The following is a 72089-nucleotide window of genomic DNA, read 5'->3' on the forward strand; positions in this document are numbered from 1 at the left end:
ATGAATGTTTTACTTTTCTAATAAATGAGGTGAAAATTGAGTTGGTGAAATGTTTTCTCTATTTGCAGAAGCTCTGGAAACACATCAAAGACAATTATGAGAAAAGTGAGGAAGAATAAATGGAATTCTGTACTGCAAGGTGCTTTCCATCACCTGGAATGTTGCTCCTGTTAAACAGCCCAACATTACAATGCCATCCACCAGGACTATTAACTTTATCAGGCTGTTGACAGATTATTTCAAGTCAATCCCTGAAAAATGGATTGTTACTATAACTGAACTAATGCTGAGTTAATTTGTTGAAAATGATTACTGAAAGATATAAATGTCTAATAAATTCTCTACCATTGTTCTGCCTTTGATCATTTTTGTCCATGTTAATAAGCAGATATTTTTTCTTTCATTCAAATAATTGGTTTTCTATTGAGTCTTATTCTTGCATACTGTTTCCTCTTAATTCACATCAACAGGACTCTGAAGAGACCATGCAGGCCACTCGGTTGTATCAGGGCACAGCCTTGCCAATGATGCAACTGAAAGAAAGGACTACCACACATTAATTGATGGCTTGGTCTTTATTTAAAAATTTGATATTTTCAGCTTTATACTCTAATTTAAAGTGGATTGTGTAAATACCCATGGTAATTCTAAACCACAGCAAAGGAATCTGTGTGCAAAAAAAAAAGCAATGGTGCACTGAGTAATAGTGAGCATGCCTGATGCTGATATCAATGGTAAGAGTTAAGAATTATGAACTGTGCTTACTATCCCCATAATGTAGGGAAAATCTATTTAAACCCTCATTCCATTCGTGCTTTAATATCCCCATGTTTTCAATGCAGTCATTGATGTGCAAATGTACTCAGCCATGTATCTGTAGGATGCAAATCTGCACTTATATCCTCATAGCAGAGTCTTCAAGCAAGGCATTAAAAAAAAAAATCATATTCTGATCAGACACTCCCAGACTGCTGATCCAGGTCTAATCGTGCCAATGAAAGACCTAAAAGCAGGATTTTGAGGCTATGAAATGCTGTGATACTAATACACCCAAAGAAGGGAAACATTCAGGAAAATAAAGTTTGTCAACTCAACTGCTAGATTTTACAGAGGTGTGACAATGTCAGGGGTGTTAAATATATCATAGGTTTTATCAATATAGCTTCAAGCGAACACAGCCAAATAAGCAGAGACATTGCAAGATTGAGCAACTCCTTTTAAATATCAGTAAATACTCAATATTATTCCAGTATTGCAATAGCTGATATTCTTACTGTATCACTACTCATTTGTGTTTGGTTTGAGTGTCAGTCAAACTGCAACCCCATAGAAGATAAATTTGTCAGTTGATATGACTAAAATTATGCAGCAAAATGCGGTTGAACATTTTGTCCTTGGAAGAAAAATGAATACATGCCTTGCTGTTTGGCTATTATTGCTTGATACGGAAAATCTTGGGAAATGAAAGCCCAATTCATTAGTTGGAAATGGACATTGGAGGCAAGATTGTGAACTAATTCCATGGTGGCAGAGGGAAAAATGTTAAAAATCAAGATGGAATCATTCCTTTGTTCCGCTTCCTATCTGCAAGTGATCGACGATTATGATTAGCTCGAAGGGATTTATTGGCCTCTTTCTTTCTTCTCTCCACTAGTGTTTCTTTTGCTTGTCCCTGGCCTTTAGTATTCCCTGTAGCAGCAGTGTTGTCATGTTTGAACCTGGAAAGCAATATATAAATCTATTCAGAGAACAGTGAGTAAAGTTAAACAATTCCAGTTTGCATCTTAGAGAAATCAACTATACCTAAAGATATCACAATTGAGAAGGAGAGGGGAAAGTGTAGGAAGGAGCTGGATCTCTAATGCACTTAATGTGTTACAGAAATCCATATTGTATGAATTTCCCAAGTACCAGCTCTTCAATCCAGTCTTCTGGCCATAACGTGAAAGCAAAGTAGAGATCAAACGCTCCTAGTCAGGATGAAGATACAACAATTTCTGTTTATATCACACTTTTCATGTGGATAGGGAATGTCACAATTAAGGACATTTGGCTATTTTACTTGGGAAATTGGTTTAAGCTACATGTTCCTGGTATCAATTCAGTTGCAGGATTTTTAAACATTAATTTTCATCTGTCTAACATCACTCCTCTAACTTTGACAGAGAAACAGATGGGTGTCCAAGGCAAAGAGAGGATTGAAATGTTAATCAGGTCATGCAGTTTAGAGCCAACAATGGAAGCTGTTATTCATAACTATTTGGAACAATAGTTGGTTTGTTATCTTCTTTGATACTCAGATATTCACATACAATGGTCGAAGGAGTTCATCTGGCAGCAATCCAGTCTTGGGAACACACTGCATTGGCATTCGACTTCAGACAGGGAGAACAGTGACAGAAATCTTAAGTAGTTTTTCATAATTAAAATATCTGACTGTTCAAAAGATTATTTGTCAACAGGGCTGGGACTTGAGTACCCACCAAAATAAATGAGCTTTTCTGCATCAGGTTTAAAAGTCAAAGCAGCTGGGATTTAGTTTGGCAAGTGAAACAAACATTACAATTAGTCACTGTCACCAGAAGATACACAAAGAACTCATTTCAATTAAGTATTTGTAAAGATATTTTGCTGAGAAATACATTGGAAGTAACTACAATTCTGTAATTACTGACATGAATAAGATGAAAACATAAAGTAATTGCAGTTGTTCCTTCTTGTAAGACTAGCTTGGAGTATGGCTATAAAATATGAAACAGCAAAATGGCAGAGAGAGAGAGAGAGGTGGAAATATGTTCAAAGCTAAACCTTGCTTTGAAGACCTGGCAGATATTCAACAATCTCAAGCTGTGGTCTGTTTGGTATATATTTTTTTTAAAAGTGCATCAGAATTTTGTAATTGTATGTAAAGTTCTGCCTGAAAATAAGGATGGTTGAAAGAATAATCAAGAGCTATGGCAGATAAACTTATGGCTGAAATTAATAACATCCATTGACTTTAGTTTACCCACTGTTCAGTTTCAAATCATTTATAAAAATTGTTCTCGTGGTCCAGATTCTTACCCTCTTCTGGCATTGAAGGTAGCACGTCTTGCCTCTGCCCTTTCCCTTAGCAATGCTGGGTCCTGTACAAACAGATCCCTCTTTGGACCTTCCTCCTAGAATTCAGAACAATCATTTACATTTTTCTATATTTTCAGGTGACAATAGAACTTTCATAAGCATCATTAATTTTGTGACATTCTTCACAATGACTTTATTTGGAATAGAATTCTATTGAAGAATAAATTATGTGGATACATGGCTAGCTGCCTGACCTGTAATTGTATTTGAGATGAGTCAGTGTTCATGTGTGTTTATTCACTCAAATATTTAGGCCAGGGAAGTTTTATGAATCATTAGTTTATACACATTTGTGGATTTAATCGATTATTAGGTACAGAGACTTCGTAATATTGGGTCAGGCCCGATATAAAAGTCTCTTCACCTGCCTACATCATGCGAATGGGATGGTAATAAGCAACTAGTCCTGTAAAAAGGTGCTGAAGGCACTAGGGAGAAAACAATAAAGTCTCATTTGTTTTTTTTTCATTTAAAAGGATAAAGCTCAGACAAAAAGTTACTTTTTCACAGATGTTTGCTCTCAAAGAGTGGCAAGAATGTGGTAACAACTGAACTAATTTAACAAAATCAAGGTCAATAACTACTTATCAGTTTATAGTTACAGATATTTACGGTCTGATTGAAGTTAAAATGTTTTAAGGTGAAATAAATTTTTTCACAGATTATAGAATGATAGATGTAAAGTGCATCACATTTTAGCTAAAAGATTAATCTGCACAATAGTGATAAAAGTGACTACTTCTGAACAAAGTGATCTTATAATTGTGTAACAAGGTAATTCATTTTCACACTGTTCACACAAAAGGAGGAACAAGCCAGGAATAAACTGGATTTCAAACAAAAACATTTGGAACCACATACTTTGAATGAATATTCAGACTTTCAAATAATAATTGGAAGCACTACAAACATGAAATTGTATAGTTTAATACTCAATATATGACAGGCTTCCTAAATAACCCACTGAATAACTTAAGGGAATGAATGTAGGAGATGGAATCAAGCTTAGAAATAACCATCTCAAATTCATGACTGGTTCAAAATTGGACTTGTTGCAATGGGAAGTAGAATGTCACAATGATAAAATGTTCTCACCCAGAAGCATCCTTCTTTATCTAACTATAAAAAATATTTCTGCAACACTCATATGTACTAGATTCCATTAATGTGCTAAATCCCACTATGTCACTGTATATAATTTGGACTACCTTTGGTGCTTCCTCTTCATATTCATCATCATCATCTTCCTCATCGTCGTCTTTTTGTCTCAAAATACGAGGGATTGTAAATGGTCTGGGAAAACAATGAAATGTGGTTTATCTGCAGCTGATAAAGGACCTTTTTATTTATGAAATTAGTACAATGAATGACACTGATCCTTAATCCATTTGTCCATTTTTTAAACAAACATTTGTAGTTCCAGACATATTTACTATGGAGAAGGTAAAGAACAGCCTGCTGAACTAATGCATCACTAAAGGTAGACTCTAGAAGCCTAATTTTAATTCTGCATTAATTTATTTATTCTAAAAGTGCAACTAATTATAAAGCAATAGAAACACAAGGGAACATTTGTCCATTTCATTACAATTTAACTCTCAAACACAGCCTGAGAATGATAAATGAAGCAGCATAATACCACACCATATCCTGCAACTTCACTGGCAAATCATTTTTTTAAAAATTCATTCATGGGACATGGGCGTTGCTGGCTGGCCAGCATTTATTGCCTATCCCTAGTTGCCCTTGGAGGGCAGTAGAGAGTCAACCACATTGCTGTGGCTCTGGAGTCACATGTAGGCTAGACCAGGTAAGGATGGTAGATTTCCTTCCCTAAAAGGACATTAGTGAACCAGATGGGTTTTTCTGACAATCAACAATGGCTTCGTGGTCATCAGTCGATTCTTAAATCCAGATTTTTAAAAAATTGAATTCAACTACCATGGCGGGGGTCCCAGGTCCCAGAACATTAGCTGAGTTTCTGGATTAATAATCTAGCGATAATACCACTAGGCCATCACCTCCCCTGGAGGGCTACTTGAATGTCTGCATAATCTACATCTATGCTACCTATTGTTTCACACCATCTAACTTCTCCCCCTCCCTACTATAAATTTCTATGTCCAAATTTATAATGGAAAGTGCCTCTATATTCTTGACATGCTGTTAAACCTTTCCACAGTTGTAGCATTGTAGAAACTCAAAACTGTATTATAGTGAATCACGTTTACATTATGACTTTTTAAAGTTTAAAAAAAAATTTATTAAGTCACAGGCAGGCTTACATTAACACTGCAATGAAGTTAATGTGAAAAAATCCATTCCTAATCTGATAGTTAACATTTTTGCCGAATCAATTAATCCAGATGGACAGTTCTTGCTAGAAACCGGTTCTGCAAACCTAATAAAATTTTAATCTCCAATTTTATTGTTAATGCTGCTTCAGTTTATACTCACACCCTCTCATTCTGCCCCATAATCAAAGTAATTAGCCCAATCTACTGTTACTATTCAACCATTTCCAATACTCCTTATTCATGTTCCCTACAAGAATCCACTTTCATAGGTAAACCTATACTTGACTGCCAGCGCAAAGTATCTGAGGTAGCATAGTGCAATATTTCTGGGGTATAATAATGCAAAGTTTCCAGGGTAACATGCCACAAGGAAAACAACAAATCCTTAAACTATTGGTAATACATTGGCTATAGTATGGGATAACACAATGTACTCTTGATTTTAGATGGCAGAAAATTGATAACCACATAACTCAGGCTAAACTATTACTACAGATATATTGTAAGAAATGAAATTACACAGAAAGGAATAAATCAGATTGTAGAGTTTTGCAGCACAGGTAGCCATTTGGCCCATCATGCACATGCCAACTCTCAAAGAATTACTCACAATGCCATTCTCCTGCCCTTTCCCCATCACCTTTTAAATTTGATGAAAATACATCCTCAGATATATTAAACTATTTTCCAAGTTTAAAATAGCAAATTGCTTGGATACTCTTGGTCCCTTTTCTCCCAAAAATCCTTCAACTGTGGTTATGAACCAGGGAACTGAGGGTAAACGGACTTGGAGGCTGATGAGATTCTTCCCACTTGGTTCTATCCTTGAAACCAATGTCTTCAAGAACAGAGGCCATTAGCTCAAGTAGCAGGACATTTACCTCTTTTTTGTTGGGAAACTGCAATTTTAGCTGTGCAGTAATACACTTGCTGGCTCTTAAGTCGGTTCCTTGCCAACTTGTACCATAAGAAATAGGGACAAAAATAGACCGTTTCAGCCCCTTGAACCTGCTCCACCATTCAACAGGACTGTGGATGATCTGACATTCCGCATGTTACTTTCGTGCCCTTTCCCCATAACCCTTGATTCCCTTACTGATCAAAAGTCTATCTAGCTCAGCTTTAAATATATACAGTGACTCTGTCCCCAAAGCTCCCTGTAGCAAGGAGTTCCAAAGACTCACAACTCAGAAAAAATTCCTCCTCATCTCAGTCTTAAATTGGCACGCCTTTATTCTGAGACTACATCCTCTGCTCCTAGACTCGCCCTTGAGGGGAAACATCCCCTCAGCATTTACCCTGTCAAGCCCCTTAAGAATCCTATATGTTTCAATGAGATCACCTCTCATTCTTCTAAATTCCAATGAGTCCCAACCTGCTTAACCTTTTCTCATAAGACAAGCCTCCACACTGGGGATCATCCTAGTGAACCTCCTCTGAATTACCTCAAAATGAAATAATATCTTTCTTTAAGTAAGGGGACCAAAACTGCTCACAGTATTCCAGATGTGGTCTCACTAGTACCTTGTACAGATATAGCAAGACTTTCCTACTCTTATACTCCAACCCCCTTGAAATAAGGGCCAACATTCCATTAGCCTTCCTGATTACCAGCTGCACCAGTGTGCTAGCTTTCTATGTTTCATGCACAAGTACCTTCAAGTCCCTTTGTGTTGCAGCTTTCTGCAGTTTTTCTCTATTTAAATAATACTCAGTTCTTTTGTTCTCCCTTCCAAAATGAACAACTTCACATTTTCCCACATTATACTCCATTTGTCAATTTTTTGCCCACTTACTTATCAATATCTCTTTGTAAACTGTTTATATGCCTCTCAATTTGTCTTTCTACCTATTTTTGTGTCATCTGCAAACTTGGCTACAATACATTTGCCTCCTTCCTCCAAATCATTAACATATTTTGTAAACAGTTACAATCTCAGCACTGATCCCTGTGGAATTTCACTGGTTACAGGCTGCAAACCTGAAAAAGAACTCCCTAATCCCACTTGTTGTTTTCTGCCCATTAGCCTATTCTCTACCCAGGCTAATTTTTTACCTCCAACACCATGGGCTCTAATCTTAAGACTTAACGTTTTGTGAGGTACCTTGTCGAATGCCCTCTGGAAGTCCAAATACAAACACATCTAATGGTTTCCCTCTATCCACTGTGGTTGAGACTGCCTCAAAAAACTGTAATAATTTAGTCTGACATGATTTCCCTTTCATGCTGACTGCTTGATTAGATAATAATTTTCCAAATGTGCTGCTATTACTTCCTTAATAATTGATGCCAACATTAGATGTTAGGTTAATCAGCCTACAATTATCTGCTTTTGGTCCCCCTCCCTTTTTGAACATGGGGGCCACTTTGGCAATTTTCCAATCCTTTGGTACTTCTCCAGGATCCAAGGATGTTTGGAAAATTACAACCAATGCATTCGCTATCTCTGTAGCTACTAAATTTAGGATCCTAGGAAGCAAGCCATCAGGACAAGGGGGCTTATCTGCCTTTACCGGAAATATTCTGAACCAAGGCAATTGGGGAGAATAGCTAACAGAGAAAGTGAATCCCATGTATAGTAAAGGGAAACTCTTATTTCTGTGAATTTTTGAGTAGTTGACCAGGAGATAATTGAACATAGCGATGGAATTTCATCTGTGAAACCAAATTTTTTAAAAAGTGTGACTGAACATTTCCAGGTATAATCTTCTTAATAATCAGAATAACATACTCTAACAGTCAAGTATAAATATTAATTTATTGTAAAATACATATTTGGAAATACATGCATAAAATTAAATGGTTATTTCCAAGTTTTGGCTTTTTGCAGTAATGTTCATTCATCCTACCTTCTACTGATCAGTTCATCATCCGAATCCACATCATTTGCTCCTACTTGGCCACCATCATAAGTGTCATCATATTCATCATCATAGTCACCCGCAAAAAACTGTTCTCCATCTTCTACTGGCACTTCCTCCACTACTATACTGTAGGCATTATATCTTTCCTTCTGCTGCGCAATGTGCGTCTTATCATCAAGAAGTGTTGATCCTTCTTTTCCTTTTCTGCAAAATAGAACACAAATGTCATCCAGCATTCACTTTTCCAATGGTTAAGTGGGTGTATTTTGGGTTTATTTCATGAATTCAGGTTAATCAGTGACCTGTGTTCAAATTTAGAAGTTGCACCTTGCTCAAGTTGCTGCAATCAAATCATAGAATAATTTCTGATAAATGTATTTTTCCATGGGGTGTGGGCGTCACCGGCAATGCCAGCATTTGTTGCCCGTCCCTAATTGCCCTTGAACCGAATGGCTTGCCACACCATTTCTGAGGCTGCTTAAGGGTCAACCACACTAGTGCCACCGTCATCAGGTACTCGCACAATATTTTGGTTGGTGGGTGCATGAGAGAGAGAAGCATGCCCGCCCATAATCAAGATGACAATTTAGCCTATTAAAGACCCAATTGAATGTCATTTTATGTGGCCCATTTGTTTTAATGTTTGGCGGGCAGGTAGATTGGCCAGACAGCCTTTACATTTTAGTTTCAACCTTGGTCCAGGGTAGAGTGAACTGTCCGGGCTGAAATGAACTTGAAGAAGGTGTCTGGGGACAGGGTTGTGTTTGAATGTGCCTTCTAAACACTCTTTGCACTGCTTTTCTTGGCGTGATTTATTTGTCAAAGGGCAGCAGCTCTGAGAGAACTCTGCAGTGGCTGTCCCCCTGAGGGATCACATTAGAAGTGCCATCTGCACCATTTTCCATTTTCTCAGCTCCTCCTTCCCATCTTTCATTATGCTCCAGAACTGGCCTCAGCTGGGAATGAGTTTCACACCCGTTTCCGGGACTGCCAAGTGTGTGTGTGTTAGAAGCAGTTCAGTGATGGTTTATCAGACTGATACCAGGAATAGGCTGGTTATTTCATGAGGAATGTTTGGAGAGGTTAGGTTTGTATCCACTGAGGTTTAGAAGTGTAAGAGGTGACTTGACCAAAGCCTTTAAGATCCTGACGAGTGTTGACAGGGTGGATATGGAGAGGAAGTTTCCTCTTGGTGGAGAATCTAGAACTAGGGGTCACTGTTTAAAAATAAGCAATTTAAGGCAAAGATGAGGAGAATGTTTTTTTTCCAATGGCCGAGAGTCTCTGGAAATCTCTTCCTCAAAAGGCAGTGGAAGCAAGGTCTTTGAATATTTATAAGGCAGAGCTAGATAGATTCTTGATTAACAAGCAGGTGAAAGGTTATTGGGAGTAGACAGGAATATGGGGTTGAAGTTACAATCATATCAGCCATGATCTTATTGAATGGCGGAGGAGGCTCGAGGTGCCAAGTGGCCTACTCCTGCTCTTAATGCGTACGTTCATATGAAATGAGTTTAAATTCAAGCCAAATTAACGTCAAAGAAGCTGGCATCCAATTCAACTGTAATGGTCCAAAAGTAAATTAGGTCCGCATTTTCACCGCGATGGAACATTGGAAGTGCCCAAAATCATAAGTTCCACCCCTGAACAAGGCGCTACCCATTTTGGGGGGGGGGGGGGGGGGGGAAGAGAGAGAGAGAGAGAAATGAGAAAGAGAGCATTTGCTTTTTGTGCATCTGTGGTTTACAGAGACAGCTGGCCATCTAAATCATCAGCTGCCTCCAGTCAAGTTGGATTTTGGTAGCCCACGAGTGTGAAGCTTGACGTGTGCAGAAAAGGCCTGGTAAGAGCAGGTCTGAACTTTTAGGTTCATTTGGATAGCTAATGTAACGCTTTGGAAAAGTACGGTAACCCTTTTGGGAATCACGGTACCCTATGGATCTGGTCCCAGGACAGCTTTGGAGCAGGAAAGATGCTGTTTGGGGAAGTCAAGTGTCCTTTGGAATTCTTAAACATAGTAAGAAGTTTAACAACACCAGGTTAAAGTCCAACAGGTTTATTTGGTAGCAAAAGCCACACAAGCTTTCGGAGCTCTAAGCCCCTTCTTCAGGTGAGTGGGAATTCTGTTCACAAACAGAGCTTATAAAGACACAGACTCAATTTACATGAATAATGGTTGGAATGCGGATACTTACAACTAATCAAGTCTTTAAGAAACAAAACAATGTGAGTGGAGTTTTGTTTCTTAAAGACTTGATTAGTTGTAAGTATTCGCATTCCAACCATTATTCATGTAAATTGAGTCTGTGTCTTTATAAGCTCTGTTGGTGAACAGAATTCTCACTCACCTGAAGAAGGGGCTTAGAGCTCCGAAAGCTTGTGTGGCTTTTGCTACCAAATAAACCTGTTGGACTTTAACCTGGTGTTGTTAAACTTCTTACTGTGTTTACCCCAGTCCAACGCCGGCATCTCCACATCATTCTTAAACATAGACAGGAATGTGAGTAAAAAGTGCACAAACCCATTAACCGTCAAGTTCATTGGAACAGTCAACAGATCTGTCAAAATCAACTGTCAAATGCACCTGTTAAGAGGACCTGTCTAAAAGTTTCAAGAGGAACCATGAAAATAACCTGCCAAAAGGAGTTGTCAAGTCTTTTAAATCTTTAAAAAAATGTCTGGAGTGCTAAAATAAAATCATTGCCTTCCGTTTCACTCTGTTAACATCAGCCTGAGGGCTTCCCATTGCTGGCTACTGCTGCATGACTAATTTCACAACCAGCCAGTATCACAGTAGGATGCCTGCCAGTTTACAATCTAATTTGACATCTACAAGAGGTCATAGACTCTTTGAAGTGGCTCGATGAATTCCAATGCTTGTTGTTACAATAGATTATGCACTTGAATTAGATGTTTGTTGTTATAAAGCTTTATGTAGATGAAGGAATATAAATGTAGTAAATAGGTTTTTATGAATGAGTGTTTTTTCAATATGGTGAAGTCTGTGATAGACACTTAAAATTTTATTTTATTGAACTTTGTTTTATCTCTTCTCTGCACGAGTCTTGAAGTCTGTTCATGGTGGATATTTGGACAGTTGCCATGGTAGGTATAAGGCAAAAGGTGGTGGGTGGAGGTGTGGGTTGGCACAGGGACCATAAAGGGCTATGGGGTGAGTAGAGGGGCATAGGTTAGCATGGTGGGACTATGAAGTGGGTACAAGGCATGAGGTGACATAGAGAGCGTGTGTGTGTGTGTGTGTGTGGGGTTGACGACTGGAGGGATGTTTTATTCTTTAAACCTTTAGTATTGGAGCCATGAGGCAGATCTTCCACCCAGTCCGCCTCCGCACCTGGCATCCTCTTCACTACTTCCAGGGTCCCATCCCCCCCGACTTCTAATCTAGCCTGCAGCCCTTACGCCATACCCACCCTGACTGAAAAATTGGAACTGCAGGCAGCCATTTTTAAAGGTCAGGTTCACTGAGCCACAAATTCTCCCAATTCTGCACACCTGACTCACAGAGACAAATCCAGGTCTTAGTTTCTACAACTTCAATCCAGCTGCTGTTGAGTATGAGTACACACCATAAAGCTGACATTAATGGATAGTATTGTCCAGGTAAACTGCATGGCCACTCCAAGAAGTTGGTACTTCCATGTTTATGTCGTAATAAATTATTTTTTGAAGGTTGGATTAAAGCACATGATTAAGACAGAGTGAAAAGTGCCTGTGCTGAATCAAATGCTCAATGCGGACATGGAATAGAATAAAATTTTCAATGACATGTTTCCCATTATAAGAAGTATAGACACAATATATGTATAGGGTACAGTGCTATAGTAGATGCAGGAAGAATGTTCCCGATGATGGGGGTGTGCAGGACCAGTGTAGTCTAAGGATACTAGGTAAACCTTTTAGGATTGAGATGAAGAGAAATTTCTTTACTCAAGAGATTGGCAAGTCTGTAGAATTCACTACCATAGAAAGCAGTTGAGGCCAAAATATTGTATGGTTTGAAGAAGAAATTAGATATAGCACGTGGGATGAAGGGGATATGTGTACAGCGGGATCAGGCTATTTAGCTGGATGATCAGCCATGATCATAATGTATGGTGGAGCAGGCTCGAGGGGCCAAATGGCTTACTCCTATTTTCCATGTTTCTAAAACAAAATTCCAGTTTTCAAATTTGATTCAGTAATTTTCTGCTGCAAATTTTCTCTTTTTCTTTTCCGTCCTCATGGGGCTGACTCTTGGCATGTTATTTTGGTATCAACAGCCCTCTGATACTTTGCCTGATGGTCATTCATGTAGTGTGAATTTCAGGCTTAGAACACTGGCAGGCTATCTGACATGTCATACAATTACTTGGCTCCCACACTAACCATTTATGTTAAACCTGATCCAGTCTTCAACCAACTTTTTCCAGCAGAGGTCAGTAGATAACTATCAGGAATTGGAAAAACTCTGGCTGACATTTCCCTGAGGGCAATAAAGGCAACTGTACCATGCCAACTACTGCACTGACTTAAATCTATTCACTTGAAACAAACCAGGAATAAAACATGAGAGCTAATGGTCTGAATGACCAGATGGTGACTTTATCCTTTAGTTTAATCAGAGGCTCCAGTGACACATTATTAAGTGATTGAGGTAGCATGCCGATGTTCACACACAAGCTATAAAACCTCTACAAAGTATAGTCGGCAGTTTGAAAAGATTTTTAGAAATTTTGAAATCAGCCAAGATTGATAAGGACTATGGAATACCATTAAGTCTAAATCTGAAAAGAAAATATCAAACTAAAATGTCAATATGTAATCCCATATTTCAGAGTTGAAGACGCTGGAAACACTTTCATCTGCTAGTTGTCTCAACCTGATGGGCCACATATGCATAAGTGGGAGTTCATCAAGTGGAGAACTACAGATGTGACTACACTTTCTCACCGAGAAGCAGAATGGATATTGATGTCTGACATCAGGCATATATTCCTAAAGACAACGTGAATCGCTCCGTCTCACACAGTATTTTTATTTGTGCTCAAGAATTTACCAGAATGCACCCACTCGCAGCAGTTTAGGAAACCGTAAATTAGACCATGACAGGGGACGTACCATGTTTGATTGAGTTTTAGGATTAGTCACGTAGATTTGCATATCTCCGTAGCATGTTATCAATTTTTATTTAAGCTACAAGGCCATGATGCGCAGGGGAGGGGAATTCAATTTTGGGGATGAAACAATACAATATATTTTGACTCGCAACAACCACCATCCTCCACCACCACATCCCTCTCATCCTTCAACATCAATGCCCAGTCGTGCAGCAGTCTGGTCAGTAGCTGCTCAGACCACTGCAACCCAGACCCTATCATTTCATCAGGAGGCAAATGCACAAGCATTCAATAACAGAACAATTAAAAATACAAAGTGTGTCATCATGCTGTGCAGTCAGCCACTGAGTCATTAGGAGAAATGATATTTAATCTCCTTTTGGCTCATTTCAAATTTCTAAACAACCAAAGGGTTGCAACGTAAAATGTTTTGCAACTTGCCTTATTATCTAAGTACATAGAAATCTGAGTCACCATAATAGATAAAGATTTTTTTTTTTAAAGAGTGCGCAGGTGATTTGTTTAAGTGCACAGCACTTTTAAATTGATTGCGCAGTCACACACACAGGACAACTTAAAGCAGTCAACGTGAATGCCGCCTACACGGGAGCTTTCAGGCTGCCGCACAACTGCAGAGCTTAAAGGAACATTGGTTAGAATTCAATCCAACACTTCCACAATAACTATTAATTAACAAGCTGTGATTTAGGGTGTCAAACTCACTTCTTGCCTTTCCAGATTTTAGATGTGTCCACAGAACTCCTGCTGAAAACGTCAAACTCATCATGGTCATAAACATTTAGTCTTGTTGATAGAATTGATTCCTGGTCTTTTTTCACTTGCCTAATGAAAACAAGTGCATAAAATTGTTTTGTGAGTGGAGATTATTAAGTTTTATAAGGCATCCTTTAAAAAATATATTGTTATCTCATTCAGCAATTTAATTTGATATTAGACCATATAATATAATTACATTAGTACATCAACTTATGACAATAAAATTACTAGCAAAATTATGAATACAGAATTACAAAATATCAATGTTTGATGCTGGAGATATTGAGCGATAAAAATGAAAAAACTATGTTTTCGGAATTTACATAATCTAATGAACTTTGTAAAATTGAGTTGAAATCAAAGGATGCTTAAATGTCTGAACTATTTTGCTTTATAGTGTGAGAAACTCAACAGCTTAAATCCTGTGGTCTACATACTCTTGGTTATACATAGACCCTTAAAATTTAACCATTATTTTTTAATTTTTAAAGCATGAGTCGTAAGATGGTAAATGCCATCATGAACATGATTATGGAGCTCCTCCACATTAATTTTAAAAGATTAGAAATTGGTTTGGGAAGTATTTTTATTCAAAGCAAATTACCCTTCATTTCAACAGTATCTGGAGTACATGCACTGACAGATCTTTTAGCAACAGCTCTGATGGAGATTGACTTGATAGTCATTCTGTAGACCTTGAACCAACTTAAAGCTCTGGGAATCAGAGGGAAGGGAAAAAAATACAAAAAGCTTACATCAGGTCTTATATTCTTTGCAGTGGACACACTGAAGCTGATTTCCTACTTTAAGTGTTATCGCAAAGTGACCCTGTCAAAATTTCATGACATTATTTATTACTAAATTATTTATTACTGTCTCTTGTAGTGCTGCTTATGGTGACACACAAGATTTGTTGTTTAAAAAGTAAAATATCTGGGACATGCCATATATACAGCATGTATTACCAGAGAGGCATTGCATCGACTTGTGGTGACTGAAGTTGAATTCTGTTTCTATTTCATGATCTTGGAATAATAAACAAAGTTTCATGAAACCAGTAAACGGAAGGCCTTTATCAATATATGCATGTAATTATCTGTATGTCTTTAATTTTTATCCCATGCTGTTTTTGAATTGCAAATACAAATAACAGAAGTCAGTTTGGACACATTAACGGCATAAAAATGAAGTTATTAGCTTTTACATGCATGTTTAATTAAATCCTACTCAAACTCATTGTCCTGTTTGTATTAAAATAATTTTCACAAACTGAAATATTGCTTTACAGATCGGCTATAACTTTTCCAGTTTAGGTTGTTTGGAAATCAAACATAAAATGCTTCCACATATCAGTACTTTGGTCGGTCACTCAACTACTTCTCATGGAAATGCAAACATTGCCCAACTATTTCTCACATAGATACAAACATTGTTCATTCAACAAAAAAAACACTCAATATAAACTTCAACTAATTGATACTTTTGAAAATTTGCGCTTGAGCTTTTCTCGAAATATTAAAAAGAAACGGAATGCTAAAGAGGAGGGCAGGAAAAATACTATTAATGCAATTTGGAAAACTGTACATACTGCCTCCAACAGTTGCTTATGATTATTATATTTCCCACATATTCAATTGTGAAATGCTGCTATCATACATTGATCCAAATCAATCCCATAGAAAGCATCCTTTCTGGATGTATCACAGCGTGGTATGGCTCCTGCTCTGTCCAAGAAACTACAAAGGGTCATCAACGAAGCCCAGTCCACCACTGGACCAGCCTCTCATCCATTGACTCCGTCTACAATTCCTGCTGCCTCGGAAAAGCAGCCAGCATAATTAAGGACCCCACACACCCAGGACATTCTTCCGTCGGGAAAAAGATACAAAAATCTGAGGTCATGTACCAACTGACTCAAGAACAGCTTCTTCCCTGCTGCCATCAGACTTTTGACACCTTATGTTAAGCTGATCTTTCTCTACACCCTAGCTATGACAGTAACACTAAATTCTGCATTCTCCCCTTTCCTTCACTATGTACGGCATGCTTTGTATAGCATGCAAGAAACAATACTTTTCACTGTATACTAATACATGTGACAATAATAATTAAATCAAGTCAAAGTATGACAGCTGAAGAAAATGAGAACCAAATGCAATAACTACAGAAACTGCACATTACATCCATAACTTTTAACAATGTTAAAATAATACTTTGGAGAAGATGTTAGTTAGACACAGTTGAGCTTGGCACATCCAGCATGGGTTCACACTCAGATGAACTGTATTAGCTGTGTTCAGTCATGTAAAATAGGCAGAACAACCAAAACTTTGCAGTTTTGGTTTTGACAGATCCAGGTTTCCAAAACAGAATCCAGGCATCAGGTACAGTTCCAGAATGTTAACTACAACAAAGGCAATTGAACACTTTGTCGAATGAACTCAGGCACTAGTGTGAACATTACCATCAAAGAATCTGTTTTTTGCTGGGAAACTAATCCTGGCCAGTAAGTCAAGGTAAGACCCCAGTCCAACGCCGGCATCTCCACAGTAAGTCAAGCACAGTTGCAGCCTAAGGATGGCAGGAAAACTTGAACTGCAACCCATACTGCGGACATGTTCACCATAAAAGTAAAACTAAATCTCTTTTTTAAAAAACTTATATCATCATAAAATATACATGTAGTTCGAAGCATGCATCAGATTTTGCGTTTAAATGCAAACTAACTGTGGAATTTTGCAAACGAAGCTTTAATCTAAAGATATGCATTTTGCTTTCTTACCTCTGAAGAGTTTGGTCTAGTTTGGAAAGGGAAGGCACTATTTTATCTTCAAGAATGTTATTAATTACTTTTTCTGCATTATAATTATATTCTTCCAGGCATTCAAGAATGAAGCCTTCCCCAAGGTGTGGTAGGATGTCCTTCACTTGAGAAATTAAAGATTCCAGCTCGACTCCCGTTATTTTGGCAGCTGTTGCACCTGCACACTATTTATAAAGATAGGAGTAAATAGTAACACAATTTCAGTAGATAGTTCTAATCTCATCTGACACATTTATTAATCTAATTTAGACTAAATTTAATTTCACTACTAAACCCTATCAAAATACTCAAGTTATATTATTTTTAAATTAAAATAAACACATTAAGCAATGTAATTCTGCATGCACTTTGCATCAATTTTTCTAATTATAAATTCCTGTATCCAGATTTAAAATAGAAACTTGCTATGTAAACTTGTCACAGTGCGACTGCACTCCACTGTCGATGGAAGCGATGTAGGTATTGTCAAGAAAGAAAGAAATCGTGAGCAGAGAAAGAAAATACCCGGCCAATTGAAGCACATAAGCCATCAAATAAAAATTTGAATCCAAATGAGAATTGTTTTGTACTCAGTTCTTTCCTCAATTTATTTAATTTAAGAGTCTATTTTGAACATCTTTCCCCTTAAACTCAGCTCCTTGATAACAAAAGTGTAGATTAAGGAAAATTTTGGAAGCATGTCCCTGCTATGGTGCAACATTCAGAATTGCTGGGCCAGGCTGTTTAATGAACATTGTTATTGCTTCTTCTCATCAAGCTTGCTGATTCAGCAGAGAATCTGGGTCTCAGCATTCCATAATCAGCAAATGTGTGGTGTAAACAGAGGTGGGAATGAACCTGCCAGGTAAGTTTTCTTCTCTCCATTATGTTTATTTTCCTTACCAAATCCAGCCGTGCAACTGCTGTCCACCACAGAAGACCTAGGGTTTACAGTTTGAATAATTCTGAATAATCATGTTTGAGTAATTTAATGGCGTCCTTTGAGGAAGTAACAAGCAATGTGGATAAAGGGGAATCTGTGGATGCGTTGTGCTTAGATTTCCAGAAGGCATTTGACAAGGTGCCACGTTAAAAGTTTGCTGTGCAAAATAAGAGCTCATCGTGTAGGGGGTAACATATTATCTTGGACACAGGATTGGTTAGCTAACAGAAAACAAAGAGTAGGCACAAATGGGTCATTTTCGGGTTGGCATGATATGATGAATGAAATGCTACAGGGATCAGTGCTGAGACCTCAACTATCTATAACTTATATCAATGACTTGGGTGAAGGGACCAAGTGTATGGCTGCTAAATTTGCTTAAGACACCAAGATAGGTAGGAAAGTAACGTGGACATAAGGAGCCTGCAAAGAGATGTGGATAGATTGAATGAGTGAGCAAAACTTTGGCAGATTATGTGGAAAAATGTGAAATTGCTCACTTCAGCCGGGAAAAAAGGAAAACAGCATATTATTTAAATGGAGGGGGATTGTAAAACTCCGAGGAATGGGTGTACATGAATCGCAAAAACATGCAAGTGCAGCAAGTGATTAGAAGGGCAAATGGGATGTTCTCTTTCATTTCAAAGGGAATGGAATATAAAAGTAGAGATGTTTTGCTGCAGCTGTACAGGGTGTTGGTGAAACTGCTTCTAGAGTAATGTATTTGGGAAAGGATATAAATGCATCAGAAGCAGTTCAGAGAAGAATCACTCGACTGACACCTGGGCTTATCTGGGGTGGGGTGGGGGGATGGGGGTGATGTCTTGTGGGAAGGTTGGACAAGCTGAGCCTATGTTCACCGGAGTTCAGAAGAGTGAGAGATGATCTTATTAAAATATACAAGATCCTGAGGAACTTAACAAGGTGGATGCTGAAAGAATGCTTGTCTTTATGGGACAGACTAGAATAGTGGGGGTCGGTTAAAAAAAGGGATCTCCCATTTAAGGCAGAGATGAGGAGAATAATAATAATTGATCTTAACTGCTACAATGTTTGTTTTAATCTGGACTAATGTGGGGTTGTTATTTTTAAGATTTCCCCTGGGGTTTTGCAGAGTAGGGCTTGAATAGGTTGATAGGTATGGTCATATGACTGGGTGGAGCTAGGTTTACACAGGGAATTCAAGTTTAGTTGCTGTTAGGAGTTGAGAGAGAGCAATGCCTCTCTTTTCCCTTCTCTGAAGTTGGAGACTGGAATCTGCCAGCAGATGAGTCTCTTTTTCTGAGATTCTGCTGTATGAGAGTGCTTTATTCTCTGAGAGTTGCTGTTTGAGGATACATCCTTCTCTGGAAACTGTTATCTGGATTCCTGTCCAGAAGTATTAAAAGATTGGAAATTTAGCACGTTAGCACACTTGTTTATGTGCTAACTAATTCTGAAGAAAGGTGCATGTCTGTGGGGATTGTGCTTTAAATTGGAACTATAGAAATTGCTGGTTACGAAATATACTTTATCATGTTTAAGTATTAAGAATTATGCTCATTTTTTTGCTATACTCGGTGTTCTTAATTGAAGTTTGTTTTAATAAAAGCTTCTTAGTGGATCAATTGCATCACATCTGGAGCGAAGCACCTTATACTCACCCTATTGCCAAAATCAAAAGTAAAAGTTGGGGTCTAGGTTAACTTCACGATATGCCTTGGAGTTTCTGATCTCATTCCTAATAATTGAAACATACAAGATCCCAGGGATCTTGACAGGGTCGATCTGGAGAGGATGTTTCCTCTCGTAGAAGAATCTAGTATTAGGAGTCACTGTTCAAAAATAAGTGGTCTGTCTTTTAGGACAGAGATGAGGAGAACTTTTTTCTCTCAGAGTCATGTGTGTTTGGAACTCTTCCTCAAAAGGCAGTAGGTATAGAGTCTTTGAATATTTTTGAGGCAGTGTAGATAGATTCTTGATAAGAAAGGGGGTGAAAGATTATTGGAGTAGGTGGGAATTAGGAGTTGAGGTTACAATCAGATCAGAAATAATTTTATTGAATGGCAGAGCAGGCTCAAAAGGCTGGGTAGCTTATTCCTAATTCGTATGTTCATATTTATGTGGCAGTGAGTACAGTTTATTCAACCACAATGGCAGTAAGACTCCAAACTTGACTTTGCCAAGCATTCACGGGTACACTTTTGCCGACTGTCACTTGGTAGCAATGAGGGACTGGACCATTTTCTAATTATTCGCTCCTGAACCCAGGGCTACTAATACCAATTATATCCTTATTGGCAGCTAAGACTAAGTGGAACCAGTTACATTCCTAGTCTGTGAAGTTCAGTTAGTATAGTTTGATAAACTTGCAAACCCAATAGGAGAAGGTGGACTAAACTTACTCTATTTGCACTTACATATTCATCATTTTCATCTTCCGGCTGTTTAAGTTCCTGTTCTGTTTCGCCATTTGTAGCTGAAAGTTGACTGGTACCAGAAGCGTGTGAAATGTGAGCATTCCCTGTGGCAAAGGTGGGTTTGTTTCTGCCAGTAGCTTCCCAGGCACTGTCAACAGCTTTGATGATGTAAGATGTTCTAGTTTCATCACTATGGTTCAAGTTAAGATTAATACAAGTCAAAGTTTACATTGATGCATACTTTGCACTCATCATGATTATCACGACTGAAATAAGTAACTTAAAAAAGATTTTCATATAATTAGAACTTGCATAAATATAATTTGCTCTTTACAATACTGACTTTTAAAAACTGTACAAACTTTTTTCCCTTAATTGTTGCCAGATGTCCATTATAACTCCATTGCAAATACATAAATGCATTTCAGTTGCTTTAAAGGATTAATATGTTTCCATGCTGAAACACCCTTCATCACCACTTCAGTGTGAGTGGTTTAGCATTCCAAGTAATTTCTATTCCGTACTCATAACACCTTACAATAATAAATTCTTTCAGGAATGAATGCTACAAATTCTTTAGAATAGCAATATGACTTTATTTCCATTACGTGCAGTGCTTACTAAAGCCACAGAAATTGACATAACATTTCCTCCGAATAGCATATTCTTGCCTTTTACTGTGAAAATACAAGGGAGCAAGAATATTTGTCAGTCAGTCATGGTCAGATTGCTGGGCAGGCAGGCAGAATGGAAATGCACAATGGGCCTCTGGTGACTGCACTACTGATATGGAAGTCCAGGAAACAGAATGAAAAGGCAACAGGTTTCTACAAAATGCAGCTGCAGAAGTAGGTTGAGTTTTATTTAGGATAAATTTTATCCAGTAGTTCAGAAGGCAGTTGTCAATGTAGCAATGTACACATCATTGCTCTCTGTCTTTCATTATGTTTTTCTTTCTTTATGATATTAATTTGTGCATGTAACCTAAAAATGCTGATTGGAGGTCAAGGACTTATGTGCATCATATTATTATTGGGCTAAGCAGGGATAATGACCAATCGCCATCAAACCACACAAGAGACTTGCAATATTTTCCATTTGTGTTTACAGTGATTGCCAAGTAATTTCCAAGAATGGAAAAGTACATTTCCTCCAATTATTCACAACAAAAATCAACAAAACGCCACAGAAATTGTTTACAAACCTACACATCGATTTTAGTTATCTAATTTTTTTTTAAAGAACCATAAACAAATGCATTATCTTGCCACATTTTTAGTACTAAAGGTATAGAATTTCTTTTCTTCCTTCAGTCTTAACTTAGGCCTGAAATTCCAATTTTAGCTGTCACAAACTTCCAAACCAAAGATGAAAGGATACAGTGCAGGAAATGCCTGCTGTAGAAGGCTGATATCATCAGCCACTGGAAACTGCTCATCATAATCTGTCAGGAATCTGTGTAAGGAATAATGAAATTCGATGTAACGACCATATTTTTTTTTTGAGAACATACATTTCTTATGCCCAACCACAGCATTTACAATTTTGAAAATAAATAACTGACCTGAATAATTTGTTACGATTATGCCTAAAATAGCATTTTAGAACATGCAGATAGATAGGAGTAGATGATGACTACCAAGAATATTTCTGAAAACAGACTTGCTTTTTTGGGGTGATGACAGAAAAATAATAGGTTTAAACGCATGTGTCCTTTGCAATTTTGATGAAGTAATTTTGAACATCTGTCATGGCTTGAAGTGCCCAGTGTGGTTCATAGAACTGCAAAGATTTATTATTTCCCTTGGCTGTTTCTCGCTTAGATTTCTACTGTTGCCACCTGCTGCTGCAGATTCAACCCAGTGAACAAAAGAATCAGGCAAGCACTTCTTCATCACAATTACTGCTGCCGCTCAGTTATTAATCAGCAGGAGATGCAAGACTTGGTAGTTGAGGCTGAAACGCTCAACTCATCTGCTTCTGAAGTGATGCAGCCTGTAAGGTTACGGACCAGCTGCTGGAAAATGGGATTAAAATTAGTGGCTAGTTTCTTATTTTTCTTTTTTGGCCAGTGCAGACACAATGAGCTGAAGGATCTCTTTCTGCACTGTAACTTTTCAATGGTTCTACTATAGCATAGAACTTGTCCTGCAACATCATCCCTTCTCTCATCCACCAAATTAGATATTCAGCTGTACATTATCAATGCAAGAGTTATGCTGAGCAATACATTATCTTCTCCAAAGTTGACAAATAAGCACAATGACCACCACTACTACAACTCACAACATTCCATTTGGGAATCTAACACTGCATCCAAGGCATTCATCAAGGAGGTTGTGCATTTTTCTCATTGTGATTTCTTTTTTAAAAAAATTAAACTGTTTTGTAAATACATGATATAGGATATAGTCCAAGTGTAACAGAGCTAAAACCTCATACTATTTTTAAAAATATATATCTACCATCATTGCTAATTTATAACATTTTAAAACTGGATAAAGACTTTAAAATGGCTGAAGCCATAGACGGCAGTGGCTTTCATAGAAAAGGAACTTTCTGACAGTCAGTGAAGTTGACACTCAGTTATCATTGAAGAGATGATAACGAACCTGTGAGCTACAGAAACCAACTGAAATTATACAAAGGCCATCTACATTTTCTAAGCAAGGCCTGGCCAACTGAGAAAACTAGTCTGCTAGGACAAAAGACCTGGCAACTCCCTTTCAAATTCTTAATGATTGAACATTAACTATCTCAAGAATCCAGACAAAGGAATACATATCCTTTGTTAAAGCCAAACTGGAGAAGCGCGAGTCATGTTACATGATCCCCCTAGCTGGGAGAACCAGTTCCCTGACTTTCTGTACTGTCAATCAGTCCGCCATCTCCCATCTAACAAGCAGCAGCTCAGAACCAGAGCTCTATCCAGGTTTTAATGCTTGGCCTCCATTTACACTGTTTCTAGTGGAACTTCTGTAGCAGCATTTAAAAGACTAATTTATCTCTGTTGTGCCTATTCCATCGTGGAAGTCATCTCTATTGGAAAAAAGTGAATAACCCAGCATCAGTCTTCAACCTACTCATCCCTGTGACAGAATACACTATTGGACTCACGGGAAACAATAATTCTATATTCTTTGCCCTGTAAAATTTTCTTTCTCAATCCCCCATTTTATTGTATGAATGCACTGGGGGCTAAGTAGAGACACCCCCCCCCCCCCCCCCCCGCATTTTGTCTGCAAGAGAACAAACTACCCACTGAGTTCACCCTATCTCAACATTTGCTGTGTTACCAGAAATTGGACGACATCAAAACTGATCGAGGTTCCAAGTTCTGGAATTCCCTCCCTAAGCCTCTCCACTTTTCTACCCTACATTTTAAAACTCTTTCAAACCTACCTTCTTGATGTTTAACTATGTTTAAGACCATAAGACATAGGAGCAGAATTAGGCCACTCGGCCCATCGGGTCTGCTCTGCCCATTCAATCATGGCTGATATTTTTCTCATCCTCATGTCTTTTTCCCCCTAAGCAGTGACATTGGTTCAAATCTCACCACAGCAGCTGGTGGAATTTAAATTCAATTAATAAATCTGGAATATAAAGCTAGTCTCAAGCAATGGTGACCATGAAGCTATAATTTTATATAAATGGAAGTTGCGGTTATTGTTCTAAATACAGGGTACATAATAGAAGCAGCATATAAAAACTGATGAGATTCTTTGTAAACTTTCCAGAGCTTGACTGCACCCTTACCTCTTCTGGTGGAGCAAAGCTGAAAAGATCTGAAGGAAATCTTCTATAAAAGTCAGAATATGTTCAGATCTACATAACAGAAAAATAAAACTTATTTTTTTTAAAAACTGGAGAAAAAACTGTTGTGACATTTTATTTATTCAAAGCAGTTGCCCAAAATGGAATTTTCTTATACGGAACAGAATTTGGTTTGTGCACAATCCCACAAACTCCTGCCAATGCAAATTGGCTACTGAAACCAGTTTGCGTACTGACCTGCACATGTGTGGAAGGACAATAACATCATTCCGCTGCACCCAACCTGCCAGTACACCTCTACACATGTACACTTCTGTGCATGCATGGGTTGCAGTGCCCAAGCAAAGCTTTACTGTTTACTTAAGTGATCATGACAAACTAAATTGCCATGGATAAAAAGTGATGAATGGGAATGTTGTCCTTAAATACAAAGTACAGAAGTAGAGGTCAAAGTAATGCACGTGCTGATAACTCAAAGATATCTGATCTAGCGGAGCAAACACAGCTGTGATTATTTGCCCTGACGCAAGGGCACATCGCATGACTGGCATTGACAATAAAAACACAGCCATACAATACTCAAAAACTTTACACAGCTCAACAATCTTCTCTAAAGGTTAAACCAATTGGAGAGGTTACACAAACTAGGGTTGTATTCCCTGGAATTTACAAAGTTAAAAGGTGATATGATCAAAGTTTAAAGTATTAAGGCAGGACTGAAAGTAGAGAGAAACTATTCCTGCTCATTGGGGAGTCTAGGATTAGAGCATATAGCTTAACAATTAAAGCCAGCCTTTCAGATGTTAGGTTAGAAAGTACTTCTATATATAAAAAATGATAGAAGTCTAGAATTCTCTCCCAGCAACAGTTGATGCTGGATCAATTGTTAATTTTAAATCTGAGATATCTGTTATTTCATTATTCTGTTATCCAAATGAATTGAGTGATATTGGTGAAAGATGGGTAAATGGGAATTAGGTCACAGATGTCACTGAATGATGGAACAAACTTGAGGGAGTAAGTGGCCTATTCCTGTTCATATGCACCAATGTCTTGTCGTGTATGTGTGTGTAGAGTGATGAATCAAAGGCCTTTGCTAAGAACAGATCATTCAGAGTTAGAAGAGAATGGTCAGAATGAAAATCTGGCAAGGAATGAAATTAAGAAAGATAGGGTCAGAAGATAGTGAAGTACAAGAGGGATCAATGGTTGCCTGGTATCCAGATATTGATCAAAATGCTCTCTGAAGGGAAGAAGCTAAAAACTATTTTCTAAAGAATATTGAGGTACGTAGGTTTATACAGTAAAAACAGAAAATGCTGAACTCAGCTGATAAGACAGTAACCGTGGAGAGAGCAGAGTTAGTGTTTCAGGTCAATGGTTTTTCACAAGAATGGTTCTGATGAAAGATTATTGATCTGAAATGTGTGTCTCTCTCCTTTGATAGTGCCTGATCTGTTGAGTATTTCGAGCATTCTCTACTTCTTTTTCAGTTTCCCAGGGTTTGCAGTATTTATCTTTTATATTAGGTTTACAACATGCCTTGGGACCCAGTGAAACTCTTTGTAATAGCAACAAGAGTTGCACACCATGTATTGTTAACATGAAACAAAACAAGGCTACCCAATCCATGAAGTCTTGATTAACTTTGGCATGAGGTAAGGTCCCAACTCCTGACTTACACTTCCATGTTTAGCATCAATGGAAAGTTTATCATAAATTGCAGAATTCCAAGAAAGAAATTTAACTGAAAATACTCAATTTGTCATTTTCATGCATGTTCCAGGAACTCAGGATTTAAAATGTAACTGCTCAAAGCAGATTTATTCGTGAATGCCAATACATTTCCACAATGGACTTGGTTTAATGAGAGAGAGAAAATAAAACCTCAGACAATCAATAATGGCTTATTTTATTCCCATAGCTGCACTTTAAAAACAATGAATAGTTGTTCAACCATATTCAAGCCAGGAAATTAGGATACCTAATAGGCTATTTTATCTCAAAAGGTCAGCAGTCCCTTAAGTCCTTTCCATTGGAAGCCCAGGAGTTCTGAACTAAGAAAGAAATCTGTCTGGACACAAACCACAAGGTTAATGAGCACTGGAACTTTGCCACCAGTGAAGAAAGATGAAAAAGCTCCCTTTGACTTTCCATAGCACGGTTCCAGAGAGTGCATTCAGATTTAAATTTGCCACCAAGGGGAGGTAGTGGCATAGTGGTAATGTCATTGGACTAGTAATCCAGTGCCCCAGGCTAATACTCTGGGGCACAGGTTCAAATCACATCATGGCAGCTGGTGGAATTTAAATTAAATTAAATTAAAATCTGGAATTAAAAGCTAGTCTCAGTAATGTAAAAAAACCATCTGGTTCACTAATGTCCTTTAGGGAAGGAGTTTTGCCCTCCTAAACTGGTCTGGCCTACATGTGACTCCAGACCCAATGTGGTTGACTCTTAATTGCCTACTGAATGGCTCAAATCAAGGGCAATTAGGGACAGACAACAAATGCTGTAATGCCCAAATCCCATGAATAATAAAAAACCCAAAGCCCCAGGAATCAATACAAACCCAGATATTGGATAAGTGTTCCTAATACTTCCAGTCAACACGTCTCAACTCCATGTTGCCATGGAGAACACTAAATACCTAATTTCCTGGCACCCATCAAGATATCCTATTGTTGAAATCTATGACAACGTAATGTACATTAGAACAACAGATAAGCCAACGACATATCATGTGAAAAACCACAACCTTATGATTCCATTTCACACATTAATGAAAACTTGTATAGAAAATGTGACAGTGGGAAGTGTCTCATCTCTCTCTCAAAAGAAATTGGTTCGGTGAGTTTTTTTTATCCTTAACAGATGCTGGGGTACGTATCCCATACAAATGTATATGTTCTCATAGCTTTTAGCACTTCAAAAGCAAGTTGTTTTCTTCGGCTTAAAATGACTGATAATCTCACACAAGTCACAAACTTCTCTGCACATTTCTCAATAGTAAAAATCGATTTGCTCTTTTCTGATTACTTGATATTGCTCCAAAGCATCTAATTGGTGAACTTAGAATACCAACCAAAGAGCCACTGATTTCATTAACATTTATTGATAGTTTTCGGGTTCACCAGGATTCGTTTTCTTGAAAGAAATTACAACAAAGCTCTGCATGCTCGCACAGTTGTCACAACAGAATATTATTTACTTGCTTCAGAAGAGAGCGCTGAGCCAGTCATTAATTCCTAGTCTAATTCTCAAAGATAATTCTGTTTTAGTTCCCAGGGCAAGTCATGGTGGGGGTCACAGGTAGTGTGATATGAACCCAAAATCCCGGTTGAGGCCATCCTCATGCATGCGGAACTTGGCTATTGGTTTCTGCTCTGTCCCACCACAAGTTGCCTGGGCTTGCAAAGTCTTACTAACTGTCCTGGCTTGAGACAATTCACACCTCTTTAACCTGTGCTTAACCCTCTCTCCACTCGCATTGTCTGTACCGGTAAAGCCTTAATTACCTGTTAAGACTCGCATTCCAAACATTATCTTGCAATTGACTCTGTCTATACATGCCCTGTTTGTGAACCCAACTCTTGTGGAAAGATAGAAAAGAAAAGGGCTACTTTAAAATTGCCAGATTCTGCTAGGGTTTTCGTTTAGTCAACTTAGATGTAGAATTCACTTTATCAATGGAGAGCAAGTTTGTTAGTAATTGTAATTAGGGGTTTTAAATACTTTATAGTTTCAAAGGTACATGTAATACCTTTAATTAGTCCGTACATATAAATATATCTTCTATACATTTTTAGAAGTTAAACAAAGAAACTTTGATGCATAGTTACCGAGTGCCCTTTGATACTAAACATATGTTAGATACAGTCCTTTAAAGCACCCAACTGTTGGAGTCAAAGGTTATAAAGGACATTTAATTGCCTTACCAGACACCTTATCATAACAACTGATACAAGAGTGAGATGTAATGAAACTGTCTTCACAGTTTCTAATCAAAACAGAGTCAGAAAGACATTAATGCTTTAGCTAACGAAAGAGTTATGGTAGGGGACTGAGTGGGAACTGACAAAAATTAGTGGTACCATGATGATACCCCTTGAAATTGTAGGTAGTGACAAAAAGCTCAGTCATTGAATTGTTAAGCAATATATACATGTTTCATTATGTTGGCAATAAACAAACTTATCAGGGCGCTAATCGGAATATCCTGAAGGCAAGTCGAGTTGACCACATCCCTTAGAGATTCAGTTAACTTCACTGACAAGGCCATAAATACTAATGGCTTTTGTAGGCCACCTTTATCAACTAAAGGATGCCCATGCAAGACTGTTTTAGTGAAGATGCTTTGTGAGGCTGCTATCAAAAATAAAGACATGATGTCTGACTAAGAAACTAGAGGACAGGCTTAGGGATGATATATTGGGGTATCCCATGAGGTATCGTGATCTCATAGATCAGGGTGGTTCAGTATTTTTCCTATTGGATCAATACATAAAGTATATCATTTGTAACACTTTTGATTGAATTGTATCCAACGGACTGTGAGCTGCAGGATTGTATAAATCAGGATGATTATCTTTGTCTGGTAGAGTGGTGTCTCTGACCCATAGAACCATAGAAAATTACAGCTCAGAAACAGGCCTTTTGGCCCTTCTTGGCTGTGCCGAACCATTTTTTTGCCTAGTCCCACTGACCTGCACTTGGACCATATCCCTCCACACCCCTCTCATCCATGAACCCGTCCAAGTTTTTCTTAAATGTTAAAATAATTATAGAGACCCATTGTGTCAAGAACTTCCCCTCTTGCTAGCAAGTAAAATAAAGACAATCTGTCGGTTAAGTATCTTGTGTTAATGTGCATTTGTGTTAAAGTCAAACTCGGAAGTCGAGATTTCGACACTCTCCACTCAACTGTTGAAGGAGCAGCGCTCCGAAAGCTTGTGCTACCAAATAAACCTGTTAGACCTTAACCTGGTGTTGTGAGACTTCTTATTGTGCCCACCCCAGTCCAACGCCGGCATCTCCACATCATGGCTATGCTATCTTACAAGGTCAGAGGGAGTGTTCTAAACACTGAACTATAAAATTAACCATTTTTGGACCTCTTGCTAGAGCGTCTGTTATCTTCTCCATAAAGGAAGCTAAAAGCCAGCAATTCTGGGAAAGAGGGTCATAAAATTCCATTAAAGATAGAAGTTATTCATATTGTTTCCTAGAATCAAGGAAAATTTGGGAATTAAAAAGTAGTTAACTTGTATTTCTGCCTGGGAACAGTCTGTGTGCACCATGTTGCCATGAAGATATAATTCAAAGTGGAGCCTTGCTTAGAAAGTTCTTTTGTTTGATTTATTTGTGTGTGTGTGTGTGTGTGTGTGTGTGTGTGTGTGTGTGTGTGTGTGTGTGTGTGTGTGTGTGTGTGTGTGTGTGTTCGAGGACAGAAGCAGGCAGTTCAGGAACAGAGACAGAGGCAGTTGTAACTTTGCTTTGGTGACGCCTGCATCTCATCAGTGAGAGAGCCAACTGGGGGTGATACGTACCCAAGCCTCCATTTCAACCAAAGAAAATATCAACTTCTTTGTTCACCACATGGAATGTGGCTGGGGCTCCCTCTTAGTTTGAATGTCATGAAGGAAAAGCAGCCAGAAGATTTGATCGAGCTTGCAGCTAGTGGAAGCAATCTACCCACAATGGTCCTCTCAGAGCCTCGTGGCAGAAGGCAGTCAGCAGAGAAAACTTGGGAAGGCAGCAGAATGTGCTGACAACCCAAACAAGGAGCTGAGGCATCCACAGTTGTGAGGTTGGTTAAAAAAAAAGTGGAGGGTCATGTTTCTAAAAAGACTAATGGAAGGACTCCATAGAATCTTACCTTGGAGGAATTGCTGAAATCCTAAGTAGAATTAACATAAATTCTGAAGGCTGTGGCATACCATTTGGATTGTTCCCAGGATAAGTAAATGAATGTTCCAGATATAAGATAAGGAAACTCTTGTGGGGGGGTAGTCAAAAGGAAAAATGAGTTTATAGGTAAGTATTTATAAGTTGGTTAGTAGTGCTTACTGTGTTTAATTTATCTTTATATGAAATAAAGTTTTTCTTTAAAAATGTGAAATATTGTGCCATAGTTCTGTTTGTTAATTGCTGGATGTTCAGATATCTTCTTTAAACATAAATGGTCCCAAACAGGATCATAACAGTAAACTTGGCTGTGATATCCTCGTTATAGAGTACCTTGCTAACATTCATCGATGAAGCAGAGGAGAGCTACTAACATTTGGCAAATTCAGCTTTACACAAATCTACAGCTTCAGAAAAAATGTACATTATTCAAATTCTAATTTGGAAAGCTTATATCTACAGTGGATGAGCCAACATAATTTTTTACACCAAAATAAGTGCATTTAGATTCCTTGCTTCCTTACCCACTTTCTAGTATAGGCTGAAGGCACATGTAGTTAATGATGAGATGAAAAGTTTCAATCATTTTTTTCCTCGAGTGTGAGAGCCTCCTCCACAAGTCGCTCTGTAAACTGAAGAAAATTTACACGTGATGAGAAAGAGACAAGCAGATCGTAACACCTACTAACCGACAGATCTTTTTCATCAGTTCTTGCTCTACACAATAACGTCGCTACTCCTCCTTTCAGGTCACTGTGATTGTTTACTATCAGTATATTTCAATAATCTTAAGAGTCTAGAATATTTCGAAAGTCGAGACAGAAACTGGGTTGGTAGAGTGGGTCTAGCCTTTCACCCCAAGGATCCAGGTTTAAATCTCGACCAGACGACTCTAATATAAATCTCCCTTTTCACTATGGTTGTAACAGTACTGAAATGAAATTGTACCAACCCAGTTCTGCTGTGGTCTGCATTCACTGAGCAGTAAAACAAAACATTTCATAAATTGGCAAGATGCTTATAAATCATCTGGAGAACTAGTGATTAAAGTGTAAAAGATAATTATTGTGTAGCAGGGATGCTTTGAGAGTTTGGGGCAAAAACAGGTTATTGGCACAAGGTGGAGCATTTTAATATGCAGATAGCAGTCATACACCTGGTGTGCACAAGTGTGATTCGATACTGAGGAACAAAATATTCCTCCAGGCAGGACTGAACATTCCACTTGGAATACAAGATACACCAAAGAAACAAAAAAAGTAATCCATGTGTGTTCATAATCAAACAGGTAACAGTGGAGATCTATCACAGGCACATCATTAAATTAATTAAGAGCAGCAAGTTTTTGATTTTAAAGCCTCCACAAATGTAAGTTGTACTTGACCAGAAGCTTCAGTTAGTTCAACCCTTCAGCATAATGTAGAAGTTTGTCATCCCTCAAGTCACGAATGAGAGTTTCCTACTGAAGGCAAACAACTTTAGAGTCCGTCACAGTAAGGTCCTTATTCAGTGACATGGTTGCCAATGAAGGATACTTAAATTAATTCAGAAGGACAAACAGTTTGTAAATTGGGCAGATAAGGATTAGATGAAATTTAATTTGGAGAAACGTGAGACTGCAACTTCGGCAGAACAGAAAATCTACACTATACAACAGAAAAAAGGGCAACACTTTAAAAGAGGAGCAGCAAAACAATGATGCATAAATTTATTAAAGCTGGAAATATGTTCTCCCCATGTCTGCATGGGTTTCCTCCAGGTGCTCCGGTTCCCCCTCAGTCCAAAGATGTGCGGGTTAGGTGCATTGGCTGTGCTAAATTGCCCGCTTAGTGTTCTGGGATGCGTAGGTTGGAGGGATTAGCGGGGTAAATATGTGGGGTTACGGGTTAGGGCCTAGGTAGAATTGTTGTCAGTGCAGACTCGATGGGCCGAATGGCCTCCTTCTGCACTGTAGGGTTTCTATGTTTACTTGATTTTAAAAATATTTTTGGGGCCATTATCATTACAAATCGGAACTTAAGAGTTCAAAAGCAAAGAGCTGATGCTAACCCAATAACAAATCACTGGTTGGGAGGATAGTTGGAATATTGTGGCAAGTTTAGGGAACCTGACTTTAAGGACATCAAGGATTTGAAGAAAGTTTTAGAAAAGATTTGCAATGATTATATGGATGAAACACTTGAGGAAAAACTGGGATTCTTTCCACGAGAACAAAGGAAGTAAAGAGGAAATTTGATTAAATTGTTCAAATTTTGAGGTGCATTGATAAGAAAATATTGAAAAATATTTCCACTGGTTGCTGAATCAGTAACTATTGGGCACAATTAACAGGCATAAATTTAAAACTGCCATTAAAAGAATCAAGAGAGAGGTTAGAAGATGGTAGGGATGAGCTGAATTTTACTCCAGAGACAGAGGCAGCTGGGCAGGAGTTGATCTGCTTACAAGTTTCCCAGAGGTGGACTGCTACGGGAATTGGCAGCCCACTCTCTGGAGACAAGCAACCAATTAGGCCAGATTTGTCCAATCTTTTATCTCGGGGCACAATTGTATTATTTCTCTCACTCAAGGGACCAATGAGCAAATTTCAGAATGATGAGGTTTGACAAAGCAATAAACTGAACTTCAAAAAATATTTGAGATTTTAAGGAAAGGAACAATTGCTCAGCAAAATACAGCAATGTCAGAGCAATAATTTTTTTAAAAAGTAATAAAAACCAACAGAGTGCAAGAGGGTCAGTGTGAGCGCGTATGTGTGTATTGGTGTGTGGTGGTGAGAGTGAGTGGGAAAAGGAAGGCTTGCACTCACCACACACTCACTCAGTGTCTTGCACTCAACCCGCTAACCCCTGCCCCACACGCACAGACACAAGCAGCCAGTTCCTGTACACTGTCCCCGCCAAAAGTGCTGCCCGACAGCCGATGGCTATCCCAGCCTGATTAGGCTGAAGCTCTTCATCTTGTACTCATCAGGACAAATGCAAGAATGCCAAATTTCAAAAGATCACAACAAAGAAAAGGATGCAAGTTGACTCTGATTGGCTGAGGCATTGCCTTGGAGAAAGCAACAGGGAACTACGGGCTCCCAATTGGGAGCCAATGACAGTTGAACCCCGTCCAGCCTCCTGGACAGACACAAGCTATTCAGGGGAATAGTTCTTAGCAGGGTGAGCTGGATAGCCTAATTCTCCGTTGTAAAATTCTCTCATTCCAGATTAATTTGTCACCGAGTTCCACAAAGAATACAGCATTTTAGACTCTCCTCGTAGAAAGCTCAAGAAGAATAATGGCTCAATGAAGTTTAGATAAAGTAAACAGCAAATAAAAGGGCGGAAATCGAAACCCAAGAACATTTTTAATGCAGTACATGTTACCCAATTTCATCAAATCGTCTCTTTTTGATTGCATCTTCTAGCTCAGGAATAATTATTTCATAAAACGTGGTCAACCTGCAAGAAATGAAAGAAACAGTTTTCATGGAGAAAAATTAGAAAAAATTACTCCCATATATATTAGTCATTTTTATTAAATATTTTCCTGAACTATTTTGGCTTGTATGTGCTAGTTAAAATATTCTTTACCTGCATTACAATTAAACAGATAAAAACATTGACAGTAGCCTGATATCACAATACATTGCTGTAATGTGCCAAGTCAAAGTTAGAGTTACAAGGTCTTTCCCTGACAATTTTTTGTAAAATACATTTTCAAACACAACTAGGCCATCTCCTCAAAAGGAGAGAGTAACACCACTATAAAAAGCCCACATTGTAACAGTCACAAAGTTGCTATTCAAGAGCAATAACAGGAGAATGCCAATAAATCATCAAGCCACTCATAATTTGAGATGAGGTAAAATTCAGAAAGGTACAATAATAGAAAAATAATATTTGTTTACAATTAATGATGTGGAGTTGCCAGCTTTGGACTGGGGTGGGCACAGTAAGTAGTCTTACAACACCAGGTTAAAGTCCAACAGGTTTATTTGGTAGCACGAGCTTTCGGAGCGCTCCCCCTTCATCAGGTGAGTGAAGAGTTCGGTTCACAAACAGGGCATATATAGACACAAACTCAATTACAAGATAATTGTTGGAATGCGAGTTTTAACAGGTAATCAAGTCTTTACAGGTGCAGACAACATGAGTGGATAGAGGGTTAAGCACAGATTAAAGAGGTGTGAATTGTCTCCAGCCAGGACAGTTAATGAGATTTTGCAAGCCCACGCAAGTCGTGGGGGTTACAGATAGTGTGACATGAACCCAAGATCCCGGTTGAGGCCATCCTCATGTGTGCGGAACTTGGCTATTGGTTTCTGCTCAGTGATTCTGCGTTGTCATGTGTTGTGAAGGCCACCTTAGGGAACACTTACCCAAAGATCAGAGGCTGAATGCCCTTGACTGCTGAAGTGTTCCTCAACTGGAGGGGAACACTCCTGCCTGGTGACTGTCGAGTGGTGTCCATTCATCCGTTGTCAGTGTCTGCATGGTCTTGCCAATGTACCATGCCTCGGGACATCCTTTCCTGCAGCGTATCAGGTAGACAATGTTGGCCAAGTCACAAGAGTATGTACCATGTATCTGGTGGATGGTGTTCTCACATGAGATGATGTGGTACACAGTACATACTCTTGTGACTCGGCCAACATTGTCTACCTGATACGCTGCAGGAAAGGATGTCCCGAGGCATGGTACATTGGCGAGACCATGCAGATGCTACGTGAACGGATGAATGGACACCGCTCGACAATCACCAGGCAGGAGTGTTCCCTTCCTGTCGAGGAACAGTTCAGCAGTCAAGGGCATCCAGTCTCTGATCTTTGGGTAAGCGTTCTCCAAGGTGGCCTTCATGACACATGACAACATAGAGTCACTGAGCAGAAACTGATAGCCAAGTTCCGTACACATAAGGACGGCCTCAACCAGGATCTTGGGTTCATGTCACACTATCTGTAATCCCCATGACTTGCAAAATCTCACTTAACTGTCCTGGCTGGAAACAATTCACACCTCTTTAACCTGTGCTTAATCCTCTCTCCACTCAAATTGTCTGCACCTGTAAAGACTTGATTACCCGTGAAGACTCGCATTCCAACCATTATCTTGTAATCGAGTTTGTGTCTATATATTCCCTGTTTGTGAACCGAACTCTTCACTCACCTGATGAAGGGGCAACGCTCCGAAAGCTTGTGCTACCAAATAAACCTGTTGGACTTTAACCTGGTGTTGTGAGACCACTTACAATTAATGATGTTCTTATCACTCAGAACAGAGAAGTAATATTAAATTACATTTTAGTAGAACCAAAATGCAATTCAAGACATATGTTTTACAATATGCTTTCATACCTATGAATGAAGTCATGCTTTTGTATTGTCCTACTAGCTTCAGGAAAAATCTCCAAGAATGCAAACAACGTAGTACAGGTGTCGCACAGATACAATAATATATCCTTAAATTCCTGGAACAACAAAGACTTTGCCATTGTATTATCCTCAAATACAATCTAATTTGCATAAAATACTAAGGAAAGCGGATATAGGTTTCTAAAGTTTGATTGAACTGCAAGTCTTGAAATAAATTGGTTTTCTAAGTACAAGGCATTTCTGGTGCCCACAACTTTCTATATCCACACAAAATAGTGACCAAAACCAGCTCTGCTGTTCAATCAATAAATCTAAAGATCAGACAAACACACAGTCTCCAAAATAAAATGTTAACACCAATTCTTAAACTATGTAACACACCACTACACCAATCATTTACACACATGGGCAGTCAGACAAATGTTTATTACAGAGTTGATGGTACATGCTGGAAGAACGGGTATCAACATTTATTTGGTGAGCATATTTATGTGTGGATTAGCAGGATTTGATTAACTTTTCTCGTGTAGATATTAAAATAACATTAAGATGACTCTTCATGCTTGTGGAAGATCTACAATGTCAATGGAAAACAAAACTGTACTCATGTCAGAAGCACTCATAACCCCACTGTTGTTAATAACAATGTGACTCAGCACTGTGTAAGTGAGTATGACATAATAGGAAATACATATTAAACAATTAAGGCAAAGCTAAATTACCACTGCATGTAATGCTAGCAACATAGAAGAGTAATGTGTTTGATTGTTTTAAATATCAACCAGATGTAATTAATTCTATCACAGAGGCTTGGTTCGTTGAAAGTCAATGAAATATTTCTTATTGGTATGAAAAGCACATATGTTACAATGACATTCACGTAAAATATAGATAATAGAAGAGGTTTTGTACCATAATTCTTGAAATGAAAATATTTAACCAGTGATTTTTTTGAAAGAAAAAGATCGGTTTCTCATTTCCATACTAAAGCTATAATATGTACGTTTTAGTTATGAAATGAAATAAAATCAACATCTTAATCTGAGCAATACCTCTACAGGCATATCCATGAGTGAAACTTTGGTTTGGGCATCAATCTTCTGAGGTCCATGGGAATAATTTTCCAGTCTTAAGCCGCACTTCTCACAAATACCACTCCACACCTTGAAGACAAGATGAGAAATGGATTTAAACTCAAAATTGTTCAGCTATTTTGAACTCATAAAATTGCACATTATATTTATACAGTTCATCATTTTTTATTTAGTGATTAACAGGTGAATTTTCTGCTCCTCAAGGAGAGAATGACAGTGCTGAGGAGTGGACTGCTATTTTTGCACTCAAACATTCCAAGAAAAATACAACATGGGTCATAGAGTCAGAGGTTACAGCATGGAAACAGGCCCTTCGGCTCAACTGGTCCATGCTGCACTTTTTTTAAAAAACCCATTAAGCTTGTCCCAATTGCCCGCGTTTGGCCTATATCCCTCTATACCCATTTTACCCATGTAACTGTCCAAATGCTTTTTAAAATTCAGAATTGTACCCGCCTCTACTACTACTACTTGGCTGCTTGTTCCAGACACTTACCACCCTCTGTGTAAAAATATTGCCCCTCCAGACTCTTTTGTATCTCTCCCCTTAAACCCATGTCCTCTAGTTTTAGACTCCCCTACCTTTGGGAAAAAGATGTTTACTATCTAACTGATATATGCCCCTCATTATTTTGTAAACCTCTATAAGATCACGCTCAAGTCTCCTATGCTCCAGGGAAAAAAGTCCCAGTCTATCCAGCCTCTCCTTATAACTCAATCCATCAAGTCCCAGTAGCATCCTAGTAAAACTCTTCTGCACACTTTCTAGTTTAATAATATCCTTTCTATAATAGGGTGACCAGAACTGTACGCAGTATTCCAAGTGTGGCCTTATCAATGTCTTGCACAACTTCAACAAGACGTCGAACTCCTGTATTCAATGTTCTGACCAATGAAACCAAGCATGCCGAATGCCTTCTTCACCACTCTATCCATCTGTGACTCCATTTTCAAGGAGCTATGAACCGGTACCCCTAGATCTCTTTATTCTATAACTCTCGCCAACACCCTACCATTAACTGAGTAAGTCCTGCCCTGGTTTGATCTACCAAAATGCATCACCTCGCATTTATCAAAATTAAACTCCATCTGCCATTCATCAGCCCACTGGCCCAATTGATCAAGATCCCTCTGCAATCTTAGATAACCTTCTTTACTGTCCACTATGCCACCAATCTTGGTGTCATCTGCACACTTACTAACCATGCCTTCTAAATTCTCATCCAAATCATTAATATGAATGACAAATAAGAGTAGACCCAGCGCCGATCCTTGAGGCACACTACTGGTCACAGGCCTCCAAGTTTGAAAAACAACCCTCTACAACCACCCTCTGTCTTCAAGCCAATTTTGTATCCATTTGGCTACCTCACCCTGGATCCTGTGAGATTTAACCTTATGCAACAACCTATCATGTGGTACCTTGTTAAAAGCCTTGCTAAAGTCCATGCAGACAACATCAACTGCACTGCCCTCATCTACCTGCTTGGTTACCCCTTCAAAAAATTCAAATTCATAAGACATGATTTTGCACCCACAAAACCATGCTGACTATCCCTAATCAGTCCTTGCCTCTCTAAAATGCCTGTCAGATCATGTTTTTCAGAATACCTTCTAACAACTTACCCACTACAGACATTAGGCCCACCGGCCTGCAGTTCCCAGGCTTTTCCCTGCAGCCCTATTTAAACAAAGGCACAACATTTGTCACCTTCCAATCTTCAGGCACCTCATCTGTGGATGTCGATGATTCAAATATCTCTGCCAGGGAATCCGCAATTTCCTCCCTAGCCTCTCACAATGTCCTGGGATACACTTCATCAGGTCCCAGGGATTTACCTATCTTGATGCACTTTAAGACTTCCAGCAGCTCCTTCTCTGTAATATGTACATTCCTCAAGACATCACTATTTATTTCCCCAAGTTCCCTAACATCCATGCCTTTCTTAACGGTAAATACTGATGAGAAAGATTAATTTAGAATCTCAGCCATCTCTTGTGAATCTGCACATAGATGACCAAGAGGCCCTACTCTCTCCCTAGTTACTCTTTTGCCCTTTATGTATTTGTAGAAGCTCTTTGGAATCTCATTTGCCTTATCTGCCAAAGCAATCTCGCGTCCCCTTTTTGACCTCCTGACTTCTCTCTTAACTCTACTCCTACACCCTCTGTACTCTTCAAGGGATCCATTTGATCCCAGCTGCATATGCATGCCACGTGCCTCCTTCTTCTTCTTGACCGGGTCACTTTAAAGTGATGTTCATACCACATTGTTTCAACAACCTGCCTAAACCCAACCTTGGAACAACTGCTCGTGGCATCAGCATGATCTTTTCCCTATTCTACAGAAAGCGATTACTAATATTAAACCTTACCAATCTCTCAGCACCAACCACATTTCTCCAGGTATAACAGTATTATTAGAAGGCTGGCTCATAACATCGCTAATCAGGATAGGCCTTAGGTGATAAGACATCATCTGGATAGATTTTGACATTTGTAAAGTATGTAATTCATTGCTAATACATGAAGAACTGTTTTGTGCTGTGAACTGTGTTCTGTAAAAATTCACGTGGAAATGTCCTATTTCACTCCACATATGATGGCCATAATCAGCAGATCATGATTGGATTCAAACTCATGGTCCAAAGGGAAAAATACAGAGTGCTTATGCATCACTATTCTTCGTTTGGTAACTTTTTAAAAAAAACTTCTTCCTCATTTCAATTTTTCATTAAAAAATCATTTAACTTGGCAATCTTCCAGATATGAATATTTGCGGTTATTTTTCATCCAGCTGTGTGGCTTTCATTATAAACTTATAAAAACCTTGCAAGGAGATCTAGGCTACATTTACAGTGAAATAACCAAATATATTATACACAAATCAATTTTGTTACCTGAAGGATCGTGGGCACTGTTTCATTCAGATCATTAAAGTAATTTGGTTGCTGATTAAAAATGTTTCCTATGGATAAAAAGAAACACAATTAAAGTCCAAAGGAAACTTGCGGAAAATAATTAATTTGATTGTTTAAAAAAATGCAGTTCCTTCAGACTAACCAATCATCTTCTTAAGGAGAGCAGTATTTCCTTTTCCAAATATTACACACAAGTCAAAGATCTTTGGAATGTCAAAGAGAAAGCCATCATATATTATTTCTCCAAAAGCTTCAGGTGTAATAAAGTGCTCCTTTTAAAAGAACAAGAACAAAAACCTTTTAAAATTAAAAATTCCACTAGGATAAATATGTGTAGCCACTTTACAAAAAGGGAATGCCAAATTAGCTCTCCAATGATGAATATGACAGTCAAATCTTCATTTAAGTCAGAATGGTGAAATGTACTTGGTATCAAAAACATTTAAAAATAAAATAGGGTTACATTTTTGGTTTGCAGTTAATAGACTCTGTCTCATGAAAGCACCCGAAGGCACATTAGTTAATCCATTTCCAACACAGATCTTTGGTCATACTTTTCAGCAGCATCCCTCTCAATGACTGTCTTCATTTCAAATTGACTGATTTCCCAATCGAAGCAGTTTAAATGACACAAGGGAATTCCTAATGTAAGACAGTGATATATATCATAGGAGTGGCAGTCATGGTTCTAATAAAGTTTAAATCTACTTGTGGTCTTCAGAACAGCTGCTGCTCCTTGCATCTCTTGACCTCCAGCCGCTTACTAAGTAGATCATAGTTCAATATGGAAAGTTAATGAGCAATCCTGATTTATTGTTTCTAGAGCACTCAGATTGGTTCAGTTCTGTTGCCCATTAAGTTAATGAATTCTGATTCCCTGCAGAGGAGGACTGAAACACAAGCAAACAGAACTCATCAAATGCCTGGATATAGTGGCAACTAAGGGGGACTGTACATGTGGAAAAACAGATGAATATCTTTCTTGAGAACAGTTTAACACAAGTGATATTGATGAATCAGCAAGCTGAGGATTGTAGGGACAAATCCAAATGACATCATTCTATTGGACAGAAGTTGTGCCTCATTGCATTGTCCCTGTCCACCTAAATTAATGAGATACACACTGTCACAATTTAGTTAGACCTCCCTGCCCTAAAGTTAACCAATAAACTTTGAAATTATTGAAAGAGTAAAAACTGGCTTTTACATATTACACACACACATATAAAGGTAGGTGGGTTATTCAAGATGTACTGTGATTTTCTGGAAATTGTTTGAGTGTCTTTCAGGTTCAGAGGGGAATTTTGCAGTGTTTCTTTTAAGCCAATTTAATTTTGAAGATGCACCATGCCAGTACAGGACAGACTTGATGAATGAGCGAGTCTTTTCTTTGCATATTCATATATTTGCAGGTGAATGGGGTGTGGATTGAAAGTTAACATGAGAATATCCAAGTGCTAAGTATATACATTAGAAAGTTGTGCAATGTAGTCAGGTGGTAGGGTGCTAAAATAAAGGCTTTTTGAGTAACAAAACATTTTCAAAGGAACTATATCTCTGAGATATAATGTGGGGTCACATTTGTACTTGCACTGCAGTTATCTTAATGCATTCTAGGGCAGAATACTCACATTGTGAATATCTTAAGCTTTACTTGCCTGATTAGATAACTTCAGGTTTCACACAAATATTTTGTTTCATTACCCAAGATAATTAATAATTGGCAATTAGTCATTCCAGAATTTCTTCTGTATTTTTGCACCCAAAACCCGCTAGTGTAAATAATTTAAAAGAGAACATGCGAGATGATAAAATCTGTTCTAAGCCAACATTTCCAAATACTACTTTTACACAAAGTACTTTCATCTAAATTAACAATGTAAACAATTTACTATTGGTGAAGAATCCCATTAATCTCCAACTGCTGTTATATAATGAAATAGACAGTAAGTGCTTTAGACACAAATATACTGCTAAAGCTGTGAAAAAGCATGTTTAGGTTTAGAAGTGAATTTGTTAAGAATTGCACTTGCTTTCACAATTTAGAGAAAGCCACTAAACTATCCACTGTTATTTAATCGCATGTCGTGCTATTTATAGCTATTTGCTATTTAGATTTATTTTGCTCTAGTTTGCCACAAGTTCTTCTATATGTTTAAGCAAACATTTGAAATATAATGCTTCAAAGTATCAAAAAAATCTATAAATCAATTAATTACTTCAAGGTCTATTTTTCCTGACTTAGAACACAACAGACAGAACAAAATGGGAAAAACAGTGGGGAAAGAGACTATACAGTGAATGCTCAGTTTGTAGCCTTATTGTAAAGATTCTATGGTCCAATTAACCACAGTGCAAGATTGTTATTCAGTGAAATCCTATTTGAAAGTGCAGGCATGTCAACATCAGACAATGGCAGGATCTTCAGGAATGCCCCCAGTGGTCAGATGACCTGCAGATACTTTTAAGATAACAAATGGATAACAGGGGGCATCAACTGCAGACTTGTTTATCAACAAAATTGGCAAAAAAAACTTGATTTAGCTAAATTTAAAGCTGCTCAGCTGATTTTCCTGAAACTTTGAATCACAGAATAAATCCCTACAGTGCAGAAAGATGATATGTGGCCCATTGAGCCTGCACCGACAACAATCCCACTCAGGCCCTATCGCCGTAACCCCATGTATTTACCTTGCTCCTCTACCTGACACTAAGTGGCAATTAAACATGGCCAATCAATCTAATCCGCACATCTTTGGACCGTGGGAGGAAACTGGAGCACCCAGTGGAAACCCACACAGACATGGTGAGAACTTACAAACTCCACAGAGTCAGTCGCCCGAGACTGGAATTGAACCTGAAACCTTGGCACTGAGGCAGCAGTGCTCACCACTGTGCCACCGTGGTTAGCACTGCTGCTTCTAAAATTGCTTCACTACAAATGTCCGTGATAGTACATTTATGTTCAGTCATGATAATATGGCCAAATACAAATGCCCATTAAAAAGTTATAGAAAAAGAAATATCCTGGGGAGAAAACAAAATAAATACTTTGGACTCCTTGTGGGTGGACATCCTCAGGTAGGTCATAAAAACACTGCGATGGAGACGTTTTTGCATCTCTGCTACGGCTGGGTTTGGTTTCCCCAGTTCATCATACTGACGAGGTGTATAACGCAAGAAAGAGTCCAAGCATTTCTGCAGAGTTTCGTCAAAAATAACCTAAAAGTGAAGAGAAAGGAATTTGGATGCTCATAAAACAAAGTTTTACACTTTGCATCAACTTGTTCCATTACAAACCCCAATGTCCACTTATAATGGAACTGGCTATATAAACTTGCCACAATGCTAGGCCACTCATTTCCCAGTGGATCTGTTGAAGAATCATCATTAGTATCGGGCCCTAATTACAATGTGACAAGCTTATATAAACAGTTTCCATTATTAAATAAATACTACTTTTAACAGTCTATTGCTTTACAGAAAAAAACTCTTAAAATATGCCATTCTGAATAAACAGAGTTAAGTCTCATTCAAACAGTTTAGAATTGTAGCAGGTTTGGAATAAATAATAAACCTATGTGGGTTTTCCAAATAGCTACACTATAAACAGGGAAAAATATCAAGTGATTGGGAACTTGACCTTGGGAATGTTCATGCAATATTTGGTTTTTAAATCCAGAAGTTATTCAATCCATTTCCACCTTCTGACTATAAGATTAGTTATTGTCCACTAAAATTAGTAGAAGTATAAAATCAAGTGAATTTTTTTGGAAACAACTTTGCCGAAATTTCAGTGTAAAATGTTACTTTGTACACACTATCATTGTACTTTCTGAAAGGAAGGAGAGAAAATCGATGCTGCAAATATTTTTCTTAGAAATTGTATGAAAATAAAAAAGGACCATATTCTTCTTCAACTTAATAGAACACAATTTCATCATGGCCATCTAAGGTTATACAGCTCAGGTACAACTCTTTTAACAGGCACACTTCAGCAGTACCTTGATCTATAAATAATTATAGTAATTCTTTCTTTTAACACAAACCTAAATGAAATCATCATACTAATGACATAATTACTGCTCACATTAAGAAACAATTTCTGAACATGTCAAACTTCTCTCTCAGACTGGACTTTTCAAAGTGGCCATGTTATTCAAGATCAAATTTCATCTCATGTCCAGCCCAATACATATTCTGTTTGCCTATTAACCACTTCAATTTGTAGTTACGAGTTGCAATGTATTGATCATTACTAACCTTGTAGCCCCAACAGAAGCAAACACTTAAGGCTTACCGTAACATTTAGAAATGAAAATATTTACTTGCAAAATGGCACGACCCGACACAGTAAGCAGTTTTTAAATACCTGACACCAAAATTTATCGTGAGGAAGGGCGAGCAACCAATCCAGATCACCAGCAATGAAGTTTGCACGTTCCAGAAATTCTTCCACCAGAACTGGTGTGCCATCTTGAGGTGGGGGCTTGTATAACACAAAGTAACAATCTTCTTTCCTGCTTGGATGCTATTGTTTGGAGAGATAAAACAAACCTTAAGTGATGGTGTTGAATACACATTTAGGTATATAAAAATCATGGTGATACAGAGTTCAAGTAGTGCTGATAAAAAAAGTGTGATGCTGTTGAAGTTTTTCATCTTGCAGTCATCAGGACAGATTCACAAGAATATCATATCTCAAAGGGGAACAACAATTTATGTTCCATGAGCAATGGGTGCTGATTGGTAGAGTCATTGCCATGGAGAATACACCAGGGAACAATTAACTGCCAAGCTATTATTCAAATTCAAACCAGGCAGGTTGACTCTGATTGGTCAAAGCATTGCCATGGGGAATGAATGAGGGAATGGCTGGCCCAAGCTTTTGTTCAGTTGAAAAAGCTGCTGTGTGTAGACATTTTCTTTCTGTTTGCAAACGACAAAGCCCCAAATGTGAATAAATGTAGCTTCTAACATGCATAAATGCTCCCCTTTGAGATTTGGTATTCTTGCAAATCTGTCCTGATGAGTACAAGATGAAAAGCTTCAACGGCAGGTCTATTTTTTCAGGAAAACTCAAGATATACATGTTATTGAATACCTAATTTGCTTAATTTATTATTCCCCAGTAATAAACCGTTTTCTAAATAGGCTCCACAGCAATCACATTCATACTGCTCTTTAACAGGCCACTAAAAAGCTGCTTGTTGGATAGTTAAAATGTTGTCTCCATTGTCCCCGTTAGAAATCATCCCTTTTCCAGGCTCTGATTAAATAATGCACTTTTAAATCAGAGCACAAAAAGTTCAAGCCAATAAGATCCTGAATGGTCTTGACAAGGTAGACATGGGTGAGTCCAGAATTAGGGAGCATTGTTCTAAAATTAGGGGTCAACATTTTAGGACAGAGATGAGGAGAATTCTTTTTCTCTCAGAGGATTGTGCAAGTTTGGAACTCTCTGCCTCAGAGGGTGGAGTCATTGAATATTTTTAAGGCAGAGGTAGATAAATTCTTGTTAGGCAAGGGTAAATGGAAATGCAGAACTTGAAGCATGAAAAAAAACCATGATCTTATTGAATAATGGAGCACCCTCAAAGACTGAATGGCCTACTTCGACCCCTATTTCATATGGGTTATGACAAGAAAACAAAAATCACTGAAAGAAGTTACTAAAAAGTTTTATATCATTTATTAGAGACAGGTCACACAGTGAAAACTTAACAGATTAAAAAAAGCAGATAAATTAGTGGCAATATTTGGTTAGACAATACCAATAACAAGGAGTTAATGCTGTTATTTCTAGATCAAACATTGGGATAAATTACTGAAACATTGGGCAGCATATTACATGGTGGTGCCCTGCAGCCATAGATGCTGCGGGTGGACAAATAAGCTGCCAGGGAGACTTCCATCCCTCACTGGGGAAGAAGTCCTACCCTTAGTCCCAGTCCCTGCGCCAAGACTACATTAATGAGCGCTGCCAGGACTGCAAGCCAGGTAAGTCTGGGGTCTTGGGCAGTTTAGGGAGGGCAGCAGTGAGATTTATAGAGTAAGCGGGTAGCAAGAAAGGAAGGTACTATCTATAGGGAGCAACCTTCTGATGTGCAATGGGCACCCCCTAAAGATGGTACCACCCTTCCTTCCCAACATTTGAAAAAGATTTTTTTCAAAAATGGCCTGCCCACTACCGTCTGACTTCCCCCACGAGCATTGACAACCTCCACTGAACCATGATTATTTATTTAAATATGCCAGGCAGGCTGCCAAATTTGACACTCATCCACCCCCTGTATTATGGAGTGAACCAAGGGGTGGGTGGTAAGATGATGGTGTTGGCACCCACCCTATTTTACTCGTTCCCCACACCGAATGCATGCCCAGCGGAGCACGTAAAATCCAGACTATTATGTTGATGCTCATAAACAATACTTTTGATAATTGATAAATGATAACTTATATACAAGAATCAAAATTCAGCTTTTAGATTGAATTTGATCATGCAAATATTTGTTAGACACCTTTCCAAACATATTTTTTATTGTTATCTATCCTAACCATGGCTGTGGGAAAAAAAAGTCTTAAAATCTCTTCTGTAATAGAACAGAAATGACAAAAAAATACCAAATCGATAGTCAACGCTGTGAATATTTTTATTGCTTTCCCAGAAATGTACAAGTGGATTTCAAAGTCTGTCAGTTACACAGGACAAAGGAAGGAAAATTTACCAGAGAACGGTTGGTGCCTTGACATATCATAGAGTCATAGAGGTTTACAGCATGGAAATAGGCCTTTCGGCCCAACTTGTCCATGCTGCCCTTTTTTTTAAACCCCTAAGCTAATCCCAATTGCCCGCATTTGGCCCATATCCCTCTATACCCATCTTACCCATGTAACTATCTAAATGCTTTTTAAAAAACAACATTCTTTTTAAAAGACAACATATCAGAAAACTTAAGGAATATCATTGACAAAAAACATATAATCCACACAAAAGAGAGGGAGGAAAACAATTAACCCGACTACAAACTAAATTAAAGTAAAGGCTGCGTCAGCATCGTCACTTTATTCTCTTATTAATGAGAAGAATTTAATAATGTTAGATATTTCTTTGCTTGATGCTTTTAATGAACTACAAAGGTTGGGAGTTCAAGTCTCACCCCAGGATTTGAAAACAATCTAGACTGACACACCAGAGAGTACGAAGGGAGTGCTGCACCATCAGAGGTGCCGTCTTTTGGATGAGATATTAAATTCCTTGTATCTTCTCTGCAAAAGATGCAATAGTACTCTTTCAAAGAGGGAGCAAGTTATCCCCAGAGTTGTGCCCAATTATTTATCCCACAATCAACACTGCAAAAACATATTATCTGGAATATTATCACATTGTTGTTTGTGGGAATTTATTGCATGCAGATTCCCTGCCATGTTTCCTACATTAGAACACTAACTATACTCCTAAAGAGCTTAATTGGCTGTAAAGTGCTTAGGAAAATCTGATGGTCATGAAAGGTACTATATAAATGCAAGTCTTTCTTTTCATTCCCCAATAGCTCAGCAACTAAGTATGGTGTGCAGCTATACAGTAACCAAGTTGGGACAAATTATCTCTAGATCTGGGTGACAGACAACACTTCCTTTATTGCCTATTCATAGCTGCCCTAGGATTGTAGTAATCCTCCTATTTGAGCATTTGCAGTCTTTGTGCTGATGGTATTCCCACTAACTGTCAACATTTCAGAACATTAATTCTTTTAAAATGAAGGATTGGCAGTATTTGTTCAGGTATTACTTAGAGAATTTGAAGATGATGGCATGCTCATGACTTTGCTGCTCTTGGTTTTTTAAAAATAGTAGAGACTATGGGGGTGAGATTTCTGTCAAAGTAAGCTTGCAAATTGTTGCAAAGCATTCTGTAAATACTACTTATTGCAGCTACAAAATATAAGGGAGGGGCTGCATACAAAATATTCTATCACACTACTGAACTGAGCACCTACCCCAACCCCGACAAAATTCCCTTTCTACTTTGGCAGAAGGGAATTATCTAGCAGACAGAGGGTCAAATTTAGAAAATTCCTGACTGCAGAGTTAAGCTCTTCACTAAACAAATGATTTACTATTGTGGAATTTCACCAGCTACTTTTACATGAAACCTGTTATCAGTTTACTGAAAAAACTTGACAAACACAAATGTGGAATGGTATTATTTATTTCCTTCCCCATTTCTATGATGTTGGCAGTTCTATCTTATCAGCTTTCAGAGATGATATTTTGTGATCTTGTTTAATTTTGTATCATGTACAACTGCAGTAATATACAAAGTGCTCACTAGTCATTTTCTGTTAGCCAATCCACATTTTCAGAACTTCAAAATTGAAAAGATTTACATTCGATCTGAAAGTGTCTGTAGATTCTCATAAACTGTTAAAGATTTATGAGTGATTCCCCATCTCTTGTGACAATGGGCTATACATTCGTTTATTTTGTAAAGCATTTCTTGAGTACCTGTATGCACAAGATGGTGAGATTTAACTAAAAAGTACTAGTTCTCGTTTTATTCATTAATTCTTCACATAATTTAATGATGCCTTCCATGACGCTTCAATTGTGTGCACATTTTTTGCAGCAAGTATTTAAAACTTTTCTTTGCAATATATTTAAATTCAGATGAGTTGAAATATTGATCACAAACATTTTTTCCGCACATGACTTGACAAACAATGCTGGGTTCTGCATTTAGATTGGGACAAACCACAAAGAACACAATTATACTTTGAGGCAAGTACAAACAAATGCGACCTTGTGTGTGCCTCTTCATGCATAAGCGGAACTGTCCAGATCAATTAATAACAAGCAGCCAATTTATGATGGATTAAATTGGAAATGCCTTTGTGCATAGTCTTATTATTTGCTTCCACATACAAAAAGTTATTTGAAGAGAATTGGCCAGAGCGATTACCTTTAGAACAATGGGGAACGAGCTCAACGCATCACTGTAGGAATTTAGTTGGTACTTTGGACCATTGCAAAATGGTGCAAAAACTGCAGGATTTTCTCATGTCTTGGAGAAATTGTGAGCTCCTATGGATACCTACTGGCATTCTGTTGTGAAGTTGTTTTGAAGTTGTCTAGCTTCATCTTTGCATTCCACTTTGTGGAGCTATTGCTGCTCTTCACCCAATTAGACAATCACTGTTGCCATTACCCTCCCACCAATTCCAATAGCTTGTCTTCTCTGACCAAGGTGTAACTAACACTTCCAACACCCATGTGATGCAGTTGCTTTAGTGGATTGAATGCAGCTGCATCTTTGGGATGAGATTTCCTCTCCACAAAATGCAGCATAATTCAAACCCCAGGAGAGCAACAGTAAGGGCGAAATCGAAATATGGATTAAAATTAATCTTCAGGGCAGTGGTATTTCCTGGATCCCATAATAACAAAGCCACAGTGTAAGTAGCCCTGTTCATATCTAAAGTATAATTATAAGGATAGTGATTTATATTGTTTAACAAGTTGGTTTAATATCTTGATTGAAAAACAAAGGCATATCTGTTTGTGACCAAGAAGAAAATTCCAAGCGGAAGGCATGATTATCTGGGTGTCTGAGACAATGTGACTCTCTAATAACCTCTTGCAGGACTTTTCTTTTTGCCAGGAACCGTTAAAGTAAACTAGTGAAACAATTTATTGTCTGGTTAAATCTTCTAGGTTAGTAAATGAAGGGTTTCTTTGCTAGGCGGTGACGCCAAACTGACTGCCATTTTGGATACATATAAAAGGTTTTTCTCATAATATAAAATACAGATTAACAATGAAATTAATGCTATTTTTACCAGCTCAGTAACTCAAGTGATTGAATGCTTGATTCCATTGTAAAAATGTACAAATTTGTTACATGTTAACATACCTCACAAAATACCTTGTTACAGTTGAACAAATTCTGTCAGTTCTCAGCTGGTCTATTGGCACCTTCTCACAGAATGGAACGAGATGGAAGATATACCGTAGCCAAGCATGCAAAGGTATCCATCATATCATAAGATATACTGATTGGATAACTCACAGAAGTTACTGAATCACGTACATGGCTACTCCCAAGAGTGATAAAACGACTGAATTTGCAGTCAGCGGCCAAGTGCTGCCACTCACCACTGCCTCTTAGAATTCTGCCACAAACTCTATGGTGTGGAAATCATGTTTCCTGATATTAATTTCATTCTCACACAATCTATAGGGGATCTCTGGCATCCAGCAACAGCGATGTCATCAATGTATGCAGCCCATCGCACTGAAGAATTTTCAGAGAGAGACAACAATCTAGAAAGTAACAGGCCAATTTTACCCGTCACTCGCTTTTTATAATATTGCAGAGTGTGGAATAACAATTGAGAGTAAGGTGGTTGCGGAAATATCATAAACTTCTATTTTTTATTAAAAATCCATGGAAATATAATGAAATGGAAATATCTGACACTTCATAACTGTAAAATTAGCTTTTGAGCTAGTGAGTGTTTAACAGTAATTATCAAGTTAATACCCTGTTAAAATCTCAGTTACATCCTATCTAACAAAGCATAGCTTTGTACAAGAACAATAACATAGAAAGTTTAAGTTCGCATCAATTCAGTGATTTTGAATTGAATTCCACCTCAATTCAGTGATTTTGAATTGAATTCCATCTGTAAGAACTTTAATTGCAACCCTGTGGAAGAGTGGGGAAGCACTGAGAGTGATTTCTGTTTTTAATTGTACATGTGTAGATGCCAAAAGTTGTGTTCAATTTCACTGCAAGTGAAAGCTTACAGTTTTGCCGTCATTTCAAAGCAAAATTAGGGCCTAGCTTTCACTGATGAAAAGTTTTCGATTTTGCCCTATATTGCAAAAAAGTGTTTTTCTTTTAAGTCAATTTCAATGGCCCAACTGAAACCTCAGGCAATTAAAAGGTGGTTTGAGCCAGAAATTTTAATTTAGAACTTTCATTTGAAAGTTAACTTGAAAAATTCTCAACTGCTTCAGTCAACTCACATTTCTATGGTATTTTACACAAGTAACAACGTCCCAGCAGCATTCTTCAGGAAGAAAATATGCAAGGAAAGAAAACTGATTCTTTTAGGTAAAAGGCCAAAAATTGTTGAAGTTGCTTTACAATATAATTGCGACATGGAAGGAAATGTTTCAACACGTAATACCAAATGTTGTGAAATGGAACACTGTCTGTGTTTCCGGGCAGCACCATAAATTACTGTAGGGTTGTCCAAACCTCATGGGCCACACAGTTACATTCACGGAGCCCATGAAGACAACCTTTTCCTTGTCTGTCTCCTAAGCACTATTACATCAACTGAATGTTGTGCACCATGGTAGGAATTTATGCGCAGCATAGGTGTTCGATCATTTCAAAGGCAACTGAAAGTTGAAGCTAGGGGTGGTGCTGCAAGAAGGGACCAATGTAAGTCGGCAAGGACAGGAGTGATGGGCGAATGGAACAGGATACAGTTGGGAGAGTTTTGGATGAGCTGAAGTTTACATTGTACTGAGGATATAAAGCCAACCAAGAAAGCATTTAAGGAATCTAATCTGAGAGATAACAAAGATATGGATGATTATTTCAACAGTAGATGAACAAACATAGGGGCAAGGCAGACAATCTTATAGCGATGGAAATGTGCTGTCTTTTCGATGGAGAGGATATGGGCTTTGAAATTCAGCTGGAAGTTGAATAAGATGCGAGCTCAACTCAAAACAAATGTTGGAAAGTGCAATCGAATTGGTGCACAGATACAAGCGTAATGACAGCTTTGGTCTTTCCAATGCTTAATTGGAGGAAATTGTGGATCAAATGTAAACAGCTATAAATACAACGAGAGAAGGGTGGTGAGAGGTTGAACTGAGTGTATATCAAAGGACACGTGGAAATTTACCCAATGTCTTCAGAGGAGAGAACCCAAGGATAGATCACTAGAGAACAAATTTAACAGCTTGTAATGGTCTACTGTTAGAGATAGGATTTAAGCATTGAACTCACCAGTGCTGGTAATTGTTGGGTTTTCCCAATCCTTTTGTCCAGTTCAGGTAGCTGCATTTGATCTAGAGGCAGAGTCTGAGGCATGATGTATTTTCCCTAATGCTGGCATTAAAAATAACAGAAACCACATCAATTTGAATTGTAACAAATAAAGTCATTTAAGTTAAATGTTATTACTTTCGTTTTTGAATTTTGCATGCAAATTTGGCAAATAATCAAAAATCCACTAAAAGCCAATTCGAATGTCCATTGCGAGTTGCAACTTGCTGGATCATTATAAATTCAGTCAACCTTTTATATCATGTATACAAACCGATAAGTATCAATGTTCAAAAACATTGTCTTAATTCTATGCATCTTAAGTTAAAGTTTGTTTTAAAGATAACTTGACCGACAAATGACCGTAAAAAATGTCAGAAACGTGCCAATTCACTCATGTTGATTTAATTTTTGTTCTTTTCTAATAATGCATAAAATACATGTATTTTAGTATATGGAAATTATGCATTTTACCAGAGTATTTGATTTAGAAATGCTGAATTTGCATCTTGCAACTCCCAATAGTTTTTATTTTAGGCTTCAGGTAAGAAAGGTTACTGATCCCTGACGGAGTTGTGTTAGTGGAGAACTGAGAAAATGCTACATTGCCAGCCAGCTTTCATATATCAGGTATTCAATTGAGTTCCATCTGCCTTCTGTTTTGATCATAATATATTCCATGCCACAATTCAAAAAGCAGGATGTTTGTCTTATGAGAGAGGAATATTAACATTCATCAAAGAACAGATTAACTGTTTACTTATCTAATTTGCTATTTGCGAGATCTTGATGTCCCCAAATATGTAGATACGTTTACCCACAAGAAAAATAATTTGTTGGTTTTGAAACACTTCACATCCTGGAAATTTAATAAGGCACTATGGAAATGCAAGCTTTTCTAACCAAATAAAAAGCTATGAAAACGATTGAATTATTTTAAATTCTATATATTTTTTTTCTTCCAAGGGATGTGGATGTCACCGGCAGCATATCCCTATTGCTCGAGCAGGTAAGCTGCCTTAAATCATTGCAGTCTATCTGGTGCTGATATACCCACAATGTTGTTAGGAAGGAAGTTCCAGGATTTTGTTTGCAACAATGAAGGAACGGCGATATAGTTCCAAGTCAGGACGGCAGGTGCCTGGAGAGGAACTTGCAGGTGGTGGTGTACTCATGCATCTGCTGCCCTTGCCCTACCAGGTGGTAGAGGTTGCAGGTTTGCAAAGTTCTGTCATAGAAGCTTTGAGGAGCTGCTTCAGTACATCTTGTAGATGGTCATTAGTGATGGAGGGAGTGAAATTTTAAGTCAGTGGCTGGGGTGCCAATCAAGCAGGCTGCTTGTCCTGGATGGTATAGAGTTTCTTGAGTGTTGTTGAAGCTGCAATTATCCAGGCAAGTAGAGAGTATTCCATCACACTCCTGACCTGTGCTTTGCAGTTGATTTACGGGTGTTGGAGAGTTAATGAGATACTCATTGCATAATTCCAAGTCTTTGACTTGTTCTTGTAGCCACAGTATTTATATGGCTGGTCCAGTTCAGTTTCTGGTCAAAAACAATCTCCAGGATGTAGGTGGTGGGGGACTCAGCAATGGTAATAATGCTACTGAATGTCATGAAGTGATGGTCATTGCCTGGCACTATGAAATGTTACTTCACTTAGCAGCCCAAGCCTGAATATTGTCCAGGTCTTGCTGCATATGGACATGGACTGCTTCAGTATCTGAGGAGTTACGAATGGTATCGAGCATCATACAATCATCAATGAAGATCCTCACTTCTGACCTGATGAAGGCAGCAAGAATATTGATGAAGCAGCTGAAGATGGTTCAGCCTAGAATCGTGAGGAACTCCTGCAGCGATGTCCTCGGACTGAGATGACTGCCATCCAACAACCACAGCATCATATTTGGACAAAGACTGTAATAAAGTCAGGAGCCTAGTAGCCCTTGGGAAACCTAAACTGAGCACAAATGAGCAGGGTTTTGTGTCAGTGCCGACAGTACTGTTACAGAATTGTTACAGAGAAGGAGGCCATTTGGCCTATTGTGTCTGCATCTGATTTCTGAAACAGCAATTCATTTAGTGCCATTCTCCTGACAATACCTTCCATCACTTTGCTGATAATTGAGAGGAGGTTGATGGGGCAGTAATTGGGCAGATTAGATTTGTCCAATTTTTTTGTAAACATGGCACACCTGGACAATCTTTCACATTGTTGGCTAAATGCCAGTGTACCGGAATAGTTTGGTTAGGATCATGGCTAGTTTTGGAGCACATGCCAGTATTATTGCCAGGATATTGTCAGGGCCCATAGCCTTTGCAGTATCCAATGCCTTCAGTTGTTTCTTGATATCATGAAGTGAGTCGGATTGGCTAACATTCATGGAAACCTCTTTAGAACTCTTGCACTTTTTGATAAAACTATCAAAAGGAGGAATTGTCCCCAAGGATTGATTTTCCTCTGTCTTAGCTCATGTGACAGTTCTTGGATAGTGAAAAAGAAATTCAGCTGTAAATTGCAAATATTAGTGCATCAATAGCAACCACCGGATACCACCTGTACAAGGCATCAGGAAATTTCAGATATACACTGACACAGCATTATCACTGTACTGTTGCATTAAATGCCATTTGTTTTCCACTGGCTTATGAAAAAACTGAATGGCGAATGTTAATTTATTTGGTAATTTGAGAAATTCCCAGCAGTATGTTACTTTTGCTCCTCCGAAACTTGGATTATACTGGACAGGATACTTTGGGCTATATAAGTTAGGTGAAAATAATGCTGGTTATAGCTCTCTCATGCATGTATGCAACATCAGAGCAAGATGGCAATGAATCAAAAGCACCACAAGAAGCATATTGACTTTACTGTGTTACAATCCCAGTTGGTGTTATAACTGAACTGGAAGGTCCCAGAATGGAACCCTGCCTCAAAAGGCTGCAACTTTCACTTTAAGAAAACATGGAGGGACAGAGTCACAGGACTGCTAATTGGTCTAAGGAAAGAAAACATGAAAAATTGGATTATTGTACAAATATCCTTTACTCTCCCCCTTAGCTTAACAAATAAACAGATTTTAAGATTAACATGGATTACAAAGTACATCTTAAACTACAATGGTCTTGTTAACAAAAAGTATCCTGTCCTAGTACAATCCAAGTTTAAGTACACAGATTGGTTGTGGTCAAATACACACACTCCACTCTGAACCCAAGTTAGTGTCTGTGGATTTCTCCTCAGAATCCCTCCAGATGATTGTCATATGAGAGTACCCAAACCCCACTCCCAAAAGCATGCTTTAAAATCTTCTTTTCATTAACAGTTTGCATTCCAAAATACAGACCAGGTTACCCAAATGACTTTTCTAAACAACGTTTCTGCTCTACTTTTAGCAATGAATCCAGTATCCAGGTTTTACACTTCCCCCTTCAGGATTTCCTTTGTCTTGACTGCCATACAAATTATTCACAATTGCTTTAACTCTTGATTCCCAGACTCTATTAAAATGGCATCAAACCTTTGATTTACCTCTGAAGTCTGCTTTCCCACTTTAAATCTGGTTACTGCAATTGTCTCTTTAACTCAGAACATTTGTTTACTCTTCCTTCAATTAATCTGAACAATACTTTGGTCTCTGTTCTCTTAACTTCTGTCGTCTTAAGACATTTTTCTGTCCTAATTTCCATGGTTATCTGGACAGTAACTGGTTCTTTGGGGGGCCTGCCTCTGTGCAGCTCCTGTCCTTTCCAGTTGTTCATTCCCTGGTGTCCTTCTTCAACGGTCAACAAATTCAGCTAAACTAAAGAAGAGAAAGCCTTCCTGCCTTAAATGAGCCTTCATTTGCTACGCACAGATAGTTCTGCTGGCTTATTTACTTTTCACGCTGTAGCCCTCTCAATGCATAATAGAAAAAAGTTGCAACTGAACCAACCCCCACATATAGAGACATCTTTGTCCTTATACATAATTTAACAGTTTCCCTCCCATTTTTAAATCACACAAATGGTTCAACATCACTCTTAGAACTGGAAAGGATGCCTTTCTTGAACAGCCAAGTACAAACTCTACTCTTTTCCAAGGCTATAGTTTACAAACAAAACATCCACACAAAAGAGAGAAAAATCTGTTTAATACACAGTTTAAAAACAAAGTACTCATGCAGCTCCTATCTAAATTTACAGGCGTATCTGGAGAGATTATTTTATATGTATCAAGATTGCCTGCTCTAGATTTTAAGTGCGAGTTGAAAATTAACAATCCTTCCTTGCTTGAAGTTGCAAGTCACATATCCCAATATGATCTGGTGGGAGTGACTAAACCCAGGGGTGGAACAGACTGACAATTCAGTCTGAAGGGCACTGATTGAGAGTGCAGATAACATGATCAGTGTGGACACTAAAATTTACACCCCAGAATTATGCCTGGGACAAAATTGAAATTTAGATCAGAGGGACCGGCAATTTTAATTAAACATATAGATAAGCATTCCAGTTTGGCCAGGACAAAACATTAAACTATTTGGAATCTGGCTGTTTTCTGCTGCAGATCAACAACATGCATCATTGATCATTTGGTAGTATAGAGCTCTGCAAGTAGTATATGCCGACTCACTGTACCTCCAAAATGAACCAACCACAAATCAAAATTTTTAATATTCAAAACCAAATTATGAGTTGGAAATTTGTGGGAGGGGCTGCCACATAGCTTGCAGCATTAACTTTTAAACTACAACCTGAATTTAAAAGCATTTTATACAGTCAGAATCAATGGCAACTTTTTTCTTGTTATAAACAACAGTCAATAGAAAATTGTGGTGCATGCACTTCCTCAAAAAGCTATATCCAGAATATTAACCTATATTTTCACATACAGGTGTTGAAATATCCAGACACTTGCATAGATGTTGATATTTTCAGACTTCCAATAATTGCACTTTTTCCTTTTCTATTTAAGCATTAAAACATTCCCATTTTCTCTGTAAAATTTGTGCTTTTAGAACAAGTGCCAGCACCAATCATTATATCCAGCATAGAATAAGTCACAGGCAGAGTAAACCTCCCTCTGTCAAACATCTTCAAAATAGTGAATCAACTCAATTTATTCATCGCTCATAGCAACCAAACTTTGCAGCCCAAGGAACCTATCAATTTGCATAAAATATTCACAGACGTGATAAACTGGGTTTAAATTCCTCAGGTGCATTCCACATACGATTAGAAAAAGGGAAAGCCTTAGCTGGATGGGTGAAGAGCAATGTCGCACGAGTAATTTTCTGGAAAACTGGGAATCCAGTGATCTAGCTAAACACACTATTTGCAATATTGTGTATCTGTTTTATACTACTTGCTTTGGTCCAGGACCACAACTAGGGCAGCACGGTGGCACAGTGGTTAGCACTGCTGCCTCACAGCACCAGGGACCCAGATTCAATTCCCCACTTGGATCACTGTCTGTGTGGAGTCTGCACATTCTCCCCTTGTCTTTGTGGGCTTCCTCCGGTTTCCTCCTACAGTCTGAGAGACGTGCTGGTTAGGTGCATTGGCTATGCTAAATTCTCCCTCAGCGTACCCGGACAGGCTCCGGAGTGTGGCGACTGGGGGATTTTCACAGTAACTGCATTGCAGTTCAAAGTAAGCCTACATGTGAGACTAATAAATAAACTAAAGCTAAACTAGAACGGCGTCTTTAATTTACAAGTTCCCACTGGACAGGATGTCTACATTTTTACTTTTTCTGTTATGCATCGACAATATGTGACCTCAAGACAAAAAGAATCATAAATTATTTTTGACAAAACAATTGGAACCTAATGAATAAGCTAGAATTCACGAAATCATCCTGTTGAAATGAAACCTCGGAATAACGACACTTTCAGCCAAGCAAAGAAATGCCATTACTGTACCTCTCCGAGCACCTGGCTATCCAACATGTACTTCCGGTTCGGAAGGCGTTTCTATGGCTTTAACGTGGCAGTGGGGTCATCATCGGGCAGGGCGAGCCCAAGCGCGCATGCGCATCTCTGCCCGCCGCCCGGTCTCAGGAATCACCCGAGTAATTTTGAAACAAATCACTGCCGCTGCCTGCCTTCGGTCACCAGAGGGGGTGCTGGTTAGCTCCCGCTGCCGCGCGTGCGCGCATGCTCCGCGACGGCCGGCTGACCGGCCGGCGCATGCGCCGCGGAGGTCGGTCGACCGACCGGCCGGCGCATGACGTCGTGTTTTTAGTCGACGTTCCCCTCCCCTCCCGCCGCCATGTTCTGAGCAGGCAGCTCATAATCTGTGGCAGGAAAGAGAAAAATAGTAATAACAAACCAGGATGCTGATTGTTCGGTGAAAACCAAACGTGGGGGAGGGGGGTAGCTTCGGTGGTCGCGGCGTCTGTTTCCCCTTGTCCCTGGAGGGACAGTCTCCCGTTTTTGTTTCGGCTTGGAAGCGGCGGAGGGAAGAAGCCGGTGGCCTGCTTTGGCACCTCAGGTTAGTTTACAAGTTGTTTGCTCTCGGGGTGTCCGCCCTCCATCTTGACAGCGTTCAGGAATATGCGCCGAAATACACCGTCCGGGGGAGGGGGAGACTTTCGTTTTCAAAAGTATACCCGTTTATTTCTGTGATTGACTTGTTCGTGTCCTACTGAAAAATCGGCCCCTGGGTGGAAATCCAGCAGTGCATGATAGTCTGGAGGCCGCTTTTAAATTAAATGAAGCAGCCGCTTAATATTGAATGGGACGTCTTGCGCTGACTTTAATGGTGATTAGTTGCGTGGGGAGGGAGGGGGGTGGTTGGTGCAGCTCAGCTGATGTGGTTGCTGCTGTCCAACGTGGCTGGATTTGTTTTTTTTAAACTCATCGGTATGTTTATAAATGAAATACATGGGTTACTTTTCACATTTTTGCCTCTTCGGATGTTTAAATAGCAGATGCATTACCCAATTCGCTTTTCATGATGTAGGGTGGGAGGTTTGACATTTTTTTTCTGCAGTTGGCTTTTTTTTTTGGATTTGTGTGTACGAACATTGATAATTCATCCCGGTAAATATTGTAAACGGGCGAATAAAATTGCAATTTGAAAAAATGTAATTTGCTTTTGTACGTGTGTAAGGATCGATTCTTCTTTCACGCTTTTCGTAAAATCAATACACCGGATACATAATTTGGAGATCAAAACAAAATGCTATTTATCCTTGCTATAATTTTCAGTTTTTTTCACTGAAAACCGTTTGTAATTCGCACTGCTATATGATTAAGGTATTTAGTTTCTGAGTTACCTGTTAGTGTTACTGAGAGATTTATAATGCAGCATTTGCAAATCCAGTAAAAGCCAGTATTATTTTCAAACAAAACATGCACAGCTGATATTTTGCAAGCTTTACCAATTATTCTTGTGTTTTTTTAAGTTTCTTTCTGTCACTAATTTCACATTACAGTAAAATCTGACATCCTTAAAGACAGCGTAAACAAATCATAGTGAGGGTGTGCAATATGAATTCAAATGGCAAAGGTCACAAATAGACAAAAAGGCCATGTCTAAGCTGCTATCAATCTCATGATTTTCAGAAACGACTTGAAGGTTGCTCTCCTGGTTAATATCTTGTGAATTCTCAGGAGATTATTGTTGTCTTGCAACACATTGACTTTTGTTTATTGTGTATATTGCTTTTTTTATTTGATATGGTAATGACAATGTTTCAGCATTTTATAAGTAAACATTTTAAAATTCAAGTTTTAAAAATTAACTTTTTAAAATGGACTTTTAGCAACTTAAGGAGAGTTTCAGAAATTAGAATATTCAATTAGTTACGGATGATATGCCTTTAATCAACCTGTAGTTTTAATTGTCACTAAGATAAACGTTGACCCTGCATGATGATTTCAAAATGCTGTACAGGGATTGTTGTATAATATCTTTGCTGGGTAGCAGAAGTATGGAATTGGGGGGGGGGGGGGAACAAGAGTTTTGGATCAGCTTGGAATGGGATTGATAGCTATAAATTTCCAGATGCACACAAGAATGTTATAATGTAATTTTTCTGTAAAATTTTATAGCAAATATTGTTACAACTGTGTCTACATGATGTATTATAAACCATCCTTTTCCTGTGATAGGAAGCTAGCCAATAAATGGGGTACGATTGCATAGTGATTATATTACTGGCCTATTAATCCAGAGGCATAAACTAATTAATGATCCAGAGACATGAGTTCAGTTTGCTCTGTGGCAGCTGGGAAATTTAAATTTGGTGAATTAAATTTAAAATAAGTAATATCAATAATGGTGATCATGAAATTACCAGGTTCTGTCTGGTTCATTAATGTCCCTTAGGGAAGGAAATCTGTCATCATCTCAGGTCTGGCCTATATGTGGATCAAAACCCAGAACAATTTGGTTGACTTAACTGCATTCCGAAATGGTCTAGCAAGCCACTCCGTCATATTTAAGAAGGTAGCTCAGCACCACCTCAGGGGCATTAAGGGAATAAATTTGCATCTATGAATTAATTGCTGCAGGCAATGTACATAATCACCATATTTAAAGAAAACTCAACTTATTGTGTATTTTTGAGTATAAAATTAGATGTCTGGAGTGCAAAGACATGCAAGAGGGATATTGGAAAATGTCATAATGAAAGGAGCATTGCTTTTGTGGTTTGAGTGAAGTGCTTACTCGCTAAGCTGTTGTAACCCTGTAACTTGCTCGTAGCTTTCTAATTCTCCTTGAACGATTAGATTTAGGAATATTTTATCATCTTAGATCTTTTTGACTTTCTCATTTTTTTGGAATTGTTTTGGAATACATCACTGTACTATGTAGTTGTCAGCCTCACTGGATTTGAACATTGATTCATGATTCCGAATGTAGCATAAGAAAACCAACGTTTTACAACAAAATATGCCCAATCCCAAAGGTAATGAATGTTGTAAAGTTTTGAGACATGTTAACATGTATATTAAACTGTTACTTCTGGAGACAACATATTGTTGATCTTTGGTTTCTTTGAGCTCTAATTAAGACTTTTGGCACCTTATATGGCTGCGTATCATGATCAACCTAAAGTGAATTATATCCACAATAACTTGTTAACTTGCCTGTAGTATATTGGTGCCAGGACCTAAATTGATTGTCATGTTAGCTTTTTCCCCCAAAAGTATTTTAGACAGGCATTACCATCACTGAATTCCCACTGTCAACATCCTGGGGGTTACCATTGACCAGAAACTGAGCTGGACTAGACGTATAAATACTGTAGCTACCAAACCAAGTCAAAGGTAGGAATCCCAACTCCCCAAAGTCTGTCCACCATCTACAAGGCACAAGACAGGAGTGTAATGGATTACTCTCCACGTGCCTGGGTGAGGGCAGCTCCAACAGAACTCAAGAAATGTGACATTATTCAGGGAAAAGCAGCTCACTTGATTGTTACCCTTTCCACAAACATTCATTTCCTCCACTACTGACAAACAGCAACTATGTGTACCATCTACAGATTGCACTGCAGGAACTAACCAAGGTTTCCTTGGATAGCACAATCCAAACCCACAACCACTGCCATCTAGAAGGACCAAAGCAGCAGATACCTGGGAATACCACCTCCTGGAGGTTCCATCCAAGTCGATCACTATCCAAACTTGGTGGTGTCGTTGGGTCAAAATCCCGGAGCTCCCTCCCTAATGGCATTGTGGATGTACCTACACATCATGGACTGCAGCGTTTCAAGAAGGCAGCTCACATCCAACTTGACGGCAGTGATGGATGTGCAATAAATGCTGGTGACATCCACATTCCATAAATGAATAAAACAAAGTGGATAACTTTTTTAAAATCCAGGACGGTTTAACTAAATTCTTGACTACTTTCTGATCGATAAATGGATATAATCATTCAGTGTCAAGCTCTTCAACAGGTAGGGTGACATTTACTGTGCATCTGAATTCAATGGTAATGAGCCTTGGCAACAATAGTTTTCTCCCTGAAAAAGACATGTATTTTGTTGGTATTTGTAACTTGGCTGTTTTATTCTTCTGTCTTTTCTCAAACTTTCTTCTGAAGGTGTTAGCCCATTCCTTGGCTACAGTTTGAGGAACAGTGGTTGGTTTTATTCATACCGCATGCAAGTATCCATTCTTCACATGTGAGCCCTGACAGTTTTGGCAGCTTATTAGTACTGAACCTGATCCTATCCTGACTTAAAGTGCACATGTGTATTTTCAGTGTGAGTCACTTGAGAGTGATTGGAAGCAGGAATTGATGGCTTACTTTCAGAACTCCAGGCCAGGCCTGCTGAAGCCATTTGTTGTTCCTCTTGATGCCTCCTGAGACTTGGCATAGATTAGTAATTAAATCTAGACTCTCTCAATTGTATGGTTAAACTAATGGCTATATTGATTACCATCAGGTTAAGCCTTGTAAACATTGGTTACCTACATAGGCTCCTGGTCCAGAAACATACTGATTTTTTAAAAAAAACAATTTTGCATCAGATCTCTCCTTGGCCTCGCTGCTCCCTACCTTTGTAACCACCAAGCCTACAACCCTCAAAGAAGTCTGGCCTGAAGTGTATGCCCCACTCATTTTGCCACGCCATTGACAATTGCATGGTCTTGGCCCGTAGCTCTGGAATTATCTCTCTAAACCAACACCCCCGCTCTCCAGCATTCTCTTCTTTCACAACCTCCTTTTTTTCTCTAAGCTTTTAGTCACCTGTCTTAATATCTCCTTTGGTTTGGTGTCGCTATTTGTTTTATTACATTCCTTGCACATTTTACTGCATTAAATATGCTATGTCAACATGTTATAGTAATCGTAGTTTAAATACCTACAGCAGTTCTTGAATATCTACACATTTTCTTTTCCTTCTTGCTTTAGCTTACTAGGCATTTAAAGTCTCCCACTTGTAATACCTTTAGGCTAGCTTCTGCCCTATCACTGAGCCAAATCACCCTGATATCACAAATATGAAATGTGATTGACAACTGTGTTTTATCCATCATGATGTAATCTTTTGTCACCTGTTGCCTAGATCCATGGAATTTCCCATGTGTGGTTCTATTCCTCACTATCAGAACAATAGTTTCTCTTCCTATCCCCCATGATCACCACCAGAGTCCTCACCCAAGAGTTTACTCTTAGTTCTATTTTTCACTGATCTACCTACATCTTGCCCTCAGTGACATTGTTCATAGGCACAGGGGTCAATTTCCACATGTTGTTTTACCTATTCCACAATTTCCATTACTTAAATCTCTTGTGTGCTGTATGAAATCAAGATGAGCCCATGTTTCCTGAAATTGAAAATCGGGAAGGCCAAAGCCATTGTTTCTGGATCCCATCGTAAACTCTGAAACATTACTTACTGCATTCTCTCCCCTGTCAGGCCATCCCAGGCGTGCAAGTATTTGGTCTTATGTTTCACGCATGAATTCCCAGCTTGTTCAAGCTCAGTTAGCTGTATCATCCAACAGTATATCCTACATAACAGAATTCTGGAGAGTGTAACACACCACCTGCTACCCAAAGTCTGTCCACATGCACAAGTCAGGAGTGTGATGGAATACCCTCCACTTGCCTGGGTGAGTGCAACAAAAAGCTGACACCATCCACGGCAGAGCAGCCCACTTGAGTGGCACCCTATCCACCACCTTTAACATCCACTCCCTTCACCACAGATGTACAAGCTGCACTGCAGCAACTCAACAAGGTTCTTTCGATAACACTTTGAGATCCACAACTTCTACCATCTACAAGGATAAACGGAGCAGTTGCGTGGGAACACCACCACCTGCAACTTCCCCTCCCAAGTTGCACACCATCCGGACTTGGAACTGTTCCTTCACTGTCACAAGGTGAAAATCTGGAACTCGCTCCCTAACAACAATTTGGGTATATCTACACTACAGGGACTGCAACTGTTTTTAAGTAAGTGGTTCATCAGCTCCTTCACAAGGGCAGTTGGGAAAGGGCAATAAAAATTCTGCCCTAGCCAGTGACACTCGCATCCTGTGAAGGAATTTTAAAAAAACTTGCTTGGTCATCATTCCCACCCTTACTGACCTAATTTAACTCTGTTCACTAGATCCTCAACTTCATATTGTTATTTGGCCTTGTCCCAGCTTTTTCACTGCAGCCTCTTCCAGTTATAAACCCCCTTCTACATCATTTGATTCTCCAGCTTTGCCTTTTCTGTATTCAATTGGCAGGAAAATCATCAGCTGCCTTGTCCTGATGCTCTGAAATTCCCCCCATAGATCACTTGTCTCTCTGTGTCTTTTTCCAAGCTTAAAATCTAAAAACATATATTTTAGGCAATATTTCACTCACTTGTGACTGTCTACTCTATTTCTTATCTTTGTTTTCTGCTTCTCAAAGTACCTTGGACCCTTTTCTATCTTGAGGTACAACATGTATACAAATTGGCCTGCATTAGCTCAGATCTTCTTTGCTGTGGTGATGAAAGTACTTCATATAGCCTCACCTCACTCACCTGATGAAGGGGCAACGCTCTGAAAGCTCGTGCTACCAAATAAACCTGTTGGACTTTAACCTGGTGTTGAGACTACTTACTGTGCCTATCCCAGTCCAGCGCTGGCAACTCCACATCATCACATATAGCCTCAGTAACTGTTGGCCAGAGAACCTAAGGGGAAAAAAGCTTAAGTTCCTGCTTCCACTTGTTACTGAATTTTGTTCAAAATGCTTTTGTGTGGCCTTTATCTGAGATTACCTTGGTTAATTAAATTCCTGAGACTCATTGTTAGGGATTTCATATATTTTAAAATTGTCATCAGAGCATAAAGTCTCTGGAGCCTTAGTTTCAGGATCGGTGATGAGAAGTCTTAACGAGTTGAAAAAGAACAATGTGTCATTTAGTATCATGTTTGATTAGATATTTGAAATAAATTAATCCTGACTGGCTAAAGAGCCGTGTGAAAAAATAGTTGTCAATTAATGAAAAATAATGAAGTCAAATCTGCAGTCGTGTTCAGAGTAATGTCAGCAAGCAGTAGAATAGAGACTATTGTGTGGCTATATAGGAGATTAACAGATTGTCCATTCACCTTTAGTTTCGAACTCGGCCTCAATTGGTGCGATGAAATTTTCTTCTGTCAATTAGGGGCTGTATGAAATGTGTTTGGCAGACTGAATCCAGTTTTATTGGATGCAAATGCACAACACAACTATCCCATCATTCGATACTAATGAGAAATCTTTCTCCGGCCAAAATAATGTTTTTTTTTTTGACAGCTGGAAAATTTGTACTGTTTCAATTGTGGGTGTTCTTTTATGGGTTGGCATTAAAATACATTTTGATTTCAGACATTTTACTCTGAATATTGCCTGTGTTTAATTTTGACTTTGTACCAAAGTGGAAAAGGTTCCTACATTTGTCACCATTTCAAAAAATAATGGTAATTTTTCTTAGGAGAAATATACTATTGTAGTTCTTCTGACTGCATTTTATTCATAGAATATGGTGCATGTAATATAGAAGTGCTCATTCATTCCCCTGTGGCCCTGTGGAGAACTGGAAAGCCACAAAAAGAGCTGCTCAGTGGATGTCTGTGACTGGTTCAATTGAATCAACGAGTAAGTCAGCATTCTTTTCATACATGAATGCGCATGCAAAGCAGGCATTCATTGATCAGGTATTTACTTCTGATTGGCTCCATCACACGACAGAATGCTTAGTCCTGACAATGAACATTGATGCCAGCTGTAGATGAGATTTTTCGACTTGTAGCAGTGTAAACCTTTCAGTTTCTCTCAGCTGTAGGGTTATTGTGGCGGCCAAAACCAGAGGCAGGGTATGAAGTGGGACTGTGGTTTTACTTTTGATTTTTGTTTGTCTTTTGTAGCTGATAATTCATTGCTATTTTTAATAGCCATTCACTTGACATTAAAATATAGAAAGAAGTGAAAAATAGATTTCTGTTTCGTCAGTTAGGCCATCAGAAATAGGAACAGGAGTAGGCCATTCATCCCCTCGAGCTTGCTCCGCCATTCAATAGGATCATGGCTGATTTGACATTCCTCATGTCCACTTTCCTGCCCTGTCCCCTGACCCTTGATTCCCTTACTGATCAAAAATCTATCTATCTCAGCCTTAAATATACACAAGGATTCTGTTGCCACAGCTCTGGGGCAAGGAGTTTCAAAGATACTCAACCCTCTGAGAAGAGAAATTCCTCCTCATGTCAGTCTTTAATTGGCACCCCTTTATTCTGGAACTGTCCTCTGGTCGTAGACTTTCCCATGAAGAGAAACATCCCCTCAGCATTTACCCTGTCAAGCCCCTTAATCCTGTATATTTCAATGAGATCAACTCTCATTCTTCTAAACTCCAATGAGTAGAGTCCCAACCTATTTAATCTTTCCTCAAAAGTCAATCCCTCCATACTGGGAATCATCCGAATGAACCTTCTCAGAACTGCCTCTAATGAAATAATCTTTCCTTAAATAAGGGAAGCAAAACTACTCACCAATACTTTGTACAGTTGCTGCAAGACTTCCCTACTCTTATACTCCAACCCCCTTGAAATAGGGACCAACACTCCATTAGTCTTCCTGATTACCTGCTGCACCTGTGTGCCACCTTTGTTTCATGCACAAGTGCCCTCAAGTCCCTTTGTGTTGTAACTTTCTGCAGTTTTTCTCCATTAAAAAAAAATACTGTTCTTTTGTTCTCCCTCCCAAAATGAACAACTTCATATTTTCCCACATTATACTTTGCTAACATTGAGAATGTGGTGGTGAGCTGCCACCTTGAACAACTGAGTGGCTTGCTAGGCCATTTCAGAGGGCGGCTGAGAGTCAACCACATTGCTATGGCTCTGGACCAGGTAAGGATGGCAGATTTCCTTCCCTAAAAGACATACTTTCTTCCTTCCCCTACTGTTTATCCTAGAAATTCCTTAACAGCCCATTTGGACTTTTATTTCTTTCTTTTAATGTGTGTTTGGCTGGTTTGTTAATTGCCCAACCCTAGTTGCCCTGGAAAGGTGGTGATGGATCTTTTATTCTGAATCACTTTTGTCCTCTGGGCTCTGGTGGTGCCCATATTATTGTTAACTAGATCACTATTTGAGATTCCCCTTATGTTGAAACAGAGATATAAGCCCATGGAAGGATGGTGAATGATTTGGAGGTGATGTTGCTCTTGTCCTTCTTTGATAGAAATCAAGAGATGCTGTAGAAATAACCTTAATGATGTGCTGCAGTGCATCCTGTAGTTCAGTGCTTCCCAAACTATTTTCTAGTGTGACCCCATTTTGATGCTTAAAAACTTGCATGAGACCAGCAAAAACAAAAATAAAGCAGAATAATAACATTCAGTATATAATTAAAGTTTTAGATCCACATATAAATGTGAACATCTGTATTTTAAGGTATTGTAAAAATGTTGTTTTATGTACTCATCAGTCCAAAACTTCGTTTGATCTGTTACAGCTCATGGATCTTGGCCAGGAATCGGTGGATGCTACTGACGTTCACATTTGCATTTAGCATTGCTGATCTATTGTACTGTCACACCAAGGTCCCTTAAGAGCCATCTTGACATCACTGATTTTGATGTGAAATTAGTCAATTTTTTTTTTACTTTAAGAATTCCAAATGGCACAAAATAGTGTGATAATCTGAGGCTGCAGTTTCACTGTGGATTCTGCTACATGCAGTATAGCTTCAGAATAAAATGGATTTAATTCACAAGGCAACTTAGCTGAATATAGAATCGTGCTCTTCTGAACCCGAGTCGGGTTTGAGGAGAGTACTTCTAAAGAGGCATAGAGGTGTGACCGTTGCTGACCTCTGAGGTTTCAACCAAGCCCTCTGTATTCCCAAATGATAGAAGTCTCAGTGACGTGCCTCTTTACCCCCCCAATTCCTCCCACCTCTTGCATGCACACATCAGCCCCTCTCCCAACAAAGACACAATCTCCGCTTGGGTATCAGGTTTCCATTTTGGTTTGGCTACTGATATGGTTGCTACTGCCTTTCTTGTCACCAGATTTGAAGGATCTTATAAAATTTGTACTTCTCCAGTGCTTTGAAGTGTCGGATGTAGGTTTTCTGAGTTGCCAAAGCCTACAGGAATGTGGGGATCACTGGTAACCCACTTTTTTTATTGCCAGTACCTGCAAAGCAAAGTCACCAATCTGGGATAAGTAGCTTTTTACAATGGGCAGACTGGAGCAGAAAGCTGCCACCCACATTGCTTCCAGATTTTCCTCGCTCTCCAGATACTTCAGTCAGTCAATCACTGGGTTATATTTGCTGTCTTCTGCCTGCGCCAAATTGAAACACAAACATCCTGGGCACTCACTGTTAAAAGTGAATGCACTGTCCATCCCTTGCTGTTTGGCAGCATCAATCCACTGAGTCCAGGGATATCCTGCCAGAGCCTCTGGACTGGATAGTCTCCTCTCAGTGGCCATTGCTGCCTCAGAGGAGGGGGAGCTTGTGACCCCATCAGCTGTTTCTACCACCCCGCCCCCCCCCCCTCTCTCTCTCCCCCCCCCCTTCTCTCTCTCCCCCCCCCCTTCAAGGAACTTCACATCTTTGCTAAGTGCAGTGACCAGAATTGGATACAGTACTCAAAATTGGGGCCAAACTAGAGCTTTATATAGATTCAGCATAATTTTCTGGTTTTGCACTTACTGCCTCCATTTATGAAGCTCAAGATGACATTAGCTTTTCTAACCACTCTCTCAATGTGTCCATCCACCTTCAAAGATCAATGCACATACACCCCCAGGTTCCGCTGTTCCTGCATGTTTTAGAATTGTGCTATTAAGTCCATTGCCTCTTTCCAACCCTTTTGCCAAAATGCATCACCTCACACTTCTCTGTTAAAATTCCAGCTGCCATGTGTCTCCTCATTCTGCTGGTCTGTGACCTATTGCAGTCAATTTATAATATCCTCTGTGTTTGCCACTCGTCCAAATGAGGTAGCATCAGCAAATTTTGAAATTCTGTTCCATATTCCAAGATCCAGTACAACTTTATAGTACGTAAATCTTAAAAAATTTGTATGCATGAATCTTGGAAACTACATTGTGTTGTAACCAGTGTTGGTTTTTTTCATATACTTTGTAAACTGTAGTTTGGCTGTGGAAGAAACTGTACTGTGTAATCTTAGAAGAGAGCTTAAGTGCAGTTTATAGAAGTTTTAAAAATGTGCAGTTTGCTTTTTTTAAAACTATTTGGTCTGGAAAGGATGAACTTGCATTTATTTATACATGCACATTTTTCTAATGCCTCATAGAATTTCATAGCCAATTAACTCATTTTTTGAAGTGCAGTCATTGTTTTATAAGACGAGCCCAAAAACCAATTTGTACATGGCAAAGAACTTTTGTTCCTATCTTCGTTTAACATTTCAGCCAAAAGATAATATCTTTGACAATGTAGCATTTTATTTCAGTGCTGCACTGGAAAGTCAGCCTTGATCATTCGCAGAATTATTTATCTGAAAAGCAAGGATGTTACTGTGTGAAACTTAAACTTTGGCTGGGTTTTTCTGTTTATGCACATACCAACTCACTATTTTCTGTTCACTATTGAATAACGTCCTTAGACGTTTGTATCTTTTTCCCAAAGGAAGAAATTGGAAGAGAATATGGCTGGGATGCGTGGGGTCCGTAATTATGCTGGCTGCTTTGCCAAGGCAGTGGGAAGTGTAGACCGAGTCAATGGATGGGAGGTTGGTTTGTGTGATGGATTGGGCTACATTCACAACTTTTTGTAGCTTCTTGTGGTCTTGGGCAGAGCAGGAGCCATACCAAGCTGTGATACAACCAGAAAGAATGCTCTCTGTGCTGCTATGTAAAAGTTGTTGAGAGTCGTAGCTGACATGCCAAATTTCCTTAGTCTTCTGAGAAAGTAGAAGTGTTGCTGTATCTTGTTGCTGTTTGTGACACTGAGAAAATTGACAGCTGAGTTTCCTTTTGTCTTTTCTGAATTCCATTGGCTGTGTTCCTCAGCTGGGATCCTTTTCTTTAAATATTACTCTTTCATACCTCTAAAATCTCTTCCAGCACGACATCCCTCTCCACACAGCTTTTCTGAAGTCGGGCCTTGTCTGGGGTAGTAACTTCATCTGTCAAGGCAGAAAATTTAGAGAACCTTGCAGAGAAACATGAGATAGTAAATCTCTTGGCTGGTCTCAATGCAACAACAATCTCTGCATATCTTTCTGCATATTCTGGAAAGTGTACCTTCCCTCCATTAAGATGATATTTCCTTGTGCACCAGACAGTGAAAAGCCATAGCACCAGATCACCACAGAATGGCTTATGTCCTACATGACATATCTTGAAAAGAATATGAAAATGAGGCATAGTTTAAAAAAAAATTAAATTAGAAGAGGCTGAACAAAGATTGTGCTCGCATAATTTTCTTAATGTATCTTACTCAGCCAATCATTGAATAAATGCACTATTATGATGTATCTTCTCATCTGTGATTCTATATTCTCATCTGAGCAAAGAATTTTTGTAACACTTTTATCTTTCATGTTGAGAAAAAGAAAAAGATTGTAACCCAGTTGAGTTAGTCATAGCTTTTTGAAAGGTCAGAGTCTGCATTCTCTCTCCCCCCCGCCCCCCCGTGATGAATGTAATTTTAAATTTCAGGAATTAAACACACAGTCCCAAGGACAGTGAGATCCTTTTCTAAATATGCAGATTGAGTTCAAACAACTTAATCAAGATATGCTTGCTGTTTTAACGTTAGTTTGCATGGGAAAAAGAATATGGGCTGAGGCTAGCAGGAGGAAGTTTGGAGAAGAACAGTTTTGTTTGCTGGGAGGGGGGGGGGGGAAATAATCCTCTGTCTACACGCACACGGGTATGATCTGCAAAGTTTCTGACTAATGGCTAGACTGTCATTTCAAGTCATCTTCCTGGCTGATTTCTTGATGAAATCTGACCTTTACGGTTGGCTGGGTCTCTTGTTCTTACAGGTCAATGTCCTGCACAGGAGTTAAAATTCCTGCTTTTTGGAATCAGTTGATACTGATTTAATTTTTCTGTAGAGTCTGAGTTATTATTAAATAGAGTTCTTATTGGGTATTGTATTTCAACAGCACTTTCTTAACCTGCTGACGTTCACATTTGCATTTAGCATTGCTGATCTATTGTACTGTCACACCAAGGTCCCTTAAGAGCCATCTTGACATCACTGATTTTGATGTGAAATTAGTCAATTTTTTTTTTACTTTAAGAATTCCAAATGGCACAAAATAGTGTGATAATCTGAGGCTGCAGTTTCACTGTGGATTCTGCTACATGCAGTATAGCTTCAGAATAAAATGGATTTAATTCACAAGGCAACTTAGCTGAATATAGAATCGTGCTCTTCTGAACCCGAGTCGGGTTTGAGGAGAGTACTTCTAAAGAGGCATAGAGGTGTGACCGTTGCTGACCTCTGAGGTTTCAACCAAGCCCTCTGTATTCCCAAATGATAGAAGTCTCAGTGACGTGCCTCTTTACCCCCCCAATTCCTCCCACCTCTTGCATGCACACATCAGCCCCTCTCCCAACAAAGACACAATCTCCGCTTGGGTATCAGGTTTCCATTTTGGTTTGGCTACTGATATGGTTGCTACTGCCTTTCTTGTCACCAGATTTGAAGGATCTTATAAAATTTGTACTTCTCCAGTGCTTTGAAGTGTCGGATGTAGGTTTTCTGAGTTGCCAAAGCCTACAGGAATGTGGGGATCACTGGTAACCCACTTTTTTTATTGCCAGTACCTGCAAAGCAAAGTCACCAATCTGGGATAAGTAGCTTTTTACAATGGGCAGACTGGAGCAGAAAGCTGCCACCCACATTGCTTCCAGATTTTCCTCGCTCTCCAGATACTTCAGTCAGTCAATCACTGGGTTATATTTGCTGTCTTCTGCCTGCGCCAAATTGAAACACAAACATCCTGGGCACTCACTGTTAAAAGTGAATGCACTGTCCATCCCTTGCTGTTTGGCAGCATCAATCCACTGAGTCCAGGGATATCCTGCCAGAGCCTCTGGACTGGATAGTCTCCTCTCAGTGGCCATTGCTGCCTCAGAGGAGGGGGAGCTTGTGACCCCATCAGCTGTTTCTACCACCCCGCCCCCCCCCCTCTCTCTCTCCCCCCCCCCTTCTCTCTCTCCCCCCCCCTTCAAGGAACTTCACATCTTTGCTAAGTGCAGTGACCAGAATTGGATACAGTACTCAAATTGGGCCAAACTAGAGCTTTATATAGATTCAGCATAATTTTCTGGTTTTGCACTTACTGCCTCCATTTATGAAGCTCAAGATGACATTAGCTTTTCTAACCACTCTCTCAATGTGTCCATCCACCTTCAAAGATCAATGCACATACACCCCCAGGTTCCGCTGTTCCTGCATGTTTTAGAATTGTGCTATTAAGTCCATTGCCTCTTTCCAACCCTTTTGCCAAAATGCATCACCTCACACTTCTCTGTTAAAATTCCAGCTGCCATGTGTCTCCTCATTCTGCTGGTCTGTGACCTATTGCAGTCAATTTATAATATCCTCTGTGTTTGCCACTCGTCCAAATGAGGTAGCATCAGCAAATTTTGAAATTCTGTTCCATATTCCAAGATCCAGTACAACTTTATAGTACGTAAATCTTAAAAAATTTG

The 72089-nt window shown here is 38.8% G+C and overlaps 1 protein-coding gene across 4 annotated transcripts; it reads right to left on the reverse strand.

The window, feature by feature from the left end:
* Positions 1–561: 561 nt before the first annotated feature.
* Positions 562–58217, reverse strand: ascc2 (activating signal cointegrator 1 complex subunit 2). 4 transcript variants are annotated; one of them, XM_078206719.1, is made up of 20 exons: positions 57363–57391; positions 54329–54455; positions 51417–51518; positions 43758–43916; positions 42437–42607; positions 39528–39657; positions 39365–39432; positions 36423–36533; positions 35353–35465; positions 33383–33457; positions 30533–30640; positions 24084–24152; positions 21705–21779; positions 20325–20514; positions 16962–17167; positions 14126–14245; positions 8271–8489; positions 4332–4416; positions 3064–3158; positions 562–1718 (listed from the first exon to the last, which is right to left on the reverse strand). In XM_078206719.1, exons 3-20 carry the CDS (start codon positions 51498–51500, stop codon positions 1550–1552), a joined length of 2247 nt encoding a protein of 748 aa, XP_078062845.1. In that variant the 5' UTR covers positions 51501–51518; positions 54329–54455; positions 57363–57391; the 3' UTR covers positions 562–1549. The 4 variants fall into 4 exon arrangements, with proteins under 4 accessions (XP_078062845.1, XP_078062844.1, XP_078062843.1 ...); XM_078206718.1 differs by lacking the exons at positions 54329–54455; positions 57363–57391 and adding an exon at positions 57772–58217; XM_078206717.1 differs by lacking the exon at positions 54329–54455 and having other exon boundaries at positions 57363–57426.
* Between the last annotated feature and the right edge of the window lie 13872 nt (positions 58218–72089).

Source organism: Mustelus asterias, unplaced genomic scaffold (genome assembly GCF_964213995.1).
Source record: "Mustelus asterias unplaced genomic scaffold, sMusAst1.hap1.1 HAP1_SCAFFOLD_1738, whole genome shotgun sequence".
NCBI classification, from domain to species: Eukaryota; Metazoa; Chordata; class Chondrichthyes; order Carcharhiniformes; family Triakidae; genus Mustelus; species Mustelus asterias.

What these genes read in the sequence shown, in the direction of transcription:
- ascc2 (XM_078206718.1), bottom strand. Translation starts at nt 51,500, where the DNA reads ATGCCTCAGACTCTGCCTCTAGATCAAATGCAGCTACCTGAACTGGAC. An exon ending in AGACGATTTGATGAAATTGG is followed by an intron (nt 30,641 to 33,382) that starts GTAACATGTACT and finishes AATTTTCTTCAG; the next exon opens with TTTACAGAGCGACTTGTGGA. An exon ending in GCTTTGCTCCACCAGAAGAG is followed by an intron (nt 21,780 to 24,083) that starts GTAAGGGTGCAG and finishes TTCCTTACACAG; the next exon opens with ATTCCTGACAGATTATGATG.